This window comes from Rhododendron vialii, chromosome 11a, assembly GCF_030253575.1.
Source record: "Rhododendron vialii isolate Sample 1 chromosome 11a, ASM3025357v1".
Classification (NCBI taxonomy): domain Eukaryota; kingdom Viridiplantae; phylum Streptophyta; class Magnoliopsida; order Ericales; family Ericaceae; genus Rhododendron; species Rhododendron vialii.
In genome coordinates this window covers 15,080,761-15,137,746 of record NC_080567.1, presented here as the reverse complement: position 1 = coordinate 15,137,746, position 56,986 = coordinate 15,080,761, and the positions used below count along the sequence as shown (strand labels likewise).

At 38.8% G+C, this 56,986-nt stretch overlaps 3 protein-coding genes across 4 annotated transcripts; 1 reads left to right on the top strand and 2 right to left on the bottom strand.

Moving 5' to 3' along the window:
• Window positions 1-7,877: 7,877 nt before the first annotated feature.
• On the bottom strand, window positions 7,878-28,815 carry LOC131308600 (glycerol-3-phosphate acyltransferase, chloroplastic). Its single transcript, XM_058335559.1, has 13 exons — window positions 28,403-28,815; window positions 23,793-23,890; window positions 22,621-22,707; window positions 22,451-22,548; window positions 18,982-19,039; window positions 17,995-18,096; window positions 17,851-17,912; window positions 17,510-17,620; window positions 16,404-16,482; window positions 15,856-15,975; window positions 15,666-15,779; window positions 14,951-15,123; window positions 7,878-8,196 (listed from the first exon to the last, which is right to left on the bottom strand). The coding sequence occupies exons 1-12, from the start codon at window positions 28,677-28,679 to the stop codon at window positions 14,989-14,991; spliced, it is 1,341 nt and encodes a 446-aa protein (XP_058191542.1). The 5' UTR covers window positions 28,680-28,815; the 3' UTR covers window positions 7,878-8,196; window positions 14,951-14,988.
• Window positions 8,203-13,294, top strand: LOC131308601 (uncharacterized). The gene is made up of 2 exons (XM_058335560.1): window positions 8,203-9,528; window positions 11,925-13,294. Exon 2 carries the CDS (start codon window positions 12,335-12,337, stop codon window positions 12,956-12,958), a length of 624 nt encoding a protein of 207 aa, XP_058191543.1. The 5' UTR covers window positions 8,203-9,528; window positions 11,925-12,334; the 3' UTR covers window positions 12,959-13,294.
• Window positions 28,816-36,361: 7,546 nt separating the features above from the next.
• On the bottom strand, window positions 36,362-42,943 carry LOC131307802 (dolichyl-diphosphooligosaccharide--protein glycosyltransferase subunit DAD1). Of its 2 annotated transcripts, XM_058334492.1 has the most exons (5): window positions 42,677-42,865; window positions 37,757-37,844; window positions 37,635-37,678; window positions 36,750-36,865; window positions 36,362-36,415 (listed from the first exon to the last, which is right to left on the bottom strand). In XM_058334492.1, the coding sequence occupies exons 1-4, from the start codon at window positions 42,803-42,805 to the stop codon at window positions 36,782-36,784; spliced, it is 345 nt and encodes a 114-aa protein (XP_058190475.1). In that variant the 5' UTR covers window positions 42,806-42,865; the 3' UTR covers window positions 36,362-36,415; window positions 36,750-36,781. The 2 variants fall into 2 exon arrangements, with proteins under 2 accessions (XP_058190475.1, XP_058190473.1); XM_058334490.1 differs by lacking the exon at window positions 36,362-36,415 and having other exon boundaries at window positions 36,614-36,865; window positions 42,677-42,943.
• Window positions 42,944-56,986: the final 14,043 nt, after the last annotated feature.

Genomic DNA, 56,986 nt, shown 5'->3' with positions numbered 1-56,986 from the left:
TGGGCTCCGGTGGTGGTTGTTGAGTGCGAGTGCTGGTCGTGTTATGAATCTCAAAAATTGTGAATAAAATAAGCTGGATCCATTAGGAACCATTGCAAACAATGGTGTGCTATTTTCACTTATCCAGAAAGTGGTTAAATGCAGCTTGTATATTCAGTAGAGATCTAAAATATGGTTAGTCTAAATCTAATTTTGGACAGATCAAGCAGCATATTTTTGGCATTGCTTTTTAGTACTTCTTTGCAAGTAGGTGTCAACAACCAGGGCAGTCGCCCAAGGGTCATATGCACCACTTTTATGGTGAGAGGTCTTGAGTTTGAGCATATGGATGAGCGTCAACAACTCTCTTGTAGTACTCTAACTAACTAACTGACCAAATTGAGTTGCCTTAAAAATGCTCAATATTAGTTGCTTTTCATGATTTTTTTTTTGTTTTCTTTTTTTCGTAAATTTTGCAGGAGCAATCATTCGGTTCAACAAGAGGAATTAGAAAATGTAAAAATAATAAGGAAAATTCTAAAATCAGCACAATGGGCTGACAATAATAAATGTGTGAATGTGTATTAAATAGTGTAAAAAGTACACAGAAATATGTGTTTTCCTTGTCTTCTAGTATATTTATCATCAGCCCAGTGGGCTGACAATAGCAAGACCTAAATAATAAATCGAATTTGAATAAAATTCAGATAGGACAACTCTATAGACAATTGTTGCAAACTTTTCCCGTCTTTAGTGAATTGTTTGTTTCTTTTGTCGTAAATTTTTACTTTTAGTCTTCTATCATCAAGGGTAATGACCGATCCAAAAATTTAACATAAATCTAACAAAAACCAAAAAAAAAGAAAAAGAAAAATACCAAAGCAATTATATAGGGAGAAAAAATTAGAATAGGAGTGGGCATATGACATATTTTCGGTCCCATTTCTATTTGAAGGTCCAAATCTGCCAAGCACGGCCCAATCTGTAATCAGAGAAAGAAACCTCATGTATGGATCTCAAATTTTTGGGAAAATGACAGCCCATGACATGTTTTGATAATTAATACCCGCCAAGGACAAAGCTAAGAACATTTGTTAATGCTGAAAATGTTCTTAGCGGGTATTAATTATCAAAACACGTTTTTGGCCGTCATTTTCCCCAAATTTTTCAACGAAAATGAAAAGAAAACAAATGAAATCGTTTTTGTATGTCGATCTTATACAAATCATACAACAAAATGGAAAGAAAACAAATAAAATCATCATCTTGTTTGTACCTATTCCTTTTCTGAACTACAGCAAAGAAAAATCTTCTTCTTTACGACTTTGTTTCAATAATTACCCTTTTTTTCCATACCCATATCTAACCGAAGATGCTGCCAAGCACCCCGGTAGAATGAGTTCTCTCAGATCCACAGTGATTTGAGTTGTCTAATCTGGGCCATTATATCCATGATGACTATATATATGTACACAACTTAGAAACAGTTGGATACGGTCCAAACCGAAATCCATATTCTCCATGTATATAAAGAATCCTAACTGCAAAGATTTTGAGCACAGGTCAAGGTTTTTTCTCTCCCTCCCTTATTCTTCCTCAGATCCCATCTCTCTCTACCCCACCGAGCATTTGATTGCAAGGGCGGAGTCAAGATTTAAGCTCGAGGGGGGCCAACTTAATAGACATATATTTATCTAAGCGTATTCTTATCGTATCACATATAATTTTTCTTTGATATTGATACTTTTGTTCATTGAAATTATTCTAGCCAAATGTAGTAAAAGCATATGAATCATTTTGTTCTATTTATTTAGGCTACTAGAACACTCACATTCTTATTTTTGAAAGAATTTTATGTAAAAAATAACCTTCTTTTATTAAATCAAACCAAATTTATTTAGATTATAAGAAGCTATTATTCTAGTAACATCAATAAGCATTCTTTTTTGGGTAAATCGCTTGAAATAAAAAATAAAAAAAAGCCAACCGAATATACAGCCTACAAATGGCATACATTAGGAGGAAAGAAAGAAAAGAAAAGAGAAAAGGAAAAAATGAAAATGACATTACTAATGCCAAAGATGGCTACATTGACTAAAATATGAGAAACGAGATAGCTAGAATATTGCATGGCCACATGCTTGATTCCGATCTATCCGAGATAACAAAGAAAGGAAGCATCATCAGCCGCGAACACATCAATAAGCATTCTCTTTTTTTGAGAGTTCATAGTATCACGAATGAGGCTATCATGCCTCATTTCAAAATATAATAAGTTTTAAAAATAATATAAAGCAAAATTAGATTTAATGAGCATCAACCTAGCTTATAACTAACCTCTTAATTTAGTTATTTTTTGCATTAGTAAATGAAAAAAAAAAAAAAAAGTATCTTGTATGAATCTATTTTTGTAACTTCACTAACCAAAATTTCTATCTCCATCCATGCTCGCATGAGGTGTGAACCTTTCGCCCGAAATGATGGGTTGATACTTCATGTTACATGATCATGAAGTAACTTAAAATACTTATTGGACATTTCATAAAATATTTTCAACACATCCGATTACCTGGTAATAGTCAAATTCACAATATATGAAAATCTTCAATTTTTGTATAATTATCTGTAGTATCCAATATTTACTATACAAAATTAATAGAAAGTACATGAAGTGAAAAAAGACTCTAGTTAAGGGAAAGCAATTTTACATTGAAGTATCTCTCTTTCATAAAGATCCACTAAACCTGCTATTAGTGTCAACTGTGTTTTGATCATCAGTGTCAACTATCAACCAGTAACATTTAGCGCGTGTTTCTCGTCCTTCGATCTTCAATGGAACAAAGGAACCCGTCTATAGGGACGGACGAAGATGATACTAATGGGGTACCGATGGGCACACGGAGTCCACTTCAAGTCCCATACGGATGATTCAAGTTATTTAATAATTTTAAAAAGAATACAAGTGGGCTCGTGAAAAATTAGCTCAATCTAATATGTGTAGGTGCTCGATTTAATCTTCTATTTTTTTTCATTTGGAGCTTATTTTTTACAGCCCACTTGGTTTTTTTTAACTTATTGAACGACTCCGTACGGAATCCGAAGTAGGCCCCGCGTACCCATCAATACCCATCGGTATTGTAACGACCCTGATTTTTGGTAAATAAAAATTTCGTTAAATAGTTGAATTTTATTCTAATTACTTGGATTTCATTTAAAATTCTTTTTTTTAATTCCTAATAATCCGTCATAATTAGATTTAAGTCCTTTAAAATTATATTTCTTGACTAGAAGTCCAACATGGGAAGTAGAATTAGTTTTCAACCGACTAGTTAGAGGAACCGAACTACCAAATCAACTAATTACAATTCTCTAATCCTGGATGAACCTTTTAGACCAACTTTGAACCTTATGAACCTTTTAGACCTAGGAAGTAATCATTTCACTTCATGACTAGTCAATTCTTGACTTTATTCCTCATCATTACATCTTCCATGTGTATCTTCTCTCTTTACCCATTGAACGATAGTTGTTAGGAAAATTCTTATCATTTGGGTAATAGGTTTTGTTTTCAACCATTTAGTTAGGCAAACCTAAGTACCAATTGACTTAGTTACCTATCCCTAGCATTTAAGAACCATTGGACAACGATAGTCATCATGATACTTCCAAAAGTAGCACTCATGACTTAGTGTAATCATGACTATGATCACTTTCTAGGAAATGATTAACCATTGGTCCATAGGATTACCTTTAGAAGCCTAACCTTAATCATTACATTCCTTAAAACCTATTAGGGCTATTTGGACCTAAGTATACCTAGTATATATATGTATAGATATATGTATGATTGCTAGGGGAAGTATTGTCCATTAGATATTGACTAACTCTTGAGAGCCTTAACTAATATCATTACTCTTTCCTAACCTTGTAAAGTCTACTTAGACCTAAACCTCCATAGTCTTAAACATACATATATATATATTAGGCACATGGGAGAAAGGGGGGAGAGAGAGAGGGAGGGAGAGAAAGGCCGAGAGAGAGGCCGAGAGAGAGGCCGAGAGAGAGAGAGAGAGAGAGAGAGAGAGAGAGAGAGAGAGGTGCATGTGTGTGCTTTGAGGTTTGTACACTTGCACAAGCTACCTCTTTAGTCCTATTTTAGCCTTGAGTCCAATTGACTAGAACTCATTCTAGTCTTTCACAAGCATAGAATCCTAGCCCTTAATCATCCTAGATTGCTTTCAAACTAGCCTTTGATTACCCTATGATTTGACTACAACCTAGACCTAGGAATGACTAAACATGGAAGGCTGTACTTTAGCCTAATTAAACCCTACCCTAGACTTACAAGACTTGCTAACCTAGACCATGAGGACCTAGATTCACCTAGAAAGCACAAGATCCTAATTAGGTTATAACCTTAAGCCTAAAAAGATTGGACAAGACAAGTCATGGAAGACTTGACATGCTTTCAAAGCATGAAATGACAACTCAATGGAGCAAAATCCATGGGGTAAAGAGAGAGGGAGATGGCCGGCCAAGAGAGGGGAGGGAGAACCCAATATTTTGCTATAAATAGGACCTCATTCTCACCATTCAACCCACACATTCATCCTTCAACTTCTCTCTAGAAATCTTGTGTTCTTGCCTTGTTCTTGAGTTGTTCTTGAGTTTTTCAAGAATTTCATCCTAGGCCGCCACTAAACCACCACTCGACCACCCTTTCGATCCAAAAAGTTTAGTAGTATAGTCAAGATTTAGTTTCTAGAGAAACTTTTCTCTTTCGAAGCGCTACCGTAAGCCTTCCGTAGGACGTTACTCCGTTCGATCGCTGACCTTCTTTTCGTAGCCATCCTACCGCCAAGAAGAACGGTAGATTTTTCCGTCCTTATTACCTCTAAGTATAATATCCCTAACCGTTTTCTTTAAATATATAAGATTATCTATCACCTATACGGTTTGAAATGCATGATAGTTAACAACTTGTTTTCGCTAATGGAAGTATGAGCATGTTGAATAAATGACTTTTACTCTAATAAATATATGTTGTTTTGAACTTCCCACAAAGGAGGAAAGAACGATTTTTCAAAAGATAAGACTTTATCGTCGATAGATGTATTCATATTTTGATCTTTAGGATGGTTATGAGCATGTATCATGAATTGTTTATATTACTTGTCTTGTTGTAAAGCATAAGTGATTTTCACTCCAAAGGCGTCCGTACATGTGGCGTTATGCTTTAAGTAGGAATTTGAGCATGATTAGTAATATAGAGTTGGATGATCTTGTTAGTTAGTTTCAATATTACAATGAATGATGTATGATTACGTATGTGAAAAGTCTTATCACGAAGTCGTTGCATGAAAACGAGACACGGAAATCGAGAAAGTAGAAACATGACACCTAAGGTGTGGTTAATAAAAGGCGTGTTTTGAAAGGTGAAATATTTTGGAAACCGCAATGTGGCCGGACGTAGTAGCCCATTGTGTGATGTGTGTTTTATGTGTCAATGGGAACCCGATGCGGCGGAACCATTGTGAGGATACTCGGAAGACCGGAACGGCGGAACCGAGGTTGAGTGTGTTAAAATAACGATTTTGGAAATGTTGATTTGGTTAATGAAAGGTGGAACCAGTGACACGGTCTACGAAATGGCGCGTAGGAGAAACTCGAAAATCATGGACACCAACGATAGTAAATAGTGAATGTGGATGTGTCATTGTTAACTGTTTGATATGCATGTACTAAGTAGAATTTGCCCTAAAGTGTGTAAGTTAAAGGTTAGTGGGTAGGGGTTATTCTATTGAGTTTTTGTAGCTCATGGTGTTACCTTTAATGACTCTTACATATTATATTGGTGGCGACGCTGGTATAATGTGTCAGATCTTATAGATGAAGGGGGTGAACTCTACACCTTGGAGGCTTTTGGAGCCGAGGAGCTGGCCAGAATGGAGGAACAAGCGGAGCAGTAGATAGAAATCCTAGTTCCCCCTTGTTTGTTGAATAAAAGTTCTTGTGTTAAGATTATGATGTAATATCGAGCCAGACTCTATTTAGATTTCAATAAAAAAAATTTATTTAACGTTCCCAAAATTAGGGGCGTTACAGGTATCGTCTTCGTCGGTCCCTTTAGCTTTTTAATTAGAAGCTAGTGAGCATGTCAATTGCTAACCATTTTGAGGGGGGAAAGAGGGTTTTGGAATGCGGTAAGGTTACATATCCCACTTGTTTAAACTAATTTTTAGACAACCAATGGCGCGCTGCAGTTGGTCAGGTCTCTTACATATCATTAAGAGGTTAACAGTTCAAATCTTCCCACATGCTTATGGGTGTTATTCTCTTTGTATTTGTTGAAATTATCCCACTTGTTTATACTAATTTTGAGACAACCAACGGCGCTAGCGCGCAGTTGGTCAGGTCTCTTACATATCATTAAGAGGTTAACGGTTCAAATCTCCCCACTTGCTTATGGATGTTATTCTCTTTGCATTTGTTGAGATTATTTCTACCCCTAGTTGGTTGGACTTATATTGATTGTGGATTTGTTTTCAGTTTCATGTAATTCTTATTACTTGTAATTCTTCTACCATTTGACAAAATAAAAAATAAAAAATAAGAAAAACTAATTTTCAGACGAACAAAATTACAAGTACAGAAACTTGCAGCGGTATACCTTACTCCAACTCTACCTCAACTCCTAAACCTGCAATGAAAGTTATGAACCATTTAAATTCTTCAACTTTTTGGCAGAACATCTCCAATTCCTCTCCATTGTACAGAATGTGTGGAGGAAATAATCTTGGGAAATCAAATGTAGTGTGTTTGTGAAAAACCTAAAACTCCTTTTAAGTGGAATTTAAAAGGCTGAACTCTCATAAATTGAGTGGCATCTGTAACAGAGTTTTGGCTGTCCAAAAAGAGTTGGATGTGGTCCAAAGTGAACTGGGAATTTAACCCCAATCAGCCCCTTTCACATTCAAGAGAGAGAGCTCTGTATAAGCAATATATCTCTCTTGCTTGAGCTGAAGAAAGCTTTGCCAGGCAAAAATCTAGGATTCAACAGCTCAAGCTTGGGGACCAATGCTCCTCTTTTTTCTTCAAGACAGTTAGCAATCTTAGAAATTGAAGCAGGATTGCTAGTTGGGTTCTTGAGAATGGCACTATCACTCAGATATCTCTCAAGTGAAAAATACATTTGTAAGCTTTTATTCCAATCTGTTAGGCACTCCACATCCTAGTGCTTACACAGGTTCTTCCAGAATCCAACAGGTTATCAGTAGGAAATTTTCTACTCCCCAAAGTTTTGATATCGTGTCTGAAGTTTCTAATCAAGAAATTAAGGAAACATTTTGGTCCCTCAATCCTCAAAAATCCCCTGGCCCTGATGGGTACATTGCTGCTTTCTTCCCCAAAGCTTAGCCCATTGTGGGACACGGCACAAGGTCACTGCTGTTAGACTATTCTTTAGGTCTGGACAGCTTCTTAAAAATGCCAATTCAGCCCTCATTGCTTGGTTCCTAAGGTGCCAAGTCCTACCAAAGTAGGAGATTATAGACCTATCTTCTGCTGTAACACAATATACAAACGCGTTGCAAAAATCCTTGCAGATAGGATTCAAGTAATCCTCCCTTTTCTTATTGACCCTGCTCAGTCAGGATTTGTCAAAGAAAGAAGGATTGCAGATAATATCTTTTTGACTCGAGAACTTATGAGGGGATATCATAAGAATTCCCCCCTCTCCAAAGTGTGCTATGAAAGTTGACATAATGAAAGTTTATGATAACGTAAGATGGGAATTTCTTTGGGATCTACTGTACCCAATGAATTTCACCCTCAAATGATAAAGAAAGACTCAAAACCTATTCCATCGGCAAACCAACCAAAAGAAAGACTCAAAAAGATGAAGTAAACCGAGCAATTACCATGACAACAGAATATGATACAGGATCTGTAGGTATATACATGTGAGTTGGTATTGATTCTTTACTGGAAGTAAGACTAAACTGTACACTAAACAACTCTAATAACTATTGATTTTACCTCCACAAAAAAGAAAAAGGTGAGCTTGTAAGAAACAGTCGTCAACAATGGCAAGCTTTGCCCAGATGCGATTTTGCAATGAAAATAAGGCTTCGTCCTTTTACTTGTGTATAGTTTGTTCGAAGGGAGGGCAGACTCGTCGAGAAGCTATACAAATTTCCTCAAAAGAATTGTCTTAGCCTGCAAAACAACATGCCGTATCTCAGCCTTCTATATGCTATGTAACACTTTCTTCAAATTTTTGCTTTAGGCTGTGTTTCGGTCATGAATTTACAAGAGGAAAGGAAAAAAGATAAAATGTGAAGTGATTCACTTTTTCTTGGTAAATTCCTCCACAAATCCACAATCAAAACACTGTCTTAGAAGACCCACAATGGACGGAGGATAAAAGTTCAAATTTCCACAAGAGAAAGGGCAGTTTCAGACTCTTGTACAATATGATGACATTTAAACTTCTGCCAACTCAACAAAAATAAAGCTTTGATGAAGAAAGAATAAAAACAAAGATGAAGAACATAACCACTGTTGAAAGTTAATCTTGCACATGTGAGGTGGGCCTATGTGTTCTGTTGTTGAGTGACAAAGTGGAGGCTAGGAGTAAAGAGGGAGGTGACAGTAAGGCCAAGTCAGAGAGGTCTTTGAATTGTATTTGCGGTGCATTTACTGTGTGGTTGTGTAGTCATTAAGTAGCTTGTCAAGTAGTGTATAAGTTAGTTGTGAGGTAGTGTATAAAGTAGTGTGCATGTGTATTGTATCAAAGTGTGCGTGGGTGTTCAACTGCTGTAAGAGAGGTATAGAGAGAGAGAGAGAGTCATGAATTCAGTTTGTGAGGTGTGTGAGCCGTATGGTGAGATATAAGTGTGTAAGAGTGAGTTTGTAATATTCAGATTTGTGTACTGAATCAATAAAAATATTTGTGAGTGCTTTGTGTGTAATCTCTCCGGGTTTAAACTGTTAATGAACTCCCACCACCAACAAGTGGTATCAGAGCCTAACCGGAGAGTTTTTCGTTCACCCGAATTTTAAGCAGAATTTGAAGTGAGCAGAAACAAATTTTTTGAGACCACACGTTCGCTGTGCCCACACAATTCCACATCTGTGTCGCATGTGTCAAAAGGAGGCAGGGGAGGCGCCACGCGCCGGGAGAAGGCTTTGCGTGACCATCATTCATCACCGACGCGCCTTCACGTGCGCACACATCATCTCCAGCAGTAGGCGAGATTTTCAGAGGATTTCTCGAAGGTTTTTCGCGTTGTTGACGCGAGAAGGAGAGCTGGTCAGAAGCGTAGTTGAGCCGAGACGGAGTCATTACGCTGAGAAGTTGGTTCCGGGCGATAAGTTCGTGAGTTCAGCCAAGAAGGAGGGGACCTGTTCGCGCGCGAGGTGACTCAAGGACTGAGCGGACGTGCCAAGACTTGTCGCGTCTAACGTAAAGGGCTGAGCGTCCTTTTTCTGACTTCTAGATCTGAGAGGGCGATAGTGCTGCAACCTAAGGGCTGGATTGCAGTGAAGGTTCGTGGTTTTACCTCTTCGTGCGAGGACTTAATAATTTCCTAACCGTGTAGGAAAGAAAGTAACAGCGTAGAATTACTTTACTATATCGTAATAATAAAGTAGGGGATGAAGAGAGATATAAATAACTTTATTATGTTTCGTAATAATAAAGTTGGGATACAAGGGAGATAGAAACTCGAATTACTTGGTGAAGTAATTGAGTGAGGGTGAGAAAATAGAGATAGTTGCTTCGCTGAGAAGGCTTTGGTTTTAAGCGTTGAGCTTGATTGGTGTGGGGACCCTTTTTCCTTCTTGAGTTCTTGTATTTATAGGCAAAATACTGCACTGGTCCAGATCTGAGCTTAGTTTCCCGCCTTCACCACGAGCTGACATGTGTCCCGAGTTGGCCCCAAATGCTGCCACGTGTCCGTAATAACTACCCACTAACATCTTTAGTGGGATCATGGGTGGTTATTGGAGGTTTAAACAATTACCCATGAGTTAATTCCAGATTATGGACGGTTGAGCATTTAGTGGGCTATTTCCATTTCCTATTTCCATGGGCGTCAGAGGAAAATGGGCCTATTTCTTCTCCTTCTTTTGTGAGTGATAAAGAATCCCAAGCCATTTGACTCGGTCAAATGGCTTTCACCAGGCAACCACTTCTTTCTTTCTTTCCACTTTTCGTGGGCCATTTGGGTAATGGGCCATTTAATTAAATTAAATGGCCTACTAACATATTCAGCCCACATCAACATTTGGGCCAGCCGAAATCTTTTACCAATTGGCCCAAAACTTCCAAACTCGAGCCCGAACCAAACTAAAATTAATTGGGCCCACTCAACATGGGTTTGGCCCATTGATTTTAACCCCATTCATCTCTATTTTTTGGCCCAATTCAATTAAAAGATAATTAAATGGCCTTCCAACGCTTGCCCAGGACTGGGTGCCAAAAACGGGTGTAAACAGGACCTCAATATATTAATTGTTTGTTCAATATATTGACTGCACGGAGAAGTGTTCGGGTTAAGAGGAGAACTTTATGGATCAGTTGCTTGTAATCAATTCCATTTGATAACCTAGGGGAACTTGGTGTACAAGCCTTTTTTCCGTAAGCTTTTGAAAGCAGAGGGTGAGCTATAGCTATTTTTACCTATAACAGAAAAGTAGGGGTGTCAAATGGGCTGGTTTGGACCAAATTGGGTAAGTTGTAAGTGAGTTAGGTCTTTAATGGGTCATTGACCCATTTAGATCCATTAATTATGAGTTCAATTACCCATACCCAACCCGACTCATTTATTTAAAATCAAACCCGACCCGCCCATTAACCCAATTACATACTATATACTAAAATTTAAAATGACTAAAATACCAATGTACACTAAAATGACCATATTATCCCTTTAAATATAAATGACTAAAATACCCTTGTAAAATTACTGTACTTTCCTTCCACAAAAATTGATTATCAAGTTATAAGAGTATCTCCAATGGCCTCACGTTTCTTCCGATTTTGAGGAATATTGTCGAGCAAAACGGCTCAAATCCTTCTTCTCGCAGTCTCGCCTTCCTCCTTGGCAAAACCCCATTTTCTATAGTGACTCCGGACTTGACAACAATTTTTGAATCATCAGATCCTCCTGATTCGCGGCGAGAGCCGGAGCAGACCAAGTCGTTGCACGACTACGGTTGTCGTTTGACAGAAATTCTGCGAGGGATCGTGAGGGAGACGGCGTCGTTCTTGGGCATTATTTCGGCAAAGCGCTTGTAGACGGACATGGATCGGATGAGGGAACGGGCGTCGTGCAATTTGTTGAAGATGAGGCGGAGAATGGCGTCAAGTAAGCGATCGAACTGATCGGTTTCTTCATCTTCTTGAAAAGCTTTTTTTTTTTTTCATTCCTTCCGTTTGAAGTTTGAATGGTGGTATAGAAATTGAGAGGAAAAAAAAACTAAGGAAGTTTTAGAGGGGGGAGTTGAGGGGCTTTTGCGGTTTAAGCAGGAAAGTTCCACTTCCAGATAGATAGATAGATAGATAGATAGATAGAGAGAGAGAGAGAGAGAGAGAGAGAGAGACGCGGATGAGACGAGGGGAACATGCGTTTTAAAGGGGCACAGAAATTTTGACTAGGAATTCCATTTGATAACCTGGGGAACTTGGTGTACAAGCCTTTTTTCCGTAAGCTTTTGAAAGCAGAGGGTGAGCTATAGCTATTTTTAGCTATAACAGAAAAGTGTTTGGAGAGTTGTTTGGTCTTTGGAACCAAAACAGAGGAGACGTTGGTGTTTTGTGGGTTTGGTGCGCGATATTTTGAGTTTTGTTTTGACTCATTTGTCTCAAGATATTTGTACGTGCTACACCATTTGAGTGATATTTTGCCTTCTAAGCAAATTTCATGTGATTTGGTGTATAGTGGAAGTTGGAGGAGAGAGAGAAGAAGATGGCGGCCCAAAATCCAGCGATGGCGGCCCAGACACCACGATTGGGCGGTTACAATTATGAGAACTGGAGCATCCAAATGAAAGTATATTTTGGATGGCAAGATTTGTGGGATGTTGATCAGGGGTATTCCGAGCCCACGGAAGAAGAAGAGATAGCAGCGATGACAGCACAACAAAGGACGGCACTCAAAGAAGTAAAGAGGAAGGTAGTAAGGCGTTGTTCCAGATTTATCGATCAGTTGACGAATCACATTTTGAGAAGATCTCTGCTGCCACCACCTCTCAAGAAGCCTGGGAAATCCTTCGAGCTGCACATCGAGGGGTTGAGAGGACGATTAACGTTCGACTCCAAGTATTGCGGGGGGAGTTCGAAAATTTGGAGATGGAGATCAATGAATCAATTTCCTTGTATTTTACACGGACTTTGATTGTTGTGAATCAGTTAAGATGGTATGGGGAGCAAATGGAGGACGTTCGAGTTTTGGAGAAAATACTTCGGTCTTTGGATCCGAAATTCAACAACATCGTTGGCACTGTTGAGGAGGTGAAGGACCTCAACACCATGACCGTTGATGAGTTGTTGGCCACGTTGGAAATCCACAAGCAAAGGATCAACAAGAGGTTGTCCACGACGGGGCAGGAGCAGGCCCTGCAAGCAAGGTTCAAGAGTGCCGCAGAGGGAGGACCTTCACAAAAAGGAAGACGTAGAGGAAGAGGACATGGACGTGGTCAAGCCCGAGGCAGAGGTGGGAGAGGTCTTATAAGAGGAGGAAGAGGACAAGATGAAGTTGTGCAGAGAGGAAGAAGGAGAAATAGAGGAGAAGAGGAAGAGGAAGAGGTAGAGGCGTTGATAAAAGTCAGGTGCAGTGTTACAGTTGCAATGAGTATGGCCATTACAGTAGGGAGTGTACGGCCGATGTGGAGTGTTATGCATGTGGTGGATATGGCCACTACAGTTACGATTGCACGGAGGAGTATGGAGAAGTGGAGGAACAAGCCAATTTAGCGGAGAAGGTTGAAGCGGTAGTGTTTCGAGTAGATGTGCTTCGAGGCGGAAGGAGTTGTGCTGTGATGAGAGTTGCAAGATTAGGGGGGAATGTTGAAAGTTAATCTTGCACATGTGAGGTGGGCCTATGTGTTCTGTTGTTGCGTGACAAAGTGGAGGCTAGGAGTAAAGAGGGATGTGAGAGTAAGGCCAAGTCAGAGAGGTCTTTGAATTGTATTTGCAGTGCATTTACTTTGTGTGGTTGTGTAGTCATTAAGTAGCTTGTCAAGTAGTGTATAAGTTAGTGTATAAAGTAGTGTGCATGTGTATTGTATCAAAGTGTGCGTGGGAGTTCAATTGCTGTAAGAGATATATATATGATAGTCCAGATCCCATAAGGGATCCCTTACGGCCTTACGGTGCGGGACTCCCCTGTCCCGATCGAATTGCGACGATCCGAGCCGCTCAAAGTGTGCAGAACGTGATTTTAAGGGTACCCGCGGGAAATCAGCAAAAAAAATGATCGGGAAGGGCTTGATCCAAGCAGTTTTTTACTGAACCGTTCAATAAAAAACTGTTCGGATCAAGCCATTCCCGATCATTTTTTTTTTGCTGATCTCTAGCGAGTACCCTTAAAATCACATTCTGATCACTTTGAGCGGCTCGGATCGTCGCAATTTGATCGGAAAATGGGAGTCCTGCATGGTAGTACCGTGCGGGATGCCCTCATTGGATCCGGACTGTATATATATAGAGTCTCCTTTTCCTAAGGACCACCTCATTTTAATAAAATAAGGACCTCCCTTTCCTGATCAAATTTTGATGATCCGAGCCGCTCAATGTGTTCAGAACATGATTTTAAGGGTACCCACGAGAAATCAGCAAAAAAAAAAACCGGGAAGGGCTTCATCCAAGCAGTTTTTGTTATGTTTTTATCAAACGGTTCAAATAAAAACTACTCAAATCAAGCCCTTCCGGGTCATTTTTTTTGCCGATTTATCGTGGGTAACCTTAAAATCACGTTTTGAACACATTGAGCGGCTTGGATCATCGAAATTTGACCGGAAAATGGGAGAAATTGAGAGGTCCTTATTTTAGTACCTCCTCATTTGAAAATAACTGTGTGTGTGTGTGTGTGTGTATATATATATATATATATATATGTATATCGGGACGGTTCAAGGGACACCCCAAAAAACACCTAAAAAAACACCCCAAATCTCAATCTCATAGTTCCCGATCAAATTTTTATGATCCGAACCGTTCAATATGTGCAGAATGTGATTTTAAGAGTGCTCGCAAGAAATTAGCAAAAAATATGACACGGAAAGGCTTGATTTGAGCAATTTTTATTTAAACCGTTCAATAAAAAACTGTTTGAAACTGTTCGGATCAAGCCCTTCCCGGTCTTTTTTTTTGCTGACTTCTCGTGGGTACCCTTAAAATCACGTTCTGGTCACATTGAGCGACTCGGATCATCAAAATTTGATCGAGAGCTATGGGGTGTTTTTTTAGGTGTTTTTTTAGGTGTCTCCGGAACCGCCCCGTATATATATATATATATAGATAGAGAGAGAGAGAGAGAGTGAGAATAATCTCTGTGTGTGTGTGTGTGTGTGAGAGAGAGAGAGAGAGAGAGAGAGAGAGAGAGTAGTGAATTCAGTATGTGAGGTGTGAGCCGTGAGGTGAGATATAAGTGTGTAAGAGTGAGTTTGTAATATTCAGATTTGTGTACTGAATCAATAAAGAGATTTGTGAGTGCTTTGTGTGTAGTCTCTCCGGGTTTAAACTGTTAACGAACTCCCACCACCACCACTGGCTGGAAAAAAACAAAGGAAGAAAGAAAGGAAAAACAAAAGAGACAACTAGATTTTTTATTTTTTATTTTTTACAAGACTGAAGAAATGCCAAATCACCAAAACATTATGGTTTATCAGAATACTGAGCATTTTTATACGGACCCTAATTTAGAGAAGGTGAGGGAAAAAACTGTGGATGACAAAAATGAATTACCTGATTCTAAAGCAAAACATTATGGTATAAGCAGTTGACTAATTCCATGGTTGTGACAGTGAGACCGTAGGAACTGAAGCCTCGAGACCCTTTTTTTCATGTATAGCACAATTGAGCACATTGTACTGCTTGACAACAGAATCAAATAGTGCCCGCGTATATGCCATCTTTGACTGCAATAGAGAAGAGTCAGCTTCCAAACAGATTACAATTGTCAACATAGAAGTTCAATGATTAGATGGAAATCTAATATGAATTGATAAAGTTTGTCCAATCGTGAATCAAATCGAGAATAGAAATGGTCCTTTCCGAATCGTGAATTGAATCGAAACGTGAATCGCTCCGATTCGGTCATGATTTCTATAATGCATGGAAACATATGTTTATTGGTTTAGGTTCTTGATCAATTGCCCCGTTGTTTGTGCCATAAGTGCACTTTGTTTTGTTGTGATCCCAATGTTATGGATCATTTGTTTACCTCTCCACGTGCAGGTCAGAGGCCAAACATATGTGGGACTAATAGAGCTAGTCCCACATTGGTTAATTATAACCTCCAAAACTAGTATATGTACCTGGGCGGCCTCTCCACTCATTGCCAATTGGTTTTGAGTTAGATGCTTTAACATTTACAAACCCTAAACACTTTTTTTAGCTCCAAAACAACACAAGCATTCTGCTGTTATTCATTCAGGGAAAGGAAAACAAGAGGACAAACCTCTTCAGGGTCTCCACAAGCAGCATCAATTTCATGGAAATTGATTGCAGGTGCCACTGATACTCCAGTTCCATGAAAGGAGATTACTCTGCTCTCTCCTATTTCTTTCTCAACCTTGTAAAGGAAGGTCTGTTGTAAATACAGAGATATTGAAGTCAAGGGGCAGGTATGTTTAGGAGTAAGGATATACCTGTGGCGGAGGGGGCATGATGTCATAACATAATATTGCTAAGGGATATATATGACCCGGAACACCAGCATGTTCTGTGAGCCTTCTCATGTTGTCCACTGAAGCAGCATCAAAAGGTGCCTGAAACTCTTTTATCAGTATTGAAGGAACATTACTGTATTACAACAAATAAGGAAAGTCGCATGCTTCAAAGTACATGAAGAGAAATGCAGTGACTACAGTCCTTATTAATATCAGGATGCATACAAACATGGCAACTCGAAGGTGTAAACTCCAGTACAATGATTACAATGATATGAGTTACATGGTCTACATAACCTCTTGTCATCCTATCATGCACTCATTTTTACATGAGTGCCATGCATGAGAGGATTAATACAGGAAAAATATATGATTCTCCAAATCATAAAGTACATAAAAATAAGATGAACTGAGAGAAGAAAAGATGATATACGTACAAAAGGGTACACATGTTTCTTGTTTTAAGTTGTGTCCTTTTCAATTTTCCCACACAACATTTCCCGAAACTGATGAGATTGGAATCATACCGGATACCATTCTTTTGTGATTGGGTCTGGGCGGTCCCTTCCACCACTTGGCGCAATCCATATTATTTGTGATCCACCCCTGGTGTCAAGTGTATAAAACTTCTTCAACCACAAATTGAGCATGATAAGAAAAAACAAACCACACTAATGGACCATAGCAGATATGCAATGAAAAGGACAAAGAAACCCTCTACTGATCAGTTGACATTAGATGCACCTAAAAGGTTGCTTTCCTTGTTTGGAATGCGGCTGTGAGAAGATTCTGACCACCAACAATCTAATTAGGTGGCTAATTTCTGATTATTGGTGCTGCTTGTGCAAACACAATGGTGAATCGGTTGATGTTGCTTAATCATGGTAAAAGGGCTTGGGAAACATGCGGCATTGTTTTGGATTTGTTTGACATGGATGGGGGATTCCAGAAGAATGACCTCGGAGTTTGGTGGATCTGGGGTAGGCAGAGGATGGGAAGCTGAGGAGGAAGGCGTGGGAGTTGGCACTACTGTGTTTGATGAGGCTTCTTTGGAGAGAGTGAAATTAGAGAACCCTCTGGGGTGGAAGAGCTGTTTTAAAGAGTCATAAATGCATTTTGCCTATTACAGCATAGTTGGACTAATGGGAGGGTTTTCCCTTCTATCGATTGCAAAGTTGGTTTTGGTAGATTCTCATGAAAGAATCAAAAGGCTTGATATTTCTTTTCAGCTATATACACGCATAACCAATTCCTTTTGCTCCTTCTGTTTCATTTGTACATGGCTGGTCCACTTCTTTGGACTAAAAGAAATAATTCCTGATTGGAAAAAGACATTACCAAACATTTTCATTCACTGTGTTTTCATTCAATCCAGAATCCGGAAATTTTTTCATCACTGTTTCTCAATATGCATACATGCCCCCATGACAACAATGTGCATACATGTCCCCCATGTTGATACCTCCTATTCAGGGTGTTGGGAGGGATGGACCAAGTGTACAGATACCATCGCTCTCCACTCACAAATTACACCACCCCTTGGTCACTTTTAATTTTTTATAAAAAAAAAAAAAAACCGTCATACGGAGTAGAAGATATGAAATAGACAACTTCTAGAAAGTACTGTACATACCTCAAAAGCAAAGCCATTTCCTTTAAACTTCTCGTATTGGCTTTTCTTTTCATCTCAGCAAGCTCAGGGACATCATTCATGTGCTTTTTCGAGTACACACACAAGAGATTCCTAAGGGAAAGAGAAGTGAAAGGCTAAAAGGTATGAACAAGAAATGAGTAGAGAAATGAGTAGAATCCTGTATTATAAGCTCAGCGACATCATTCATGTGTTTTTTCGAGTACACACACAAGAGATTCCCAAGGGAAAGAGAAGTGACAGGCTAAAAGGTATGAACAAGAAATGAGTAGAATACTGTATTATAATTGTATTAATTGCATAGTGAAAAGTCTTTTGAGCACCTTCCCATGCTGAAGGGCTTGCAAAGAGGATCAGTTATGACTCTATCTCCGGCCACAAAAGTCTGCATCGATAAGTAGGCATAGGTCATTCAAACAGTTTTATTGCACAAACTTTGCACCAGTCTGTATGAAGGAAACAGTCACCATGTTTTCAGCTATATGTGGATGCCTTGCTTCAAGCAGCAATTCAATAACAGCTGGATCTGCTTCACTTTGGTGGTTGGAAATCAAGACAATGTTATGGCCCTGCGTTTCATGGTATTCAAGTATTGATTACATCTCAAGGAGAGAGACAAAATGACATGTACAATTCATATGAAACCAAAATAATATCAAGCACAAAAAGCATCTAGTAAGGAGAGGACAATCCGGGTACAAAATTTCAACCCATTCCACACTACCACAAGCATAGAAAAGTGGGGGTCCCACAGAGAGAGAAGATAGAACCAGTAGACTGTAATTCAATCACTCATAAGCTGTTAAATTGCAGCACAGCTTCTGCACAACAGACTATCCTAATGTGTACATACATAGTAAACCCATATTCATTAACATTTCAGTAACTCAACAACCGCTCACTGTAATAGACTAATAGCTAATACATATTTGAAGAACCAACTTCATCCCGTGATTAATAACATGTTTAATCATCTTACAAATCGTTTTTTAAAAAAAACTCCTTCATTTCCATTTATCGGGATTGAAAATACACGTGCATGCATATAGAAGAGAAGAATAACCAAAAACATTCCAATTATGCTTTTCTGGTAAGCTACTAAGAGCATTAATATCTTTGCTATCAAGAAAGTGATTTAGCAATTTCCAAAAATGTAAGGCGTAATTACTCCATATTATTATCATAACAGATGTATTGTGCTTAAAGAATATAGGCATGCTGTCCTTCTGTAAACTTCCATAACCATCCAGTAGCTTTCCTGTGAGGAAAATAAAGGAGAAGCACTAGAGTTTTGTTGCAATAATTTATAATCTCCTATGCACATCAATTACGAGGGAGTAGACTGCAGCCGCGTGTACATGCTGGGGGTTTGGTTTGGAAAGAATAAGCACCAAATAGGATAACAGAAGAACAAAAATGGCAAAAGAAAAGAGAAAGGGAGTAAAACTAGGCACCTGCTGAAGCTTCTCTTCCATTTCGCGGAAGACGGAGATGTTGCCAACATAAGAACTCCTGAAGAGAAATACAATCAAATCGAAGGGCAGAAATGAATGACTTAATTATGAGGTATATAGTTCTTTCATCATATAAAATTGTCAATGACTGATGACAGTCAATACAGTGATTAGAAAACAATAATGCATGAATGTCCTGATCCATTTTATTAGGGACCCAGATAAGGGTGCTTGAATATCCTGATCCATTTTTACGCCCTTGATCCAGAAAGAAGCCAGGAGTAATATTGAGGCCAGAATTCGCAAAAATAAAAGAGACACCTTTAAAACTTCCATTCTGCATCTATTTCACATTCCTTAATCTGCCAAAATTCAACTACTTTAAAGTGCCTACGTCATGGAGTGGTGTACTATTAGGCTTGGCAATTGGATCCGCCCCGAACGGTGCGGGTTTTTCACCACATTTTCGGGTATAGGGTCGGGGTCAGGATAAAAATTTTAAAAACCCGACCGGGTTCGGGGTTAAAGTACCCCACCCCAATCTATATAAGTATATATACTTATATACATGTCCTTACATATTAATCCTAGTAATAAAATACGAATGGATTAATTATTTATTCTAAGTTTTTTGTTGTCTGATCAAGAATCGATTAGGTCCGATTTCTCTTTGTATGGAACTCATCCCCCAAAAAAATCATTTTTGATTTCTCTGTGTTCATAAATTGAAACAATGCCACTAAACCAATTTCATCCAGAGAAAATCAAAAATCATCGTAGAAATGTTTGGAGGTGGAAACAGAGAATTTGGAAGAGTCACGTACCAAAAAGGTGCAACCAGTTTTGGACCCAACAAGGGAATAAGAGGCTGAATCTGTAGAGAGAAGAAGAAGAAGAAGAAGATGGAGAGAGAGAGAGGAGAAGAAGACAGGGCGGGAAGGGTGAACCCGTTACCCGACAGGGGAGGAAACGGGGGAAATTTCATTACCCAGTCTGGTTTCGGGCGGGGTCAGGGGAGTTTGGGAATTTTTGGGTCGGGGTACATCAAAACCCGCCCTGCCCCGTTGCCATTCCTAGGTACTATATTGATAGTAAGTGTTGAAATGAATAGAATAAGATAGTCAGTTGGATGGGGAACATGGTGAAAGATTTTGCATGATACATGTAGTACCACCTTCTAACACTCTAGGAAACTTACCCAAGAGGCTAGCCACAAGAAAACCGTTTGGGTCATTGCTCCAACTTATATACCCTAGATTCCCATGCAGAATTCCGATGTGGGACCCAACACATGCCACCATCACTCGGACCTTTCTCCATTACTAACCTTCCTTATAACACGTAACTGCATATGTTTTTTCCGTATAAACTCGTTTCCTTCTCTACTTTGATTAGGATGTGCTCTACTTAATGTTGTGTAATCTATATATAATTAGTCTATGTATTTTCGTTGCAAGAATAAGAAATACCATATTCGCATGAATAGTACCCACCAAGGGAATCACATGAAAAAAGTTCTCAAGGGGATGCTGTTATTTCTGGTCATACATACTACTTGTACACCCAAACCCAAAATTCCTCAAGCAAACTTTCGAAGTAGAACTACTTGTACACCCAAATCCAAAGTTCCTCATGCGAACTTTTGAATTAGAACTCATAACATGCTAGTGAAGGTCAAGCTTGTTCAGTTACCAACTGTCCCAAGAGCTTAAGCTATTAGGAAATCAGCCCAACAATGTATATCAAACTATTTAACACAGATCAGTAGAAGTTCCCATCTTCATGCCTTTCAAGGACTTAAACACCAGAATCAACTCCATTGGTTAGTTGCAAATACAACGGGAAACAAAAGGGAACTAAGGAAACAAATGATCAGTCTATCAGGTATGAACATTGATTATGAAAAGGTAGCTGCACCAGACAATAGTCCACAGGGCCTGAATAGAGCAAAAATTGCTAGGTGGTAAAAGAGAGTTTGTAAATAAAGTTCCATACATGGATGTTTACTTCTCCAAAATCCTTCAACAATCTGATTTCTAAGAGAAATCATAGACCAGTGTTCTAAAATTCAGCCTAGGCGCTAGGCGGTGCTCCGACACCTCGACTAGGGTCCTAGGTATTACATTAGTAGGCTGCTAGGCAGGATTAGTCCATGATTAGTTGGCTAGGCAGATTAGTCGGCTAGGCAGAACTAGATGGCTGTTCGGGGACTAGTCAGCTGTACTTTGTGAGTTTGTGGGGTTTTTTTTTTTTTTTTTTGAATTAGGGGTTTAAATATGTAGTAGTATAAAGTACAGGGTGTCAAGTGTTATTTTACCAAAAATACACGTAATGACTTCTGAGTTCTCTCGACAATCAACATCCCTAATCGCAGCAAACGGAAACCCAAATCGCAGAAACGCAAATCTCTGGTAAAGTAAAAATTAAGACTAAAAAGAAGGAAGTGGTGCAGCAAATGAATGTTCACTTTGATGAAATGTTCAATGATGAAGAGTCGAGGGCTAAAAAATAGTATATGGCTGCAAAACTAAACATTAAAATATAGGGTTTGATAAATGGATAGATGGATCAGTGTTTGATGTTTTTCAATTTGAATGTTATTTGATGTTTTGTTCTACTTAATCCAAATTTCGGGACAGGGTAATTATTTCTAAAATAAGAAACCGACTAATCTCTAGGTGTCGACTAATCGGCGACTAGTCGACCTAGGGGCTAGGCGCCCCTCCACCAACGGACTACCATCTGCGACTAGCAGAATTTAATACCTTCCTGGCAAGAAAGATGTACTACAAAGGAGCTCAGCCCATGCACATGTGAAGCAAACAAAACGTAATTAGAAATGTACTTCTTGCAATTGTCCCAATTGAAAATCTCCTCCACCTTCTTTGAGAGTTCTCTCCTCTCTCTTCGCAAATGTTACCATTTTGTAATAAAGAAAAAGGATGCAACAATCTAAATACTTACATATGTGCCTTCACATTGAGGTTAACCTCAGTAACCGATACCAAAGAGCAAGGAATTCAAATAAGGGATAGGCTCTAAAAACAACTGTTACTTGCCCAACAAAGGAAAAAAACAAAGCTTATGACCATGACCCTTTACCTCTCCAATCAAAATAGTGGTCAACTCTGTAAAGTGCATGTATGAGTATGACATCCAAGATTCCAAGGTACATAAATCTCTTGCCAATGATAGCTTCTATAGTGGAGCTAACACAGACTTGTTAGTGTCCTCGTTTTCAACTTGCCAACATAAGTTTGTTCCATCAAGTGAATAAACCATACATGGATGCAAGCACAAATATAAAATGAAGCACACTGTCACATCTTCAAGTTCCAACGACATAGCCTCAAATCCATTGTCAATTTGACTACTTCCAAACCACTTAGGTAACAGACAAAAGATGCACAGAAATATTATTTACTAACCAACCTAAGACAAAAGATGCACAAAAAAATTATTTACTAACCTGAAATCAATCAGAGGACGAATATATCTTTTAACAAACATATAGTAATCGAATGGCTCGCGTATGGCTCTGTGATATGGCGAGAAGACAAAAGGGTCCTGAAAGATTAGTGTTAGCTGCACAGCCAGCAGAAGAGAAAACAACTTGAGAGAGTACACAAGTCCAGATACCTCCACATCCTTGAAAACACGATCAAGTACCACAGTCATGTTTGACAAAACAATTTCATTTGCATTGGGGATTCCACTTTCGAAAACCTGAAACATTGGACCAGGCCAAAGAAGTTATGGAATAAAGATACAGCAGAAGGGAAAAAGGTACAAGCACCATCTGATATTAAAGGAGACAAACTTAACACGGAAAGAATCATGATATTTTATCAGTAAAAGATACTGTCTTTGGATAAATAACCTCTTGATAAAAATCACATTCTATTTAGCCTTTTGGAATCCTGATACTGAACGACTGAATGTAGAACCCACAAACTTTGAAAAGAATATTAAGTAATTATACATAATAATATAAAATCAGACCATTTAAACCAGCTGAATTTATTGGTCCAGAAAAGTTGTGCAAGCTTGGATCCTACCCCTATTTACGTCATGTCCAATCACCAGCAGGAAAGAAATAGACCTCATTCCAGTATCCAAAAAGAGGGAAACTGAGCATAGATAAAAACACCAGCTAACATATCGGAGCATGTTACGAGTGGATTAATTAGTTTTTGCTCTCAGCAAAGTTTTCAGTCCTATATATTCTTGTGTAGATTTGGTAAGCAACATTAGGTTCTTCTATTAGCTTTGCGTAGTTACTATGTAGCTTCATATATACTTAACGCATCTATAGTGGCTCCTTACTTGCATCGAAAAACTACACATCATTACAATTAGAGACAAAACAGTAGTAGCAAGATTCTAATCGAAAAGCAGACACTAATATATGGGCAAAGACAATACATAATTTCATATTCCGTCCATAGAAGGCACTGAAGCTGAATGACCATTAACAAAATGTGTCAAATGTACATCCAATAGTAGAGAAGGAAAATAAAAGGCCAAAAAGGTAAAGCATATATGGGAACAGTTAGAAAATAAAACAACTAAATTATGGGCATTTCCAGCAATAACTTGTTATTCCAAATTCAGCATTTATGTAGTTTCTGTCATGAGATGCGGGAAATAGAAATATATCCACTAAGAAATGGGAAGTGAAGGAATTATCAGCAGTGCAGAGCCTTGTGAAGCAGCTCTAAGAATTCAAAAAGAAGAAGAATTACATGAGAAAAAAACGGAAAAAAGATACAATTTCTAGAACACAATAGACTGAATTCAAGAGAAGTTACCGCATTGCGATAGTTTCTATATAGTTCCTCCATTCCTCGAGCAACATTTGAAGGAAGCCTTCCAGCTTCTGCTTCCTTTTTTATTCCGAAAAGCAGATCTATTTATACATTAAACGCTGACCCACATAAGACAACATTAAAATATCCAGATTTTATTTCCATATTAATCAAATCTTAGGAACAGCATTTCTGGTATTAGTTTCAATTCATCTTGCAATCTGTCGTCACATAATATCCATTGGTTCATTTGGAAGTTTGAATGGTCCTGCTTGTTTTATCTTCTAGAACGGGAAGGTAGTTCTTAGTACCTGGAGTTAATACCAGAATATTGAAAAACAATAGGAAATTTTGGGACTACTTCAGAATCATTCAGTAGTTTGTCTAACAAGTATTCATCACCCATCAAGACTTCAAGTTATGCATTGAAAAATTACTTCATGTCGAATCAAACCAAAACAAAGACATGCTTTCCCAGTCCCACTATGAAAAGGATCACCACTACCACACCACAAATATAGGTGGTAACTAGATACCTCCAACCACGCTTTCATAACATTCCACATCTTCAATAGAGTTCTTAAATTCTTACTCTACCTGAATATCTTGTCACCATCAACTTGTCATGCATTTGAAAATAGACTAAATTGTTTAAATTAACTAGTGAAATCAGCAATCAGCATTCCATTTGTCCTAATCCTAAAATGCTACAAATTCTCCTTTCTTCTAAAATAGTTGCCATTTCGTTTTGATAAGTCAATAGTAAATATACAATATAAAACATCAATAGTGGATGAACAGTCAAAAACACCATAACAAACTCCCCAATTATCACCTCAACAATCAGATTCACTGTAAAATCTACAAAGTTGTCAAGAAAGAAATCACAATCTTATCTTCAGTATTCCTCGTTCTCTCTGCAGTATCGAAGCTAACTACAATCACTTTTTTTTATTTCACAATGAATAAGGCTGAAAACTCATGAGAAATGGTAATCGAACAATGTGAAGAACAAATAAGACAATTCAAAACCTGTCAGCCGTCTTCATTCACAGTCAACTGTACTCTAGATGAGCTTTTTTGCTAAAAAATTGTTAATGTGCAATAACCCATAAAGCATTTGAAAACTAAGGAGGGCAATTAGGATACAATAAAAACATCCCAGTTACACTAGGTTACGTCAGTAAAGGACTTTTCCAGCCCTGCATACAACACTAGATTGTCTTTTACCAAAAAAAAATTAAACAATATCTTTTTTTAAGCACAACAAGGATAGATATGTATAGGACGAATTTGGAGAAAATGTGTATGTGTCAAACTTTTAAATAGTTTAGATGTTTTTCCACAAATCTGGACTGCTACTGCCTTTAGGGGATGATTTATCCTCTCTTCCAATCCTAGAGTCAATATTGCGTGGCTGGCAACCAAACTTCCCACTCAAAGCAATGCTTCGTTTCTGATTTTCCCGGAAAAGGATCTCTCTCCCTCTGTCTGATCTCTCTCCGATTTTCCCAGAGAAGGATCTCTCCTTCCCTCTCACTGATTTTCCCGAAGAAGGATCAATGCCACGCCAATCACAGCAGGCACTGCCATGGGCAACAGTTCTTTATTTCCCATTTTTCTGGACGCCGCCAGGTACTTCAGCTTTGACGTCAAAATAGTAACAAAGAAAGGGTCGCGTCCAAAGTCAGGCAGTAGATAATAACAAATTTACCAAAATCGCTGATCGTATCCAAAACAATTTGCCAAAGCTGATTTCTTATTTCTCCGATTAGGGATTTCGGCTCCCTTTTTTTCCCCTTAATTGGAGGTTGTTAAGTTAGGGGTTTGATTATTATCTTCCCTCATTTGGTCTTTTAGGGGTCACTCGGTGATTCTCTGTCTCTCTTTCCCCACACTTTACTTCAATTGCATCGATCAATTAGACGTCACAGAGTTTCTTATTTTCCTTAACTTACGAACCCTATTGAAGATTAAAGGGCAAGTTTTCGAAGGCACGGGCATTTACTGGTAGATGTATATGGTGAAAGAGCATCAAGGGAATGCTACCTGTGTAGAGGAGAGCTAAGCCCAAAACGAAAAACATAAAGGTCCTCACTAGATAGCAGAGTTTCTTATTTTCCTAACTTATGAACCCTATTGAAGCTTAAAGGGCAAGTTTTCGAAGGCACAGGCATTCACTGGTAGATTTATATGGTGAAAGAGCATCAAGGGAATGCTACCAGTGTAGAGGAGAGCTAAGCCCAAAACGAAAAACATAAAGGCCCTCAATAGATCCATAAATGTGCATATTACAAGACATTAAATTTAGTAAACATAACAAGAATGTAATGATCTAATAGTGCCCACTTGTATATTTTCCATTTGAGAAACCAAATTAGAATTTACAGTAATTAACACCTAAGTTCTGTATAAGTACAATACATGTTGCATACATACAATTGTAACGATATTTAATGACTAAAGGTTCACATAATAGAGCAAAAATGCACAAAAAGGTAGAAAAGTCCTTTTTAGTCTTAGTCAAACAATAAACCCATTCGATTCTACCCACAAGGCCACAAACGATATACACTTGACCAATTCCTTGGCATGCTAGATATTTTAGACATTTAGAGCGATGCATAGGCTCTAGGGATTGTTCGGCCTCTTTTGGTTTTGTCGTCTTTTTGGCCTTTTGTTCTTTACTTTCGATTGTACGTGGGTGGCATCCCCTTGATGCCTTTTCGATAAAATTATAACTTATCAAAAAAAAAAAAAAAAGGCCACAAGGGAGGTCCCTTCCTATTCTCCCAAACACGGGGTGCATGTGACTTATTCCACAAGGGAAGGTGACTATTCCAAAGCTGTAGGGAAGGTGACTTATTCCAAAGCTGTAGGGAAGGCTGGTGCATGGAACTTTTGCTACCATCAATTGCACGTAGGTGGGGGAACTGTCAACCATATTCTCCTTCATTTTTCTTTGCTAGAGAGACATGAAATTTGCATTTTTTGATAGTGGTACTGGTGCCGCTTGGGTAAGGCCTTCTTTATGAGTGAAATGCTTAAACCTTGGAAATGTGGATCTCCAAAGACAATGGGAAGAAATGTAATGCAAGTTGTTCTGGGTTTTGGAGGACTGTTCGGAGGGAGCACAATAGGACTTTTAACACAGAGTTACCAAGTCACCGTTTGTCCCTTCTCTCTTTCATTTTTAATTCAGCTCGTTGTAGATTTATATATTCCCGTAGGGGCCTAGGTATATATAACCATTCGGGATTTTTGAGTGTACATTTGGATTGGAAAAGAAGAGCGATTCTGATTGTAGATATCTAACAAAACCACCGATCAAGATTCACCATTTTTGGCACCTCGTCAAAAAACTTTTGTTATGGAAACGGGAGGAGAAAAGAGCTTCAAGAACTGGAACTTAGTTCAAAAATAAAAAATTAGCAAATTTAAATTTACATAGAAAACGGATATTGCAAAACGATTTAATACTAGATTCACTCTGTTTTTAACTGATTGTGTACCATATTTTACTAATACAATGTGCACCTAGAATAAGTAATTAATTAACAGTCAACTATAATGCGAAACGAAAACAACAGATAGACTATCACTGAGCAATCAAGATTTGGGATCAATGCCGACCATCCAACTATAGAATGACGACAAAGTTGTAAAAACACCATCAAGCCAGATGCCAGGTGGCATCCAGATACCCAATGACAATCAGATTCATGGAAATTCATTGCATTGAACACGCAAAACCAACAGACTTACTTTGAAACAAATACTTGAATACATGTAGATTGTAGACGCCATTAGGTATTGACATGACTAGTACGCACCAATCATAACAACAACATCCAAATAAAAAAGGAATCAATCAACAAAACCAACAAGAACATGCAATAAGTCCGACTAACACTAATTAAATCTAAAGGTTACGGTCCAGAGTTTCCGGACAAAATTGAAGCAGCGATGCAGAGTGATCGAACTGAATCAAGAATCAAGAATGAAGCCGCTCCTCTAATCCAACAAGTCGCAAAACACGTGCAAACATGAATATGCACAAAAGCAAGAAAATAAAACCAGTATAAAACAGCAGCGGAGAGAGAATTTAAACAGAAATTAAGAATCAAGTCTCCCCTCTAATCACATAAACCACACAACAATTTTGGGAATGCCAGATAGATTCGGACCTGGATCAATTCTATTTGAATCCCAATATGCGCAATTCCCGAGAGGCCAGGGCGATTCTCCTATTCTTTTGTACATTCTTTCATATACTTTTTTTATACATAATTTTTAACATTATCTCGTATTTTTTGATCTTCTAGACGCCTAGAAACACTGAAACACACGCACAAAAACAATATCTATACACCGAATTTAGTGAAGAGCTAAATGCATGAGTCAAGAGTCAAGAATCAAGAATAAGAATCGAGAAGCTCCTGTAATCACATTAATCTCATGCCGCATATAACCACATGTATGCATGTGTACACCGATACACACACAAAATAAGAGAGAGAGAGAGAGAGAGAGAGAGAGAGAGAGAGAAACTACTTGCTCTGCGTATTGAAATGCATGAGTGGTGTATAAATAAATAATCAGAGAGAACTGACCTTCCTCGGTCCGAACATCGAGAAATGAACTCGAGAGGCTGTTGTGGACGGAGGTTGCGGCGGCGGGCTCGCTGTCCTTCAGCACTTCCGCCATTCCTCTGGACTTGGCGGAGCAGCAGAGAACCGCGCGCGGACACCTGCGAGGAATGCTCAATCGGACCGGCAGGGAGGAAGAAATCGAACCGAGCTTCGAGAAGGGCGAGAGTCTTAAAGAAGGAGAAGAAGGCGAGGAAACCCTAGCGTGTCCGTGAGGCGACGAGGCGGAGGGAATCAACATAGTCTGTCTGTGTGTAGAGAGGTAAAGTGTTGTGTAGTGTAGTGTAGTGTAGTGTAGTGTAGAGACTAGAGAGAGAGAGTGGTGAAAGAAGCGGGAGGAGAGAGAGAATTAACTATCGCTACTTAGCGACGGGGGAGAGAGGGGAAATAGTAGTAACAGTTGAGTGTATATTGGTGGAGTCGAGTAACGCACGTGCTTTCCATCGCCTCCGTGTGTGTGTCATTGAAGTTTGAAACCAGCGAGACTTATCGGGACACGTGTGAACGTTATGGGCCTTATGGGCTATGAGTATCAGGTCCCCATCTCTTCTGTTTCGAAACATGCTTATGTGTTGAAGGATTTTTTCGCCATTAAATTATGCAGTTTATTTTGAAAATTGATATTTGCGCTTTTAAAATTACTGATGGCGCTCTACTTTGTTCATAAAGTTAAGTGGAGCGTCATCAGTAATTTTCCTTCTTTATTTTTATGTTTTCAATCGAACAGCCGAAAAACCACTCAACACATAGGCACAGGAATTTTCTGAACAGAAGATCCTCATGAGTATTATGTGGTCCGTGGGCCCACTCTTTTGCACCGATCGCTTGCTTTCGGTTCTATATTTTTCATATTTTGTGGTTTACTTGAAGTAAAACTACCAATCGTGAACATAATAAATAAATTAAAGATCCAATGGCAAGTGTCGTAATCGAATTTATAATTTCCGTCTCCATTCGAGGTAGAGTCGGAGCAGAGAAAATTACGGAGGTGTTTGGGACGGCCGGGACAAGAAATAATCGAATCTCCATTCACCGATATAATTTTCACTGGCTACATTCTTTTGAAAGCATTTTGACAATGGTACAAAAAATTATTTAGTGATATCATAAAAAGGTACGTAAAATATTAGAAAAATAAATATAATAATTATTTATTATGATGTTATACTCTTATATATTTAAACAAAATAAAATTACATAAAAACATAAATACAAAAGTAGTAATTACTCTAATCAAGGCAAGTCGGGTAAAACGGGTGGAGGGAAGTAAATATCATCCCCACCCCATTTTTCTTATTGGATCGAGGAATAGCCTCTTAAATCAAAGCAGATTGGTCAAAATTTTGATAATTATTGGCTAGAATAGATAAATACAGAAGATTTTAGTTGTCTTTACTTTTTTTCTCTTGTCTGAAGCTAACTGGATGGATTTGGCTTTAAAAGTCAAATAGTAACTTATTTTTGTTTTTATTAAAAAAATCGCATTTGTTAGTTTTGCGTTAAACTTTTATGACTTATTGATTCGTCTCGGCAAAAGGAATCGGAAAAATATAAAATTTTGATTGAAACTCTTCTTCTTCTTTTTTAAAGTTGTCTTTTTGAATTATTTTTGTCTTTATTCAAAAAATTATGAGTTTCGATCAAAATTTTTTACTTTTCCGATTCCTTTCGTCGAGATGAATCAATAAGTCACAAAAATTTGACGCAAAACAAACAAATGCAAAAAAAAAAAAAAAAATTACGTAACTTTTTAATCCAAACCCACGTATGACTTCTAGTCGATGAGCTTAGTAGTAGAAAGAAAGACTACCTGTTAGTATTATATATTATGTCATTTTATTATAGCTGACATTCCCTATTCCTTCCTTAATGCATTGTCGTCTCCTTGTTTGGAAGGTTAGATGAAGCGAGGGTAGGTTAGAATGGCTGAGGTTGCCGTTCCTGTTCTTGGTTTGTTGAGGTTTTAGGATCTTAAAATCCGATAGGATGGAACACTAAGCTAAAAAGCCCAGGCCAGGACCACCCCAATACTACTACTACTACTACTACTACTACTTAATTTGATAGTCTATCTAAAAGTCTCTGTTTTGTAACATCAGCTTATTACATTAAGCCTGCTGCAAACTTTAAAGCAAAGCTCAAATGGCCTCAACTTTAGACATATTAATTCAGATGCTCCTTTGTAGTAATTAAGTGTTTGAAATGGTAAAACCGGCCTATCATAACACTTGGCTAATATATTTTTGAATAATAATATAATATATTTTTGAATAATAATATCAGTATTAGTCAAACGGTAAGAGCCAGGCGCAATCTTTAGAGTATTATTATTATATATTCTGAGGATTTCTTTTTTTGTTTTTTTTGTTTTTAATTCGAAAGGACAAGAAGGAGTGTTAGTTAATTAGTAAGGATTTGTAATCTAATTCTTATCCGTTAGAGTACACTAAGGTGCCTATGATCATTGGTTTACCATTCCTCCGCTTACAATATTATATTATGAGTTTCGTTAGCATGTCCAATTCGTAGTTTATCAAGAATATTAGTACTCCAATGTTAGACCAGATTGCCAGCTGCCTAGAATATTAGATTTTCTTACCATTGTTGATTCAGGTATTGTATTTTATGTTTTACTTGGTTTACAATGTAGGGGGATGAAAACAATTGGTTCTTCTGATCAACTGGATTGCAACGGCTTATTCGTGCCTCTTCACCGGAACCCTAACTCGACGTCTGAACCCTAATCTGCAAAATAGACAGGGGGTGAGTGCACCTTTGCCTCTCGTGGCAAAGGCCCTCCGATGTCAAAGTTAGTATCACGTACTAGCAGTTAAACCCTAATTATCAGTAGGAAAGCAAGAATGCAAAGTATTGCGTACCTCTTTACCTCTAGGCTTACTCTGTTTATATAGACATTCGGATGCTTGGCGCCCAAGCATCCCTATTGCCATAAGATTCCCAACTCGTATAGGAAACCCAGGATATCAAGGATTCTCGTTTCCTTTATCAGTTTATGGAAAAGAGTCCTTTCAGGATTCTTTTCCATTACTGACCAAACATCTCATTCTCATTGGGTATCTTTCTCAGACCCTATATTCTCGGGATCTTATTCCTTAACGGAATACCACTGTTTCTGGACCCTTCTAGAATGTTCCTTTTACTCCAATACCTGATCGGATTTCTTTCTCTATTCAGCTATCTCATAGCCGAACAGACTGTCCGGACCAATTACTTCACTTGTAACTGGTCTTTCATCAATTATTTAGACTATTGCCTTGCATGATGACTGTCCCGTCATCACTCGTATTACGTGCTTAGTTCTTACTTCAACTGTTCGGCTGTATCATATCCGAGCAGTCTGTTTGGACCAGCTACTTCACATGTATCTTGGTCCAATGTAATCGGAATGTCTCTAACTGCCGAACAGTCAGTTTATAGCCATGACTTCTCATATCATTAGCCCTTAATTTGCCGAATAGATTGCATGGATCAATGACTTTCCATATCATTGGTCCATATCGCTGTTCACCGAACTGCCCGGCGGTAAGTCCTGTCGTACTTACCACGTGCTCCCGAATATCACGTGTTCGGGAAATAATTGTACATGCTCGGGAATACCTCCCTACATACAAGACTACAACTTTGTTAATTGAGATTTTCTTTTTTCTTTTTGGTATCCTAGTACCCATCTTTGTTTAATTGGGACTGCACTGTATAGTCCTGTTTGTGGGCCTTTTCCGGGTTCACTTTAATTACAGAGTTGTTCACTTATTAGAACTCGTCAAAATCATAAACCTCACCAAAACTCATGTTCAAATATCATTTGGTATGTTTTCAAACACGTTTATATATTGTGCAAAAATGAGTTTGGATTCAGTGTTTCAAATTTCACTTTTCGCAGCATAAATGTGTTTTGACTTTCGAAAACACAAGAATCAATATCCGATGAACATCATTTTTGTATTGATTGTTGTCTCGACGAGTTTTAAAAATGAACAATTTTAATTATCAAATGGATCCGAGAAGAACCCACGAAGGACCTTGGACATGACCAGTCCCGTAAAGGGCTACAGTGGATCCCTTTTCCTATCAAGGAGCATGTAAGTCTTGAAGCCAGGGGAGGGCCCGTTCAGTTTCTTAAAAATAGGAACTTTTAAAAAAGGAAGGTAATTTCAAGTTTAAAAATTATGTGTTTACGCAAATAATTTTTCTACTAATATAGATCTTATTTGATAGATCTCATTGAGATTTTTTAAACGGTGCAAAAAAAATTGAAATATTATTTTTTATTTTCGTTATATTTAAATTTGAAATTACCTTCTTTTTGAAAGAAAAAAGGGTTTAGAAAAGAAGCGGAACGGTACTATTGATAAAATTAGGAGTGTTTCCAGTAGGCAATAAACTTTGAGAATGCTAACCAATAAATTATTGAAAAATATCAAGTTGTTCCCACTAACCAATGTCTAATAAGTTGTAGATAAGTATATGAGTGAAAATTTGTTAAAAAATATCAAGTTATTTCCACTAACCAATAAATTGTTGTTAAATAAGTTATTTCCACTAACCAATAACTTGTTAGTGTGAACAACAACCTAAAATGTCATAACTTGTTGTACAAAATTGTTGGTGGAAACACGATGTAATAAATCAACAAATTAAGTGTTTAATATTTTTATTTTTGGATATTCTTGCATTAAACAGGGTTTAGAGAAAGATTTTGAGCTTCGTATATTCGTTCCAAATCAACGGATTTCAAACCTATTTTATTGCTTTCTGTTCTTTACAAATTTTCTATACATTAGAGGTACATAAATTAATTGTTTTAATTTCTTTATTTAGAGATTTTGTGTTGCTACCAGCTACGAGACGCCCTGTCACATTTATATATCCATATATTATATATATAGATCACAAAGTGACACAAAAGATTACAAGTGTTGGATTGAATTATATATATATATATATATATATATATATATATACGGGGCGGTTCCGGGGATACTTAAAAAAATCCTCCAAATCTTAATCTCATAGTTCCCGATCAAATTTTGATGATCTGAGTCGCTCAATGTGTTCAGAACGTGATTTTAAGGGTGGCCTCGAGAAACTAGCAAAAAACCTAACCGGGAAGGGTTTGATTTGAGCAATTTTTTATTGAACCGTTCAATAAAGTTCAATAAAAAACTGTACGGATGAAGCCTTTTCCGGTAATTTTTTTGCTGATTTCAAGCGAGCATCCTTAAAATCACGTTCTGGTTACATTGACCGGCTTGGATCATCAAAATTTGATCGGAAACTTGGGGGGGTTTTTTTAAGTGTCCCCAGAACCCCGCGCGCGCGCGCGCGCGCGCGTATATATATATATATATATATATATATATATATATATATATATATATATATATATATATATACAGAAATCTTCAAGTAAGGACCTTAAAATAAGAATCTTATATGCGGACCTCCCATTTCTCGCCTTTCCCGATCTGATATCGATGATCCGAACCGCTCAATGTGATCAGAACGTGATTTTAAGGGTACCCGCGAGAAATTGGCAAAAAAAATGACCGGAAAAGGCTTGATTTGAGCAGTTTTTATTTGAACCGTTAGATAAAAAATAAACAAAAACTGCTCAGATGAAGCCCTTCCCGGTCTTTTTTTTTTGCTGATTTCTCGAGGGTATCCTAAAAATCACGTTCTGAACACATTGAGCGGTTTGGATCATCAAAATTTGATCGGAAAATGGAGGTCCGCATTTTATTAAAATAAGGTAGTCCTTATAAGAAGGGGACTCTATATATATATATATATATAATCTATGTTTTAAGTTTCAATTTCTTACTAGGATTTAAGATCGAACCTCTCATGTTATATATACCTTCTTTGTGTGTTGTGACGTAAAAGTTTCACTTGACAATCTGATCCATTTATATATTTTGTTGTTAATGTAAGTAGATGTGTATATCGTCCATGCAAAAAATTAAATTGATGAATATCGATAAGGACATTGATAATGTTCTCGAATAAGAAAGAGTCTTCAGCCCCAAATACTACCCTAAAAAAACAAGGGATCAGAGAATAGATTGTGGGGTAGCTTGGTCGGCACTTTAGCCGACCCTCTATATCGTTTTGTCTCTTTTCTTAATTTAGGTTTTCAAATTGTTTCCCCAATTGATTTTTTTTTTCCCGATAAAAATAATGGTTAATTTTTTTTTCTATATTTGTAAGTTCTATAATCTGTGCATATGTGAATTCTAACATACCTTTAGATATTTATACATTCCGACAAAAATGTATTGATGGAGACAGTGTGCAGATGGGGTGTGAGACTCATCTCGAGGTCCCACATAAATGATTTGAGTCGTTTATTTTGTTTAAAATATTTGTTGAGAATAGTACTCATGATAAAAATTCAACTCAATCAAATATAGGTAAGAGATTCATTTATCAATTTAATTTTTGGTCCCTGAATTTACAACAATCAATAATTGAATAATGTGATCAAGTCGTTAACGATATTTGATTGAGTTTTTTTTTTTTTTTTGCAAGGACCCTTAAAAATATGTTTTAAACCCTATAAACAGCTAGGATTATTTATGTTTTCAGCTCCGCCTCCTATGACTGTGATGCCCTTTTCCTTGCTCCTTTTAGTTTTTCTAAATTTTTTGTTCAAAGATTAATAGAATTTTATCTTTTGCCGTTTAAAAAAGAAGAAGGTATAACTCTCCTTGGGAATTAATTTCAACTCTTATGTATCGTAAACATTTTAAGGGATTAAGTTTTTTGAATTTATTTTTGGTAGTTTTTCGTTCTAGAAAACGTAGTAACATACTACTAGTACATGTTGAAGGCGAAATAAAGTCAACAGCCAAAATCCAAATACACTTTTCTTTTTTTTTGGGGTGTCCCAGGTTAGCTTGCATGCAGGCTATTTCATGCAGGCTATGTGTTATTTCCTACAACCTCTTCTAGAGCCGTTTCACGCGCTTACACGTGCAGTTGAAGTGGCCCCAATAGTTGTTGACAAGAAGAATCGAACTTGAAATCTTAGGAGGGAGCAAACTCCTAATTAAGTCTCATATCAAGATCACTTGGCCAACCCCTGAGGTTTATTCAAATACACACTTCATCCATTTAAATACACTAACGTATTTTATGTGCCTTCGGTAGATTTTCTAAGCTTTTCACGGAAGCTAAGCAGAATAGGTAGTGGTTTATCCAAATACACACTTCATCCAAATTGACTGACTTCCTTTTGCCCACCAGAGTGGGAAAAACTCACCAAAATTGACTAAAAAAATTCTATTTTGCACATAAAATTCAAAAAACATACACTATATATCAGGAACATAATTTCACTCTCTACATTTGATAAATGCACTTTTTTTTTGGTTTTCTAGTTGGTTAAGTTGCATAAAAGTTCATCTTCTCATGTATTGCGTTCTTTGTTTGAGTGCTTTTTATGCAATTATAACGACCAAAACAAACGCATAAGAAGTGTGAAAAAAAAGAAGTATTACCCAAAAAAATAACTAAGTGTGAAAATCATTTCTCGCTTGATGACCAAGGAAATTGGGTTTCCTTGATAAAAGAAGAAGAAGAAGAAGAAGAAATTAGCTTTTCATTCTATTGAACTTATGAAACTTGATTTCAGAAGAAACCACAAGAAAAGAAATTGGAGAAACTAATCTCAGGGTCCGTTAGAATAGAAAGAAAATTATATATAAATTCTTTCTTCTACTATGCGTAAATGGGCTATACAAAGAAAGTTCACTTTCTAGCACATTCTACGGAACATGCTAATCAAACACAAAAAATTCATTAATAAAAAAAGGGAGAAATTTCTCATTTTTTTCCTCGCGTTTTTTTATTTTTCACTCAACCAAACGGTAGTCTCTGTTTTCCTTTTTCTTTCTGTTTTCCCCAAAAAAAAAACTTCCACATCCAAGAACCACACAGGCACACACAGCCTATTCCCTGCAAAAGTAGGAAAAAACAGTGGTTGGATATTTCTTCTTCGGGACTATCTATAAGCCCAGTAGATTAGAGCGTTGTGCTAATGACGCAAAAATTCCAAGTTTGAGATTGCATGGACCAAGCACAATTTTCTTCTAACACACAAACTGACACACGCACGTGCGCGGAGAGAGAGAGAGAGAGAGAGAGAGAGTATAATACAGTGAAAGGATGCTTGCCAATGTTCCAAACAAAAGGGGCAGCAATACAGCTTTGCGTTTTTAACTCATAACCTGGTGTTCGCAGTTATAATAATCTATCACAAGAAGGGGCGATCAATGACTAGAACTATTACATGAAAAATGTTCCTAGTCCTAAGATGCCGCTTTATCCAATGAAGTTCATAATCACCAAATGCAGCACCAAATTGCAGAGAACAAAGTCCGCAAAAGCACGCTCTGGCGGCAAATCCTACAATTTGAGGAAAATGTCAACCCCAAGAGAGAAAATAATATAATGGCAATAAATAAAATAAATAAATTGTTCCTCTCTGTGGTTGTTTGTTTAAGCACAGATGCAAGCCCACTATACAAGCTTCGCATTTGGTAGAAACTCAGCAGATGACACAGGAAGAAAAAGCATGTTGAGAATTGTGATAGCATTTTCGACTCTCAAATTTCTATATAATGTCATATTAGGCATATGGGGAGGCCAGGAGAAGGATTTGAACCTCCAACCTCTCATAAGAGACTGTAGAGGGATGCTGTATGGCATAAAGGTCAGTGACGTTTTGAGCATGACTGGATGGGCTTGTGCTAATGAACTCTCAGCTAGGGATGTCGGGTGCGGGTATGCGTTTAAGTAGCAGATTCATATGATTTCTATCTCAAGGATATGGGGACACACCGAAGATATTGATGTTTTCTTGATCTATATCTTCTATTTTCTAGAATAAGAGTGTTTGCTATGTGCCTAAAAGGGATTTCATGTGTAATGCAGAAATACCATGGTAAATTTCAATTGTAAAATATGCTTTGGTAAGTAAATAAACGTCCAACTAAATGTTCGGGACAGACATTTCATGCCCTCATCTGAGTGTCCGAAGTGGGTATTTATACATTTAAAGAGTCCATGTAATCTAGTTGTGAAGCTTAGTTTCATGTTCTCTAAGGGCAAGTAACTAGGAACATGAGTGGGGAAACAAAAAGGACTCGGATACGGAGACAAAGGAAAAGCTTACCTTGAATTCCTTGTTTTCTTTGTTCACTTGGATACGGAGACAAACTGTGGCAAAAGGAAAAATCAACATCTCTTTCTCTAAATATAACAGGAAACATTCCCACACAATCTAACAGTGCTTACCAGCAAGAACCGCTGTGCCGACACAAGAAAGAACTCCTGAAAGAAAAGAGTTGAAGGGGAACGATCCAACAATAGCCATGTAAATGACCTGTTCATCAGCAAAATGAATATGTCACGCACTGAGTAGGTAAATTAAAACTTGCACACAGGCAGACTAAAATAAAGGGGAATAGGAAAAGAGTTGCCACCCGAATTGCAAAAGCAAACACAGTGGGAAAGATTAAGCCTAAAGGTGGTCTCATTAAAAGTCAATAATGTGGAAATTATGACCACGAATTTAGGCTTCGCAGGAAAGAGTAGAAGCCTACTTGACTCCAAAGAATTTAATCACCCCAATAAGCTTTTCATTGCATTTCTTCAGTCTACACGGTAAAGATACCTTCTAAAATTCCTTTATTATTACCATGAGTTTCATTTGTTGAGGTGATATTCTGAAGAGACCACAATGATTATATGTAAATTTTAATTGGCAGAAAACGTGAGCAATAGAAAGTTTTACATAAGGAACAAAACCTTATTCCAGCAATTTTTTTTTTGAACGGCAAATCTTCATTAAGCAATCGCAAACGGATCAGAGATACAAGAATAACGGGATTACAAGGTAATGGCTAAGACAAAGCCCACCTAAAGTCTACTACACATGCAAAAACACTGCAAGCAAATACAGAGACAGATCCAAAGCCAAAGCAAAACATCTCTAAACCATAAGAATCACTAACAAAGACAGCAAGAGAGGCCAACTCCTCCGTATACAGATGAATTTCCAGAACGTGTAGGATTCGTTGTAGGGATCTTGAAGGGATCTCTGATCATTACGACCCCATAATAACGCACCGGGTCATTCCCCTGAGAAAAAGCCGTCTCCAGGAGACCACCACACCGGCGGAAGGCCGGCCAGCCGGCCACCCAACCAACACAAACCAAAAACAAGAACGAGAACATAGAAATTATTTTACCCACCACCACGTCCACACCAGATCTGGGGAAAACCCGAAACAGTACACAACCGGACTGGAAAGCCAGCTGGTGGAAAGACGGAAAGACCGCCGGAAAAACAAACGAAAGACAACCCCCTAAACCCAACCGCACACCTTATTACCTCACCCTAGGTCCAAGGGCTTCAAATCTGGAAACAGAGGACAAGAAACAAGCCAGAGGAACCACCATCTGCCGGCGGCGCCAACTCTGAGGAGTCCTCGCCATTCAACGAATCACCGCCCGGAAACTGAGGATCTTGGAGGCACAACCAAAGTTTTCAGAGGCGAAAGCACAAGGCGAGGCGCTTGACCCTCCATGGGGCGAGGCGTAAGCCCCGAGGCGTTGGGGCGTAAGCCTTTTGATTTTCTAATTTTAAATAATTAAATTAATAAATTAAATTAAAAATAACTCAAAAAATACGGAAAAATGTACTAAAATCAACAAAAAAATATGTTGAAGCATAAAAAAAGGAGCATTAATAAATCCAACCACAGCCGAGAGAGAGAGAGAGAGAGAGAGAGAGAGAGAGAGAGAGAGAGAGAGAGAAACCCGATGGCTGAAGGGCCGATGGCTGCTGCTGAGTGCTGAAGATTGAGGAAGAAGTGAAAAACGAAGAACCCTATCACACAGAAACCCTAGGTTTGATGTCGGCAGTTTTTATTGTAGTCGTAATTCGTAAACCCCCCTTTCTTGCCAGGTATTTATAGGGTTCGATGAAATTTTAATTAAGAAAAATTACAGAAATTATATTAAGAAATTATCACACCTAAGGCGTGCGCTTCTTCTGTCGAGGTGTGCAAGGCGCTCGAGGCGAACGCCTCCGTGAGCCTCAAAACATTAGGCGTACGCCTATGAGGATCAGAGTCCCAATTTTAACGCCTCGCCACGCCCCGATGCTCCGGGCGAGCCCCAACAACGCCTTTTAAAACCTTGGGCACAACGGTAAGGGAGGAGAGAGACGAGGAGGGACAGAGGGAGAGGAGGAGGAGGAGGAGGAGGCAGCGGCCCCCTCCCCCCAAACGGGGAACCCTAGCTGAGAAAGTTAGAGAGAGAGAGAAGTTTTAGAGAGAGAGTTATTCCAGCATGAATAACAAAAATTCCTCTATACACCAGACTCTAATATATAGAAGAGAAAAATAAAAATAAAAAGGTGGGAACTTCTACCTACTTAAGTTCTGAGCCCTTAGATAACTACTAACTACTGCCAGGAATTTGTACACAACATCTAAGAAATAAATTCTGTTTATCTCAAGGAACCAGCATGCTCCTCAATTGACAACTTTTTATTATTGCCAATTGACAAAAGATAATGCTCAAGTATTATGAGAGAAGTACATCAAAATATACAACTAATACAAGTATTGTGAGATGCGAGGAAGCTCCACAAATATACGACTAGCCTAAAAAAGCTCATAACTGACAGAAATAACCAACAAAAAGAGGAGCATCTCTAATGGCGTAGAGATAAGTAATCCTTGCTTTCAGTGATGATTGAACCCATGACTTCCCAATTGGAAGTGTACAGGGGTGGCCATAAGGAGTGGAGCCAAAATTCTAGTCTAGCGAGGGCATCGGTCATCTCAGCTTCTAGAGCAGCTGAGCAGTTTCCTCAAATAGCACCATATTACCTCAAATATAATTCAGGAACCCTTAAAGATTATAGCACTCGGAGAAGACTCCATGAGATGTATCCAAGCTACTTGTCCACAATGGGAAGGTCTTAGGGCATCTCCAATCCATACTCCATATCTCCATTTTCATCTCTAAAATTCTCCTCCATTTTGAAGGATGGACTTTGATCCTCCAAATATAGAGGATGAAGGGAAAAATAGAGGATCTCCGACTATGGAGTACGACTTTTTTTGATTTACTTGCTTAAACTTTTAATTTGTACGTCCAATTTTTCACAAATTTGATATTTGGAGACATATATTTAAAGTGCCTCTAAAAAGAGAACAATATTGAATATGGTTTAACAAAAGTTTGAAAAACGTAAGGTTGGATTTTGGAGGGAAAATGAAAGAATGTTTGAATTTTGGAGTGATCCTTTAAGAAATACAGTATTGGGTTCGAGTTGAGATAAATAGTACAACACTCTAAATCTACTTTTTTGAATGAAATAGACAATTTTGATCCTCTAAAATAGAGATTTGGCGGGTCTTGGGTTGGAGATGCTTGAGGCATGCTCTAAGATGTGAAGCCCTCAAGGCTGGACATTTCTAGAAGACCATAGAGACAAGGTATAGGAAGGGAAAATCTCCTACAAGTAGAAAAGGTGCTTTTCTGAAAAGTACAAACTTGATCATACTTACATCATATGTTTCACCTGCTTCAATTCTACTGATAGAAGAAGTCAAATTTTGAAATCCAGACCATATTCAAAAAAGTTGCTCTACATATCCAGAATTAAGCCACGTAAAATGGTCCAGAAACCTAAGTATATGGATCAGAATTAGATAGGTGATGACTCACATGTCGCAGACTCGCAATACACTACATTGAATCTACACTCTAAATTTATTTATTCGGATACTTTGCGGAAATTCTTGATATAAAGACCTATTGCATTCAAAATAAAAAACACACAAGGGCAAAACGAAATCCCAAAAAAGCATCAGAGAAATTATTTTCTGCCATGTGATCATAAAAACGAACCAGATCCGCAGGCTATCACTGTATGTCTGTATCGCAAAATAAAAACTAGACGAGTTATGGAATATAGAATTTTCTGACAGAGGCCTTGTTGCTACAAATTAGGTTCAAATCGTTCGATTCAATTTTAAACCAGCTTATGGGCCAGCTACAAAATCTCATACGCACATAACAGACACTAACCATGATTGAAAGAATAAGAAAAAGCGCAGGAACGAGTGTTAATTAAGTTTGGTGCGTCCCAATTGTGCACAAATAGTGTTGGCATTTGGACAGTTCGATACATAAATGAAAAATCATTAAAAGGTATAGTTGCAGGTTGGAAGACGATAAAAGAAAATATAAACACCTCTAACTAAAAAGAAAAAAGATCTACACAAGCAAATGCAAACACTCAATTTAAACCAGGAGCTGAAAGCTCCAAGCCTTCTTATTTATTCATTTCTCTACAGACTGTTTCTAATTCTCCGCTAAATGTGTCTGTATTTCATATGGAATGTCTTAATTTTACGGTGAACTGAAGAACAACAGTATGCCATCACAGAATAGGGGTTTTCCAGTACTTCAAAAGTAAGCTTCTATCAACCCAAGTGCCACACTGGATCTGGAAAGATAATAAAGCCAGCTCTACTTTTCCACAAAAGCCAACAATCAACATACATGATTCCGCAGGAAATATATCAACTTTACTAGTAATTAACCAGACTCAGTCCTCAGTCAATAGATGGGTGTTTTGAGTCTGTTGAGTTTTCACACTAACGATTCGCATCAAGCCAGTTAGAAGAAAGGTAAGAACTAATCCGCAACCACATCTGATTAAACAATTCTCAATGGGGACCCCTGCAAGTGGGTGGTGGGATTGGTCCCTCCAGTATTAGTCGAGGTGTGCATAAGCTGATGGATGCTTCAAGACTGTTGAGTTTTCACACTAACGATTAGCATCAAGCCAGTTAGAAGAAAGGTAAGAACGGGCGAATTAGACCACAACCACATGAGAATTAAACAATTCTCAATGGGGATCCTGTAAGTGGGCGGTGGGATTGGTCCCAAGATTAGTCCAGGTGCGCCGTGTAAGCTCACCCGGACAACTGAGTTCCCAACGCCAACTATGAGGAGACGGAATAATCAATTTAGATCAACCTTTCAGAGCCGTTGATCGCGCAACCATAGTCGCACCAATTAGAACTACAGATTAATGTAAAATACACAAGCACCAATTAGAACTACAGATAAATGTAAAATACACAAGCAACTACTACTAACCTACTTACCCAAAAAACTACTACTAACCTGAATCAGAGCGGTGACGACTGCAAACATTACGTACAGATCTATGATCTTGAGGTTTGTGGGAGTGGCGACATAAGCAGATCGAAGCGACTGGAAAAGCGCCTGAGCATCCTTCGTCGACTTCCCCATTTCCTCTCTCTCTCTCTCTCTCTCTCTCTCTCTATCTAATGCAAAGCCCTCACCAGCAGCAGCAAAGATGGTGAGACGAATGGCTAATTACAGGTATACCCCTGAGGTTTGGGAAATTGGATTAAAGGCCTCGTTTGATAAGTGAAAGTGAGATTTGGTTGGATTGGTAATGAAATAAGATTTGCTAATGAGAAGGTCAATTCTAAATGCATGTTTGTTTTGCACGTTATTAGAAGAGATGATTGTTATTTATAGTATAAGTTTTTTTTTACATAGGATTAGCCTATTAGGGGTTTGTTCGGTTCGGGTTCGTTCGGTTCGGGGTAAAGGTTTTGAAGACCGATTTAATTAGGGGTGAATATTTCCACGACCGATCCCGACCGGAGTTAAGTTCGGATCAGTAGGGGATTTTGAGTCTGCCTAAAATGGGCCTTAGTTGGGCCAAATATAAAACTTGACAGTGGGTCAAATGGCCCAAACCCATCATGCCTTAGTTGGGCCTTAGGATTTGTGGTTTAGGAGAGATGGACGGTCAAGATTAAAAAAGATGACAAGATTAATGTAAAATATATAAAAACTCTCGGTTCATATAGTCGGTTCGGTTTGGTCCTAGTCAATCCATTTAATTTTGGTTCGGTTCACTTAAAATTTCAACCATTCGAGACTGAACCGAAAATTAATTTTATTCTTCTTCTATAACCAAAACCGGGCAAAAACCACTGGAAACCCCTACTAGTCCCTTGTTACTAATAGTCCCAAGTCCCAACCTATTTTGTGCAACCAAACAATGAGTTAGAGGACCACACGGGATTGATAATTCTATAAAACTATCCCAGGCCATAACTCACTTGTCAAACACAGCCAAAATGTTCTCAATAGAAGCAAAATTAAAAAAGCTTTTGTTCCAGTTAAATATGTGTTTCGGCTCTGAAATGGCTCAAGGATTGAGCGAGCGTGCCAAGACTTATCACGTCCAACGTAAAGGACTGAGTGCCCCTTTTCCGACTTCGAATCTGTAAGAGCGACCGTGCTACAAACCTAAGGACTGGATTGTAGTGTTGATTCGTGGTTTTGCCTCTACGAGCGAGGACTTAATAATTTCCTAACTGTGTAGGAAAAGAAGTAACAACGTAGAATAACTTTACTATATCGTAATAATAAAGTTGGGGGTACAAGAGAGATAGAAATGAGAGAGAAATGAGATAATTGCTTCGCCAGGAAGGCTTTGGTTTAAGCGTTGAGCTTAATTGGTGTGTGGACCCTTTTTCATCTTATGAACTAGTATTTATAGGCAAATGCTACACTGGTCTAGATCTGAGCTAAGTTTTCCGCCTTCACCACGAGTTGACATGTGTCCCGATTTGGCTCCAGATGCTGCCAAGTGTGCACAATAACTACCCACTAACATATTTGATGGGATCATGGGTGGTTATTGGAGGTAAATGATATTTACCCATGTGCTAATTCTTGATCATGGGCAGTTAGGAAGATAATGGGCCTCCTCCATGTCCTAATTTCATGGGCAGTTGACAAGTAGTGGGCCAACTCATTCCTTTTTCCGTGGGTCATTTGGGTAATGGGTCATTTAATTAAATTAAATGGCATGCTAACATATTTAGCCCACACTAACACTTAACAAACTTAAATAAGTCATGGGCCAACTGAATTCTTACCGCAAATAGGCCCAAAACTCTCAAGCTCAAGCCCGAAATCAAACTGAAATCAATCGGGCCCAATTATTCCTGCCTTGGGCCGTTGACTTTGGTTTAAATAAATATATTTCTTGGCCCAATTTAATTGAACTTCAATTAAATGGCCTCCCAGCGCCCGTTTAGGACTGGGTGCCAAAAACGGGTGTAAACAATGCCCCCCATGCCTTGATCTTGTTAAAGATCTAGGCTTGTAAATTAGAACAGAGTATAGTTTTTGGCAAACCAAACGAGTCCCTATCATCAAATTCGAAATGGAAAGATAATTAGGCTTAAATCTTTAGCCCAAAAAATCCTCTTAAATCTTTAACTGTTTAAACTTAAAAAGCTAATCAGGCCTAAATTGAGCCTAATTATCTTTTTAAATTCAAAAGTACACCTTTAGTTATACCTGGACTCTTCCCATTCCATCCGGATCAAATCCCAACAGTAAATGGGATGTGATAAGTCTCTAAGAGTCTACTCCACTATGGTAATTATTTCTTTCTTAGGCCTAGGGTATACGTGATATCACCCCAGGCCTTGCATTGGCTTACATGCAGCCTTTTATACTGCCAGGACTCTTCTTGGGTCAATCAAGAGTCTTATCTCTTTAATTGCCATTTTTAATTTCGAACAGAATGAGAGATAGGTGCAACGACATCTCTTGAACTTGTACCGTCACCCCCAAAGTCCCATCTCTGGACTCTAATTCTCTCTCTATATCTTCTCTGCCTCTCCATTCTCCAGAACTCGAAAAAGGCTCAAGAACCCCAACTCACCATTGTTCCTCTATCGAGCTCTTGAACTTTTGAAGAAATGGCTACCAATAAAGCCCATACACCTCCTCCAAACCCTAATAGCTTAGCCATATAGATTCGAAAAATCTTGGCGGAGGAACACATAGCAATCACCAACGACGTTATGGTGATTGCTAACGCTGATCGGGTTGGACTTGGACCTGCCTTCCAATTAGGGTTTCCTTCTCAACTTGCCCCAATGTACCCACTGGCGGAGGAGGTCCTTCCTTTCAAGTCCCCAAGCTTTGATTAGAGTCGATTTACCACAGACATTCCCAACCGGCTTTGGCATAGGCCTGATGCGAAGTACGTGGAATGGCTCGATCGGATGTTGAAAGCCAAAGGTGATTTGTGGAGGCAAATAGGGATCCGAGACATTATCTTGCTTAGTCGATCCCTAATTGACATGGAAAAGAACCTATTCCTTGCTGCCTCTCAATTCTGGTCAGTGACAATGAATTCTTTTCACTTCAAGGTAGGCCTTATGAGTCCTACTCTTCAGGATATTTCTTTCTTGACAGGCCTCCGTCCCCACGGGATTGAGGCCAATTACTTTTTATCTCAAAAGACCCCCTACTTCGAGTACAAAGAACCTCTATCCTTTTCTCCCTTCATAAATCACTATGCCAAAAAAGGTCCTGTAGAAGACAATGAACACGTAGCTTTCTTCCTTTATTGGCTAAACAAGTTTATTTTATGTGTCTCTACAAATAGAGTTACCAAAGACTTCATAGATCTGGCATGTGCCCTAGCTTCAGGGCAGAAGCTGGCATTAGGCCCTTTAGTCTTGGCTCACCTCTATCATTGTATGAAGGAACTGATTAGTAACAAGTTCATCTTTGCCCCCTCCCTTGTGGATAATAACCCTGTGGTTATGGTCTTATTTTCCCATGTTTGCTCCAACGTTGAATAAAAACCCAGAAAACACCTGTTATGGTCTCCACTACGTTGACACCCGTGGCCCTAGGTATGCATTTGGTGTCTACTTCAAGTTTTTCTACCATGAGCTCATGGGGATGGGGATGAACTGGTTACCCTTTGCGAGAGACACCGTACCTTGGTGGCTGAAAAGAGGTGCGTCAAACCGTGGAGATGATTATGATGATCACATGGAGATCTGGACCAGCTTCTTGATCTCACGGGACCTCATGAATGGGATGGCCTTCAATCCAACAAATTACAAATGTGGAGTCGAGTACTATAATGCAGCTCAATTCGCCAGGCAGTTTGGCCTTTGTCAGCTTACTCCAGTCCCCCCATATCAATCCTTGAATGAGGACTTTACTAACAGGCCTATGATCCAATCGAGAGATTTGGAAAGAGTTAGGAACCTTCTCCCTGAGTCGAGGAAAAACTTTGCCTTCCATACTTATGTTGAGCGTACTGATAAGGGAGCCAAATTCGATAGTTGGTGGGGAGGTTACATAAAGATGCACTTTTCGACTCCGTACTTGGATGTCCTAACCAATCTCCTGCCCAACCCTGCTGGAGCTCCTAAACCTGGTGTAACTATACCTTTGCAACAAATTAGCCCTTCTCCGGTCTCAAGCGTCAAGAGAAAAGGTAATTAAGAGGCCCTCAGTACTTTGATCTCTGTAAACTTCCAAAATTTAGACTAATTTTTCCTCTCCTTCTGCAGGTTCAGAAAATGTACCAAAAAAGTTTCTGCAATCCCCCTACTCAAAGATCAAAGAGATTGAAGACTACTGTCAAAAGGCAATGGCCAAAGGTAAGAACTCTTTAGCCCTTTGCTTAGTCCTTCAGAATAGGGTAATTATGCCTTTATCTCCTCTGTAGGCCTTTGAGAAGGTGGTTGCTGTAGGACAAAAAGCAGTGCCAAGACCAGCTCTCCTGAAACTGATCATTTGGAAAAGGTCTGTGCTCTTCTTGGCTCTGCCCCTTATGCTCTATTTGAATGTTTTACTAATCTTCCCTCTCACAGGCCGACTCTAAGGCCAAAGAAGGGCAAGCCGAATCTGATCCATCTAAAAAGAAAAGGCTGAGAAAGAGAACCTCCACACCGGCTGATTTTGAAAATATCGTGTCTGTCACTGAACACAATCCTATTGTAAGGATGTATTGTGACACAAAATCCCCAGCATTTATGGCTCCATATTATCATCAACTTTCCCTTATTTTCAATCCCCAGGAACTTGACGATTACTTTGAAGAAGAGGTTGAGATAGAAGAGAAAGGGCTAGACATGCCCGAGCAAGAGCCTGAACATGAAGCATCCTCTAGGACTCCAGAGAAGCCCGAATCTCCAATCATCCAATCCATTCCGCCAATTGATCCCCCCGTTAAACCTGAGCTTGTCAATGTGCTAGAAGAAGATGAAAACGAAGACCTGGATTCCCTATTCAAGTCTACCCAGGACCTGTTAAAGGCAGCCACCTCTGGTACCTCAGGTAATGGCCTTGGCTCAACTTCTCAATCCCAGTTCACTTTGGAAGAAATTGCTGAAGCCAAAACAGCCCTCAGAAATGGCTCTTCTCTAGAATTTCAAGGCAGTAGTTCATCTCGCCAAGGCTTCAAACGTTAAAAAGGCCATGGATGTGTTGGTAAAGTCCCAAGCCTTGGGAACAGAGGAGGCCTCTCTACAATACTTCCAGAAGGAGTTTCCGAGCATGATCAAGTCCCATGACTCCTCTACTCACGAGCTTGGCAATGTAAATGCTAAGATGGCAGAATTGGAGGCGGTTGACGTGGAACTTACCAAATTCAGTGTTCAATGGCTTCAGTTAAAGGAAGACATGCAGTTTAATGAAGCAAGTATCACGGCTACCTCCAATGAAATTGTAGATCTAAAGATGAAATTGGCACAAGCTGAAGGTCGCCTGGTTGACCTTCGAAATGAGGCTACAACTCTGGCTAAGCAACATGATGATCTGAAAGCTGGATCAAGGAGCCAGAAGATGAAACTAAACCTCTTGGTCGAAGAAATGCCAAATCTTCGTGGACAGAGGGAGATGCTTGAAGCCCTACTTGCCAGCTTTGACACCTCCTAGGAAAGTTTCAAAAGTAGTCTCGAAGGCCTTCTGTAGGCCTAGACCTCTAAAATTTTATCTTTTAATCACTGGTCTGTAATAAGTTCAACTTTCATCCCTCTTTGTGCCTAGCCTGGAACTTTCCTTTAAAAGGCCATAGGCATTGGTTTGGTAATTTGTGGCCTAAACTTAAGTTCTTTATAGTTTTTGCATAACAGGTAACTTGGCCTCGTTTCAGGCTTCTGATGACACACGGCTCTATGGTTTATTAGGTTGATTTTCCCCAAAATCTCTCATTTCCCACATAGTAGGATAATAATGCTTTAGGTACTTTCCATTCGTTAAATGCTTATATAAACCACCATCCAAGTCCATAAGAAGATAAACGTTACCTCTAAGGACTCTGGCAATCTGGTAGGGTCCTTCCCAGGTCGGAGACCACTTGCCATACCTTGAATTCTTTTCCCCTAAGGGAAAGACAGCTCTCCAAACCAAATCTCCTTCAAAAAAGCTTTTCTTTCTCACACGTTTGTCATAAGATCTAGCAACTTTTCTTTTCTGAACCAACATGTGGTCAAGGGCCGTGAGCCTAACTTCATCCAAGTCTTCAAGCTCTATCAGCATGGCCTGAGTGTAATCTGCAGGGGTGAGGCCATGTTGATATGCTATCCTTGCTGACTTCACTGCTATCTCCATTGGTAGAACTGGATCGTGTCCATATATCAACATATAAGGAGTTATATTGGTAGCTTCCTTCTTTGAGGTTCTGTAGGCCCATAGGGCTGCAGAAAGCAACTCGTGCCAAGCCTTTGGATTGTTTTCTACCATTTTCTCTAAAATATTGACCAAAGTCCTATTGGTGGACTCGGCCTGGCCATTCCCTTGTGCATAATAAGGAGTAGAGTTGGACATAATGATATTTTGCTGGGCAGTAAAATTGACCACTTGTTCTCCCATGAATATTGTACCCCTATCTGCAACTAAGTGTTCAGGCAGCCCAAACCTATGGATGATTCTTTCTTTAATCACTTTGATTACTTCTTGTTGATCCACAGACTTTAATGGCAATGCTTCTGCCCATTTAGTAAAATAGTTCGTGGCTACCAAGATGTAAGTATGATTTTCAGAAGAAGGAGGATAAATTTTTCCAATTACGTCAAGGGCCCAACCTCTAAATGGCCAAGGTTTGACCACAGCATGATAATCAGCTACAGGAACACGCTGAATTGGGTCATGGGCTTGACAAGGCTGACATCCTTTAGAAAAATGAATGCAATCCTCTAAAATGGTTGGCCAATAGTATCCATGCCTTCTGAGTAACCATCTCATCTTTATCCCTGATTGATGGGCTCCACAGACTCCTTCATGGACTTCACTCATGACCCTCATGGCCTCAGGGTGCCCTTAACACCTTAAAAGTAAGTCATCTTCAGAGCTTTTCTTGTATAATTCATCACCCACAAGGATATAGCTCATAGCTCTTCTCATCACCTTCCTAGGGGCCCTATGATGAGGCCTCTTTAGGAAAGAGATGATAGGTGTATGCCAATCATTCTCGGGCTCATCATCTGATTCTTCTCCCGTGAAGTCAGAAGTGAACACCTCTAGTCCTAGACCTCTTCTCCTTACAGAAGGCAATAATCTCTTTTGGACTGTGATAATCTTGTGAATAGTTTCTGGAGCTAACCTCAAGCCTGTTGAGGCCTGAGCCAAGCTGTTGGCTTCAGTGTTCATACCCCTTGAGACGTGTTTGACCGTGACATTATCAAAATCTTGAATTAATTGCATGGCTGCCATATAATAAGGGGCTAAGTCCTCACTATAGCATTTGAATGTCCCTGCCAAGTGATTGATAACAAGGTTTGAATCCCCAATAACTTGCACTTCTCTGGCCTCTAGATCCCTAAGAATTTCAAGGCCTATAACAACCGCTTCATATTTGGCTTGATTGTTTGTACATGGGAAATCAAATTGAAAAGACAATTCAGTCCTCAAGCCTTGGGGAGAGATGATAATTACTCCATAGCCTGAGACCTCCTGAGTCCTTAATCCATTAAAAAGTAACGTCCAAGGAGTGAGTGATATTTCAAGAGCGCTCAATCCTTGTTCGAATTCATCTTCGATATCCACGCATGGATGATCAACAAGAAAATCTGCTAAGGCCTGGCCCTTCACAGCTTTTTGGGGAATGTATTGAAAACTGAATTCCATTAGAGCTAAAGACCACTTGCCAATTCGACCGCTCATGATTGGCCGAGAAAGCAAGTATTTAACTAGGTCTGTTTTACTCATAATGTAAACCAAAACAGGAAGCATGTAGTGCCTCAACTTTATTGCTGAAAAGTACAAGGTAAGACAGATCTTTTCAATAGGAGTGTATCTCTTTTCACAAGGAGTCAATAACCTACTTAAATAATAAACCGTCTGTTCCTTTCCTTGAGCGTTGTCTTGAGCTAAAAGGCCTCCAATAGAGCCTTCAGCTGCTGAGATGTAGAGTTTCAATGGCTTGTTCTTGATGGGCGGCATAAGGACTGAAGTCGTTGCTAGATAGTTTTTGATCTCATCAAAGGCCTTCTGATGGTTTGCCTCCCAGACAAAAGTGTCATGGTCTTTCAGTTTCAAGAGTTGAGAAAAGACCTGAACCCTTCCTGCTAGGTTTGAGATGAACCTTCTCAAGAAGTTGAATGAACCTAAGAGCTTCTGTAACTCCTTCTTGGTGGTAGGAGGCTTTGTTTCCATAATTGCTTTGGCCTTGTTCTTATCAACCTCAATCCCTCTGTTGTGGACCAAAAATCCAAGAAACTTGCCTGCAGAAACTCCGAAGGCACACTTCAAGGGGTTTACTTTCAAATCAAATTGTTGCATCCTCAAGAATGACCTCTTAAAGCGTTCCAAATGTTCATCATAGGACTGAGACTTGACCACGATATCATCGATGTAGATCTCCATAAAATGACCAATGAAATTATGAAATATGGCGTTCATTGCACGTTGGAATGAAGCACCTGCATTTTTCAGGCCGAAGGGCATCACGACCCACTCAAAGGTCCCTAGGGCTCCAGGACACCTACAAGCAGTCTTAGCATATCAGCCTCGTCGATGAAGATCTGATTATAGCCAGAATGTCCATCCATGAAGGACAAAACCTTGTGACCAGAAGCCCCATCCACTAACTGATCTACAACTGGCATTCGGTACTCGTCCTTTGGAGATGCCAAATTCAAGTTTCTGAAGTCCACATATACTCTGACCTTGTCGTTCTTCTTAAGGCAGTGGCACAATATTAGAGAGCCAAGTAACATACCCGGCTGTGCGTATGAACCCAGCATTGAAGAGTCGTTTGATCTCATCTTTGACCTGCAAATAGACCTCATTAGACATCCTCCTTGGCGGTTGCTTGAAAGGTCTGAATTCTAGTTGAATGGGCAGTTTGTGCTCTACTAGGTCTCTGGATAGACCTGGAAGCTCCTCATAAGTCCAAGCAAAACAGGACTTAAACTCCCTTAAGCGCTAGATGAACTTTTTCTTGACATCTTCTAGGAGAAGTTGGCTAATATATACAGGTCTGGGATTCTCTGAATCTGCCGGATTAACTTCTTCCAATGGATCTTGCACGTCGGCCTTTAGATCATCCAACTTGGCTGGGGCTGTTTCAAGGTCCTCCAATCGGATTTCGTCTAGATCTTCAATCAGGTTTTCATCTTCATTGATTACTTTGGCTGCGCAAGTCGAATGATCTTCCTCTGATTCTTGAATACTCATCAGCCTCCTTTCAAGCAAAGAGGCTTCAAACTTTGATAGTGTAACGTGAAGGGCCACACTCTTCTCTTCTTTTGAAAGGTTTACTGACATTGAGAAGGACGTTTAAATGAAGCTGTAATCGGCCTACTTGACTCCGTGATCATTGGACCAATTAACTCTTGAAAAAGTGCCTTCACTTATTCTACTGACTTGTTATTATGAATAGGGGCTATTTTGTGGCGGCCATACTTATCAAGGCCTGCCACCTTCATTGGACCAACTCCTTCATCATATAAATGGGCTTCAACATGATTTGTAGAGGCCTGGAAAGGTCTGCGGTCAGCCCATATCACCTCTACGTCATCTTGATTCCAGAAAATAAGACATTAGTGGGCACAGCAGCCTGCTTTGGAAATGGTTGGGTAACAGCCTCCTTGTATGTCTTCCCCGAAGGTACTTGCTTCTTAGGTAAAGTCCTTGAAGGAGGCTCAACGACAGCCTCTTCCACAGTCCTTTCCAAGGGTTTGTATACTCTTTTAGCCTTAGGTTTTTCGACCATGTGCTCTTCAATTGGGACTTCCATCTTCATCTTCCCCTTGGGATCATCTTCATTCATGGGGTCGTCCAATAGGTCTGTCTCTTCCTCAGCTCTTCTAGCTGCCTGCCTAAATCGTTGGCGGCGTCTCTTCTGAGATTTGGATAAAGGCGGAGGTTCATAGGGAAACTTTGGATGTTCAACCCTATGCCACTCATCTGGAGGAGTGACTAGAGGTCTCACAACCCTTGGCTTGCCCTTGGAAGGAACAGAAATCCTCGAATTGCCCAGCTCTTCTTCAACTTCAACCAACCCTGGCTGAATTCGGTTGAACACAAATTCACGTACAATCTTTCTTCCTTTAGACCTGTGTGACTCCTCAAACCTTGGTTCAGTCCTTCCCACGATAATGCTCTTCAGGGCTGGTTTGCTAGGCCTGCTAGGACTGGGATGATGACTACACTCCATGCATATCATGGAACAGGTTGGCCTTTCTGGTTTCTTCACCCCCTATAGGTATGGACCACCATGAATTCTGCTTTTCAAACCTCCTGACCCATTCAGTCCTGAGATCCCCCTCATCATAATTAGGATCCTAGTACCTGCCTAGGTTGGACTTGTAAGCTTGTAATACCCTTGACCTTAGTGGTGCTTGGAATATGACCCAGTGTTGTGCCTTGATTAATTACGTAAGCCAATGACTTAAATATATCCGTACTTAAGGGAGGAGCATATGATAACCCATGAGCACATGCACACCCGATAATATTCCTTAGAGCCTGATAAAATAAGAAGAGGGTTATACGTGTTATTCATTCCACTTCGTTCTTATCTCCACCGTTTGAGAGAGAGAGAGAGAGAGAGAGAGAGAGAGAGAGAGAGAGAGAGAGAGAGAGAGAGAGTTCGGCAAGAGCAAGAAGTAGAAGAAGAAGATGAGAAGGAGAGGGAAATCAGAAGGAGCTTGTGAGTGGATTAATTGAAGATTCAATAGGTAAATCCCATGTTTTAGTTGATGAATTTCATGTTCTAGGTAGTTCAATTCCCTACGTTGGTTAATAGTTCCAGGTTCTTCAAGTAATTGGGGGTGGTGGATCTCATGAATTAGGTTTTGGGTTGAGTTCCTAGAGAACTTAAGAAATCTGATGTTAAATCCTTTAAATTTGGTGGTTTAGACTTGCTTGGAACATGATTTGCTTGGGTTAGGAGTAGCTTTTGATAATTACAAGTTTGGGTGTGTTTTAATGAAACTTTTGTATGACTTCGATATGAGTTTTGAAGAGTCAGGTTCGGATTTTAGAAAAAATCACAGAACAATACAGATTACAATCCCAACTTTGGATAAGCATATCTTTGTCGTCCGGACTCCGATTAGGGCAAATTTTATATTGAGATTGATGCCCCGAAAGTCTACTTTCCAATGGAGGTGGTCCCAGCATCTAGGTCCAATCCTATCAAATAATATAGCAAAAATACCACAGGCTGGTTCTAGGACACGTACCAATTTTGGGGTTATGTTAGGTTCTGACTTTCAACTAGGCGAGACCTTTAGTTAAGTTATTGGGGGTGTTCTAATGAGAGTATTTAGAAATTTAAATGTGTTTCATTGAATCTTAATTATAATTGTCTTGTATGTTTATGTAGAGGACTTGTGTGAAAGCTCGGATCGAGGTGAGTGATTTAATACCTAAATTACATGGTTTTGAACTTGTTTTCCTTAACAAGTTTATTTGAACAAGTTTTATAAATTGTGTACTCCATGGAATAACAATGGAAGGTAGATCCATTTGTGAAATATTTGTGAATCTATTTAATGGCATTCCCAACGTCCGGTCTTACTAAGGGACGACTTAATGGCTAGCAAGGGTGTTTGAGGTTGGTGTGTGTTTTGGGATAATGCGTAGACGTCTAACTTATCCACTACCGGGGACGCCTGGTAGCTTTTGAATTTTGAATAGCGGAATGTGCATTATATTTGGCTTATGGATTTGAGTTCTTTGTTTTGAAATACTATCAAATTATTTTGCATTGTCCATGGAGAGCATGTAAATTATGTATTGGTCACTCATACGAGTGTTAGCTTGTGTGTTTTTTTTTTCCACCTTTCAGGAATTAAAGATTTAGATGGCATGGCACTTGTGTTGTGGAGTCGGATCATATGATTATTTCATGGATAGGAGTTGTATTCTGATTACTTTAAAATTATGTAATCATTGTAAGTAGTTTGCTAAACCTTTTAATTAAGCATAGCTCTGAGGTGTATTCAAGGATTTTAGTCCTTTGTAAATGTAGGTTGTCGTTATATATTGGACTGCACAGGACATGCTTCCATTGATTACGCACTTTTGTCCCTATAAATTATATGATTATAAGTTGTCGTGTCTTTGATATGGCCTTGGTGATGGTTTCACCAGCGCTTTGTTATGGCTAAGACCTACAAGGATGGGTCAGGGTCGTGACAAAGTTTTTTGGTATCAGAGCATGGTCCAACCGAAAGTGTGGAGGTTCACATCACTAGGGACACAATCTTTGAGATTCATAGGACTTACTAGAGATTGGAACGTAAACGTAGTTTTGATCTGTAGGTACTCAAGGATAGTTAACCATAGGGAAGGTTTCATGGTTAATCAAGGGGATAGTTTACTTTGACTAGAGCATTATTTATGACTACACTTAGACGTACCCTCAGAGCTATAGGATGAATTTGAGAAACTAGAAAATGATATGTTTGGAGAATACATGTTAGTAGGAATTTACTATTGGGGAATGTTCCTTGAGTAAATGGTTGTACTAGAGGTGCAAAGGTGTTGACTTAAATACATAGTTGTATATGCGATACTCTCTCTCCTAGAGTTGGTAGTGCGAAAAAAAAAAGAGGAAAAAAAATGCTATTCGTACCATTGATTGATATATGTGAAATGAGGTTGGTATCTTAGTTCCAAGAATCGTACATGGGATTAACTTAAGTCAAGTAAGCATGCCTTACTAAAGTAATTATTTGATAGGTAGGAATTACTTTTCCTTGTATATGCTTTTGCTTCTATTTAGTTTCTACAGATTACTTAACCCCCTAAATTATTTGTCTACTATGTGTGTTGTACCATGGGAACATTTGGTATGAAAATAGGAGAGCAAAGTGTGATGATTGACTTCATTGTGTAATCCTAACTATGCATCTAGCATGTGCGTGCTAAGTAATGTGTTAATTGTTAAGGTGAATGTACATGGCATGTGTGAAACACATACTTAAGACCTTGGGAATCTATTCCGGGATATTCAATATGAAGTGCGACTGGCCACCGCGACTTCATGATCGAACATCTAGAATAGAAACTCTTAATCAGGATAAAATGAAGATTTGCATCTCACTAAGGAATTGGATATGGATAGTTCATGTATCATCGTAGTTCAAGATTTGCACATGGTTGTTGATCTTATGTCTTGAATATGGAACCATTCTGATGTAAAGATTTTGTTGTAAAATTAAGAAAATAAACATACTACTATGGACCTTGTTGCTATATAGGGTACGAAATGCAATCCGGTCAATGAATCTCTCTAAACTCGATTCCTTGCAATGAAGAGAACAGTTTAACTATAATGATTGTCCCTGTAAAAAAATTAGCTTATTAAACTGTTTGAGAAGAATTATGAAAAGTATGCATGTCTTATTATTGTTGCTTGATGTATCTCTTGTAAGTACTATTTTTAAGCTCCATAGAAGAACTGGTGGGTTTGTAAGCGAATAGGTAGGAAGAGTTGATGTTAATGGCTTTTAAAGATTCGACTTATTAGTTATTATTATGATACGTTGTGGAATGGCAATTGAACTGGTTATCTTGATATACGATGTTCTGAATATTCCACTAGAACAAGTGTTTGAAGTTTGAGAAACAATTGGTGTCAACTGGACTTCTCTATGGTTGTGTGATCGGAATTGGTAGCTAGGATAGTAAGTTATAAAAAAATTAGTGTCTCCGGAAGTATCTGAACCATACAAGATTAGTTTTGCATATAGAGACACAAAAGGTTGGACAATGAATTTTAATAGGCTAAGTCCTAGTTTGCTACCATGGTTGCAATTAGATGGTTTACTAGGAATTAAATGTAGCGCGGGAGCAAAAGAATATTAACTTGAGACTTTGCAGGGCTGGTAGGATAGTGTGGAGGATTGGCTGAAGATTTTGTATTGTCACAATATGATTTACGAAATGATATAGAATATAGGTGACCATATAAACGGGAAAGAGAACATACTAGATTTAAATGCTGACATACTTTGAGACGCCATTGTTTGTGGTTTCTGTTAGTCTTGACCATATAGGGATGAACTGTTTTATCTACAGCTTAAGGTTAATTGCAAATTTATGTGACGACAGTAATACAAAATATCACTTGTGGATACTGTACTGAGACAAGTTATATGAGTGCCA

What these genes read in the sequence shown, in the direction of transcription:
- LOC131308601 (XM_058335560.1), top strand. Translation starts at nt 12,335, where the DNA reads ATGGAGATCAATGAATCAATTTCCTTGTATTTTACACGGACTTTGATT.
- LOC131308600 (XM_058335559.1), bottom strand. Translation starts at nt 28,679, where the DNA reads ATGTTGATTCCCTCCGCCTCGTCGCCTCACGGACACGCTAGGGTTTCC. An exon ending in GTGTTTTCAAGGATGTGGAG is followed by an intron (nt 22,549 to 22,620) that starts GTATCTGGACTT and finishes CTAATCTTTCAG; the next exon opens with GACCCTTTTGTCTTCTCGCC. An exon ending in TCACAAAAGAATGGTATCCG is followed by an intron (nt 15,976 to 16,403) that starts GTATGATTCCAA and finishes AAAGAGTTTCAG; the next exon opens with GCACCTTTTGATGCTGCTTC.
- LOC131307802 (XM_058334490.1), bottom strand. Translation starts at nt 42,805, where the DNA reads ATGGGGAAGTCGACGAAGGATGCTCAGGCGCTTTTCCAGTCGCTTCGA. An exon ending in CGGCACAGCGGTTCTTGCTG is followed by an intron (nt 37,679 to 37,756) that starts GTAAGCACTGTT and finishes CTTTTGCCACAG; the next exon opens with TTTGTCTCCGTATCCAAGTG. An exon ending in AAGAAAACAAGGAATTCAAG is followed by an intron (nt 36,866 to 37,634) that starts GTAAGCTTTTCC and finishes CTCAAATTGTAG; the next exon opens with GATTTGCCGCCAGAGCGTGC.